We start from the raw sequence: 72089 nt of genomic DNA on the forward strand, positions 1-72089 counted from the left end.
TTGCACTAGAAGCTTATGTTTGGCTGATTATCCATCATGACCCCAAGTCTCTCAATCACTGCTTCCCAGGTTAGAGCAAGAATGTCCTGTCTTTTGTTCCTAGATGTATAATTTTACATTTGGCCCCATTAAAATGCATATTACTTGCTTGTGCCCATCTTACCAAGTAATTCAGGTCATTTTGCATCAGTGACATGTGCTCTTCAATATTTACCACTCCCCTAGTCTTTGTCAGCTGCAAACTCAGTGATATTATATTTTATTGTTCATTGATAAAAATGTTAATGAATATAAGGCTAAGAAATGGTGCTTATGGAACCCCTAGAAATATACAACTGGATGATGACTCTGTTTACACTTACATTTTGAGACCCATCAGGTAGCCAGCTTTTAAACCATTTTATGTGTGCCATATTAATTTATCATTCTAGTTTCTTAAATAATGTTATGTGGTATCCAGGTCAAATACCTTGCAAAAGTCTGTTGCTTCAACAAAATTATCTTTATGAACCAAATTTGTAATCTCAACAAAACATACCAAGTCAGTTTGACAAGTCCTATTTTCCAAACCCCACATTTATTGGCATTAATTATATTATCGTCCTTTAATTTGTTACTGTGTTCCACATGTGCCATTCTAATTTTTTTGTCGGGGATTGTTGGCAGACTGACAGGCCTATATTTACCCATGTTGTCCCATTTACCCTTGTAAAACAGTAATTCTACATTAGATTTCTTCAAGCTTTCTGGAACTTCCCGCGTATTCCAAGAGTGTAATGTTCCCCTAGTGCAATGTGGACTGGTGAATTGCTGTCTCACCCCAAATCCCCCACTCCTGGAACCTGTCTTACTCTGCTCTGCTGTGAGAGCACTCACTCCTTGCCAATTCATGCACAGCCTTCACCATGTAAGTGGGTCCTATCAAGTGAATGAGTGATTCTAGCTAGCCACTTTTTGGATTATATGACAATAACCCCAGCTAGTACCCCCAGTCCCAGATGCAACCCTAGAAACTTCTGTTTTATGATCAGTGATGCCCACTGAACAATGTAAGCTCATAAGTTTGTCAGTTTAACAAAGAAATTGAAATGCACTAGCCTTGTTATTCCCAGTGAAGTCTCCCACACACTTCAAACCAAATGCACTCTTTAGATAAAACAAACAAGCAAATTTTTTAACTACAGAAGGACTTCAAGGGATTATAAATCAAGGATAACAAGTCAGAGTTGGTCAAGAACAAACAAAAGCAAAATGTATTCTAAACTAAGCTTAACCCTTTCAGCAAGCTTACAAACTTGTGTTTCTCACACAGGCTGGCTGTTTTCCCTTTAGCCAGGCTCCCCACTTTGGTCAGCACTTCAGTTGCGTGGTGGTGTTTGTAGATGGAAGTGGAAAAGAGCATAGCAAATGTCTTCCCATTTTAAGATATTCCTTTTCCCCTTTGGGGCCTCACCCCACTCCTCCGTGTCGGGTGACAAACAATGTCCTTGTATGGTTTCATCCATTTCCTGAGTTAGTGAGCATTACCTCATCATGCTTTCAAGCTGGCCCAAGGAAGGGAGGTGGCTTACTCAAGAGTCCCACTGATTTGGTTGATGCCCAGGCCAGTCCTTTGTCCCTGAAAAGGTGAGCTGGGATTGTCCTATACATTCCTTGACTAGGTGTGAACTGCCCCTCTGCTCCTGGAGAGTTTTGCCTGGATATGTTTCAAGCTTACATAGTGAAGCCTCATAACCATACACATGAAATTGCAACAAACATATTACTATAATCATAATGTTGAGTACACCATGAGCATTCCAAAAGCATCAAAGACATACTTTTCCTTGAGCAATACACAATGGCAATTACATTAAGAGTGAATATGGGGTGCAGATAGTCAGTTATTGAAAATCAGCTTCAATAATTAAGGTTAATGTGAACAGTTAAAACTGTTGATGTTAATGTTAACTATTAATACAGCCTGAAGTTGTATAACCTCCTCTTTGTAATCTGTGGAAGGTTGATGAGGGGAGAATACTGCTGTCTCCAATCTTTCTTGTTCAGTCCCTGAATCCTCCTCCTGCACATGGGACCTAAAAGCACAAAACTCTCCATGGGGTTGCCAGTATATCAGCTGATCCTAGCGTAAGGTAGAGTAGATCAGTGAGTGCATGGATGGACCAATCTGACCCTTTTTAAAAATAGATCTAGAGCTAAGAAAAGAGTTTAATATTACAGACTATGAATTTGACTGTCTGGGATTGTGAAGTGTAGAGTGACTTAATATATTAGCAAACCTGAATTTTATAAAAACCTCAGTCTGAATTTTGTTTTATGTTCCTCTAAAAATGTAATGTTCATCTTATGTCATTTATCTCTGCTTCATTAAAGAGGGGGGCTCAGATTTTCTTTTTGTTGCATTTAAAAGGTTTTTTTAACATCAAACTTGTTTGTGATAGCCTTTAAAAAATTGAAAGTTAGATTTTTCCCATCTGGCTTTGTATTTTTACTTTTGGCAAATATTATCAAATTCAGTGCAAAACTTAAATGGAGAGTAACTGGCTCAGTGGTAGTACTGTTGAAAAGGATCTGGGGTTATAATGGATAATAAATTGAATGAGGCAACCATGTGGTGAAGTTGTGAAAGTCTAAAGCATTCTGGAGTGTATTAAAAGGAATGTCTTGTGTAAGACATGGGAAGTAATTGTCCTGCTCTACTTGGCACTGGCCTGGTGTGGACGTGCCCCTGGAACTGGGGAGCAGCGTCCGGGTTTTCCCCTCTCAGGGTCCCCCTCAGAGGGGGACCACCCCTCCTGGCTACCTCGCACCAGGATCGGTCTTGTGCCCTTCTCAGGGCAGGCAGTCTATGGCTGGGCCCTCAGGCAGGGCTGGCCAGGCAGGCAGGCCACTCTCTACAGCGTATGGCAGGCAAGGCTTCCTCAAGGTGGGTAGGAAAGGGGGGAGGGGGATGCAGGCCCACCCAACTCCACTGCATCCCAGTCCATGGTCCTGGCAGTGGCAACAGCTTTTGCCACGGGGTCGGCGGGGCTCTGGCGCAACACGCCACCCGTGTTGCCCCTGACTCAGCCACTAACTTGCAGCTATCCCTGAGCTCCTTCCTCCCCGAAACCCCCGTACCTGCCTCCTCTGGGTCGCTGGGGCATGGTAGGCCTGCTAGGCCCTCCTCATCCACGGGCGGCAGCTCAGACAACTCCATGGGCTCGTCCTCGGAGGGCAGCTCTTCCAGGTCCTGTAGCACCCAGGCCTCGGATAGTGCTGGTAAGTTCTCGGGGTCCCAGGCTCCGTACTGCTCCAGTGGGTCTGCTTCCAGCTCCCAGGCCCCAGGTGTCTCGGGGGGGGGGGTGGGTTCTCCTCAGGCTTGTAGTCAGCAGGGGGCCCTGATGGGCCTTCTTCCAGATCCCGGGCCTTGGGGTCCTCTGGTGGGCCCTCCTCCAATTTCCAGGCTGTGGGGTACTGGGGGAGGCCTCTGTGGATCCCCAGGCTGGGGCTAAGGCCTGCTGCTCCCTTTTGGCACGGCTCCCTGGCCCAGCCTTAGCTAGGAGCTCAGGAGGAGACATGTCCTTCCCCCTCAGCCATCCTTCTCTAACTGAGCTCACGGGCCTGGCTTTTAAAGGCCTAGCTCCCCCCCTCCCCCCCTGCTTCCTGTCAGGTGGGGATACTGGGGCCTTTAAAGGCCTGGACCCGCCCACCTGCTTCTGGTCAGGGCTTCCCCCCCAAGGGAGGACTCTATCAGCCAGGGTGGGTCTGGCTCCCTCTCTGGGTCCTCCTCAGAGGGAGACCACCCCTCCCGGCTACACCTGGCCTACTGAGTCCAGTCTGGGCACCACACTTTAGGAAAAATGTGGTCAAATTGGAGTCCAGAAGACAGCAACAAAAATTATAAAAGATTTAGGAAATCTGACCCATGAAGAAAGGTTAAAAAAAATTGGACATCTTTAGTTTTGACAAAAGAAGACCCAGTGGGGGATGTGATAATAATCTTCATGTATGCTACGGGCTGTCATAAAAAGGATGGTGATCAATTGTTCTCCATGACCACTGAAAGTAGGACAAGAAGTAATGGGTGTAATCTGTAGCAAGGTTAGATATTAGAAATTTTTCCCTAACAATAAGGATAGTTAAACTCTGGAATAGGCTTCCAAAGGAGGAGGTTGTGGAATCCCCAACACAGGAGGTTTTGAAGAAAAAGTTAGACAAACACCTGTCAGGAATAGTCTGTTTACTTTGTCTTGCAGGGCACTGGACTTGGGATTTGGGGATAGTATTACTTTTGCTCCTTTTGCTGTCTTGGTTTTCTCTCCATCAGAAGAGTCAGTTATTGCTCCCTAAGTGTTAACAGAGACTTTTTAAATGGAAAATTCAGAGAGTGAATTTAAAGATATATAATCATTTCGAGGCATGCCAAACTTCACATCCGCTTAATAGTTTCTCCTTTGAAGCCCAGATCAACTAATTGCCTCCAAATAGTTTTACTCCTAATAATTTAAAGATACATCAATTTAAACTGCATGTTCTCAGGCTACTAATCATTTCTAAATTCAAAGGGCTTTTATAAACATTTAAAGAGCCCTAATAATATAAAATTACTCTACATGTCTAAAACCAAATCTTCTCCAAGGGTCTAGTTTAGAAAAATGTATATTATTTCAGACATTACAAGTGTCTATTCAGAGTGTGGAATTACTAGAAAATTCTGTAATTTCTCTTTTGGATGGCCTGGGCACTGGATGGCTCAAGTAGTGTGATATGGAGCTTTTAGTCTGTAGCTTACTGAGGATTCAGTTTTGGTTCAGTCTGATAGCAATTGCAAGTTAAAGTATGTTTGTTTATAGCACTGGACATTTGTGATTTAACTCCCAAGGAGCAAATTCTGCTCCTTTCTTGGAAGCTAGGCAGTGTCCTTTTTGCAGGAGTACCTATACACTGACTTCCTTCACCTTATTGATGGCATTCTTTGCCACAACCCTGCTTATTTGCACCTTCAGTTTGCAAATTGTTCCATCTGATTTATATTGATTTAACAACCCCTATTTGCATTCTCTGAATTTGACCCATCAGACCATTGCAAATTAATGAGATTGAAAAATAACCTAAATTAAGATTTTCTGCCTTTGTGATGAAGGGACTTGGTGAATACACTTCAGCAATCAGAGGCGTTGTGCAACAACTTAGAAAACTTTCTAAGTCTTCCTAGTGCAGATACTTAGTAGCAACAGGACATTTTAGTCTCAGCCAAAGGGTCTGATTCTGCCACCCTTAAGGTATGTCTATACATACAGCATTGCAGCTGTGCCATTGCACCGTGTCTGGTGAAAGATATTCTATACTGCCAGGAGAGCTGGTTTTATTATGACAGCTGGAAAGCTTTCAACAAGCGGCTGAAGGTATATAAGTTAGAGAAGCTCTCCCATCGATATAGGCACTGTCCACACCGGCTCTTATGTCAGTGTAACTTACATCACTCGGGGGTGGTTTACTCACACCCCTGAGTGACACAAATTCTGAGGACATAAGCTGTACCATACACATGATCTTACTCTTGTTGGGTAGTTTGTTAATCCACTATAGCCCCACTGATTTCAACTAAACTACCTGTAGCGGAAGGTACTGTTCAACATGATTACAATTTGCAAAATCAAGACCATCAGCAGTCCTCTGCAAAATGGGCATTTGTTTCCAACACTGTGTCAAATTCCAGGCCCTTGCTACAGTACTAACAAAACAAAGTGAAAACTGAGTAGTGACCTCAGGATTTGGTCTACTATTCTTTTATATTGCCAGTAAATATACTCAACAATTTATTGCATGTGAAAATGTTACTGGGGCAATTCTCCACTGCTTTCAACTGTGTTGTCATTTACACCTGTACAAAAATGAATGCAAAGTGCATTTTATGATGCTACCCTTTGGAGAACAGCTAAAAATATAATATAGACTAAACACAAGAAGGTATGGAATGGTGAAGGAAGGTGTAAAAAGGCAATGTTGAGAAGACCAAGGACTCAGAAAACATTAGACTAAGGAGGAAGTTGAAGTAGAAGAGTTAGTGAATTTTAAAAGTTATGACAGGATGGAGGTAGGCATGGTATGATGGGACAGCCTAATTTGGCAATAACTGATCTTTGATTACTAATGATAAATATGCCCAATGGCCTGTAATGGGATATTAGATGGGGTGGGTTCTGAGTTACAACAGAGAATTCTTTCCCAGGTGTCCAGCTGGTGAGTCTTGCTCACATGCTCAGGGTTTAGGTGATCACCATATTTGGGGTCGGGAAGGAATTTTCCCATAGGGCAGATTGGCAGAGGCCCTGAGGGTTTTTCACCTTTCCCTGCAGCATGGAACACAGGTCACTTGCTGATGGATTCTCTGTACCTTGAAGTCTTTAAACCATGATTTGAGAACTTCAATAACTCAGTCATAGTTTAGGGGTCTATTACAGCAGTGAATGGGTGAGGTTCTGTGGCCTGTGTTGTGCAGGAGGTCAGATTAGATTATCATAATGGTCCCTTCTGATCTTAAAGTCTACGAACCTAAGGGTGGAAGAAAGAGAACAAAGGCCTTGATTTAGCATTGGTTTACCAAGATACTTACTTCTGTGTCTAACTTTAAGCCCATGAATAGTTCTATTGAGTTAATTTCCTGCTCCTGGAAACAGGAGTTTCAGAGGATTATGTGGCATAAGGAACAATATAGGCAGTCAGAAGAAAGAAAAGCCTATGGTATCTGTTTATTGACACCATGTAACTAATAAGATAGCGATCTTATTGTATTCTTTGGCATAGCTGGTGAATGAGTCTGACTGATATTTGTTCATTTTTTTTCTCACTGACTAAACTGTACCTACCACAAGCTTTGAATGGGTGCCACTGAAATTGAACCTGTAAATTTGTTAGAATGCCCTGGTTCTCATGGAATGCCCAGGCATATTTTGCTACATTATACTTGAAAGAGTAAATTCTTCTTTCTTCATGAAATGTATCAGTCATCCCTATTGCAACTTGTCTCAAAGAGTTTTAAATGATGCAAAGCCAAAATGGATTACTCTAATTTTACATTAAAATCCAAATATTTATTTCATGTCTCAGGTATCTACTTTACATGTTCATTTTCAAGTGTGAAGCAAAGTAAACATGGCATATGCTATGCAATGTTATTACAGGAGCAATGATTGTTTAAGAATTGAGGGAAACTTACTGTACCTTTTCATATGATAGTCATTACTGTCTTTCTTTCTGCACTACTACACTTTTTCCAGTTTTTTCAATCCCAAATTCAGTTCAGCTGAATTCCATTTGCTACCTGCCAAAATGTCTTGTGATGCTAATGTGTATTTTCAGCAAATAATTGGTTTCATAGTTTGAAAGACTTAAAACCCTTAGAAACTGATTATTATTCATCTTATTACAATACTTTACTGTATATATGTCTTCAACATCTACTGAGCATGAACTTTTTATCTGTTGCCATTTTAATTCAATACTTTACTTCCTTTATTTCTCTGAGGAATGGTTGTTCAGAAGCACTGTTTGATGTTATGTTCCATGCACCTGCCTATATTTATACTGACTACATTCTTTCAGTGAGAATGGAGGAGCAGAAGTTGCTTTATAGGGCATATCTGGATGATAATTACTGATACAGTCACAGTTCCTATTCTAGTTTGCTGAAGTAAGTCATTTGAAAATCATACCTCTGTTTTTTCTGTAGTGATAGCAAACATAGTACTCCTAGTCTCTCCCTCATTTGGGAGTTATCTTTTCAGAATAAGTGGTATCAAGGATTTAATTAACCATTTTCACCTGAAGAGATTGTAAGGGTATTTTTACTCTGCAGACTGAAGTCAATTTACTTTAAATCGACATTCACCTGCCAAATTTTAGAAGTCCCAGGGACATGGTCACACCACACTCCTTGTGGCAAGTAGGGACGCAAGAGCCTGGCACGCTTGGGTCGACATTCAAAGCAGTGCATCATAAGTAGCTATCCCACAGTGCAACTAGCCGCAGAGGCTTTTGGGAAGCTTATCCTCCTCCCATGGTACAATGTGCTCCCTCCCACTCCCTTCTTGTCCCAAACAAACTGCAAATGCTTTTTCATGCTGTTTTTCTATGCCGCACACACGCCATTGCCGGAGAGAAATAGTGCAGAGCTGAGCGGGTTCCATCATTGTGAGCATCAAAAATACCTCTCGTCTTATCCTGCAGTATTTTCAAAGGCGAGAGAGGAGCCGCAGCATGGAAAATAGTGATGTTACTGAGGCCGCCCTGCTACAAGCCGTAGAGCAGAACAATTCCCATTTGCTACAGCTGTCATGCATCATCTTCAGTTCATGGAGTGCCGGTTCTGGTCTCGGGAAACAAGCACAGATTGGTGGGATCACATCGTTATGAAGGTGTGGGATGGTGATCAGTGGCTGCAGAACTTTCATATGCAAAAGGCCACTTTCTTTGAACTTTGCGCAGAACTTTCCCCAGCCCTGAAACGCATGAATACTCGCTTGAGACCAGCTCTGACAGTGGAGAAGTGAGTGGCCATCGCTCTGTGGAAGCTGGCAATGCCAGACTGCTACTGGTCAGTTGGGAATCAATTCGGAGTTGGTAAATCCACCATTGGAGCTGCTGTGATGCAAGTGTGCAGGGCCATCAATAGGCGTCTGCTAAGAACGGTAGTGACTTTGGGAAATGCGCAAGATATAGTGGACGGGTTTGCCACAATGGGGTTCCCAAACTGGGAGGGGGGGCAATTTATGGCATGCATATCCCTATCTTAGCACCTGACCACCTTGCCACAGAGTACATAAATCAGAAGGGATACTTCTCAATGCTGTTGCAGGTCCTTGTTGATCACAAGGGGACATTTCATCGACATCAATGTGGGGTGGTCTAGAAAGGTGCATGATGCATCTTTAGAAACTTGGGACTATTTAATAAGACGCAGGCAGGCACTTTCTTCCCTGACCAAAAAATAAACATTGGGGATGTAGAAATGGCAATAGTGATCCTGGGGGATCCTGCCTGCCCCTTGCTCCCTTGACTAATGAAGCCCTACACCGGTCATGAGAAGGAGTGTTTCAATAACATGCTCAGCAGGATGGTGGTGGAATGTGTATTTGGCTGTTTAAAAGCCAGATAGGGATGTCTACTTACTAGGGTAGACATCAGTGAAAATAAAAGAACAATTATATCTGCGTGCTGTGTGCTCCATAATTTCTGTGAAACGAAGGGGGAAAATTTCTCCCAGAGTTGTGCTGTGGAGTCTGATAGACTGGCTGCAAATTTTGAGCAGCCAGATTACAATGCTACACTCAGAGCCAACCGCAGAGCACTTCCGCTACGGGAAGCATTGAAAAACCAGTTTTGCAATAAACTGCAGTAACGTATGTCTGTGCTGTGCCTTTCTTTCCTGTCCCCCACCCTTGCTCTAGTGGCCCCCTCCCCTTCTCTTCCTGCCTAACCTATGAATGAATAAAGACAGATGTTCTTTAATGCTACAAGGTTTTATTGTGACCCGTTTTAATGGGGGGATAGGAGGATAACTTAGCATTATAAAGTGTCACTGTGCAAGCAACTGTGATTGTGTGCAGTTCTTAAGTGGCCATCGCGTCCTTCAGCTTACCTCCACCAATGTGCAGTACAGCATATACTGCACCCTGATCAGTCTCCTCCTAGACTGCTTTGGGGTGGGGGATAATAATGGTAAGCGGCAGAGTGTTTTGGAGGGGCTGCAGAGTGAGTTGGTCCTGCCGCTGCTCTTCCTGGAGCTCTACCAGGCGCCTCAGCATGTTGGACTGATCCCTCATAATACGCAACATCTCCTGTTGCCTATCATGCTCCTGCTTCTGTGCAGATCTTGTGTGTTCCATGTCCATGTCTAGTTTTTCAGGCAAGGACAGCCTCCAGGCTCTGAGCTATGTGTCAGCAGCAGCAGACATGTTCATTAGTTCGCTGAACATATCATCCCATGTTTTTTTTTCCGATCCCTAATCTGGGAAAGTCTTTCAGCTAAAGTTCAGCAAGGGGGGCTGAAGGCCGAGGTGTCTACTGTAAGAAAAACAAAGCACAAAGTTGCGATTGTTAGCTGACCCAAAGTAGTAAAGGAAATGTTACAATGTAAAAAGAACTCCTCTTCATGTTCACAAGGCTAAGCCAGACTCGCATTCCATTCTGTACATCTCAGAAGGGTCGGACTGGTGTTACAGACATGGTAAGCAAGGGGCCCTTGCATCTGTTATAGAGAGGCTTCATTAGCACTAAAATCCACAATCCACACTTGAGCGAGGAGAGGGATCACCGGGCTCCCCTGTAATATGCCACGGACCAGGTTGGGAGGAGGTGGGCAGAACAGATTAGAGGACACTGCGGGTGAATTGTAGCCACAGAAAACATAGGGCAACCAGTGTCCCGAGCCATAATGTCCATTGCAACAATACTAGGAATAGTCTTGGGGAGGCACCCAGAGACCCCATCCACAGCAGAGGAATAAAGCACAGTGACTATTGGTCAGGTACTTTGCGCCATCTTCCCTAGGTGACCATGTGTGATATCAGTCTCCTGAGGGTAACGCAGGCAGAAAGAAGATTTGCTGCAAACATCGGGGTACAGGCCTGACCCTTATGCTGCTATGCTCTGTTCTGCGATGATGCTTGCTCATTTAATAGCAGAGTGGCAGGGAAAATTGTCCTACCACGGTGGAAGAAATAAGGCTGCCCTCCCCAGAAACCTTCTGCAAAGGTTAATAGATTACCTACATGAAAGTTTTGTGGAGATATCCACAGAAGATTCTCAGAGCATATCTCTGCACATAGGAACACACAGAGCATACCTCTGTCTGTTCTGGGAGTAACCCTCCACTGAATTTTTCCAACACCCAGGAAGCCCATCCCCTCAAAAACACAAACTCCTTTTAAGAAGCTGGACTGGGGACATAACTGTAAAAAAAAAAAAAAAAATTTGCCACACACACATCAGATGTGCCATCCCCAGCATCTCATTCAGTCCTCCTGTCCTGCATATGGCTGGTCTGCTCTGGGATAATGACCAAGTCTTGGCTCTCAGGGAGAATGGATACCCTGCTCTCTTGCACCATGCTGTCTTCCTCCTCCTTGTCCACATAGTCCTCTTCATTCGTCCTGACTGGGATTCTTCAGAGGTATGAACGCTGCGTGTTGGCACAGTGGTGGAGTCACCACCGAGAATTGCATGCAGCTCCTCGTAAAAACGGCATGTTTTGGGTGAGGAGTCAGAATGGCTGTTAGCTTCCCTAGTTTTCTGACAAGCCTGCCTCAGCTCTTTGATCTTAACACTGCACTGCTGCATGTTCCTGTTGTGCCCCTTCTCCAACATGCTGTGAGATATCGTCTCGTACATATCTAAATTTCTTTTGTTGGCTTGGAGCTGAGCCAGAACAGACTCTTCACCCCACAGACCGATGAGATAAAAGACCTCTGTTCGACTCCAAGCTGGAGCACGTTTGTGCCATGTAGTCGCCATGAGCAGTTCAGCTACAAATCTCTCTCCATGCTGTCTAAACTGGAAATGGGAATTCAAAATTTGCTGTGGCTTCAGGAGAGGAGGTATTTCCTGTTTACGTGGACATATCACAGAAGAGTGTGAATGTCCAGAGTGGTCACAACAGGGCATTATGGGATACCTCCGAGAGGCCAGTGGCGTTAATTTATGTTGCCGACACTGATGCTAATTCGACTCATGGAATTCGAATTCAGTGCCTCGCCATTTGTGAAAGTGGTTTTATTAGGTCGACTTTTACTGCGCTTTACATCGGTGGAACTTAAGTGCCAGTGGAGACGCATACTTTAGGGGGTTGACATAAGCGGCGTTTCGTCAACCTCCATTGTCCGTGTAGACCAGGCCTAAGTAATGTATTTGGTCTTTTCTGTATTAGCCATTGCATTGCGTGTATTTTTTTAGACTAAGATATCATTCAAATGTGGTATAGTAGTTGAGGTACTATGCAGCGGTTTAGGGGAGTTAGGTTCACTTCCCAGTTTTGCCTCAGACTTCCTGTATGATCTTGAGCAAGTCATTTAGTGCCTCAGTTCCCCATGTGTAAAATGAGAATGATGGTATCTTCCTATCCCACAGGGGTGTTATGAGGATAAATATATTAAAGATTGTGATGTGCTCAGATACTATGATAATAGGGGCATACAAGTACATAAGATAGAAAGGTAGAAACAAGCCTGCTATAGCAAACCTCATACAGTCTCCAAACGTGATGGTAGCTTTTATTCAGAGTAAAGGATTTCACCAGACTTCAGCTTCTTAAGGTTTATATCTGTCTATACCAGGTTGTCCCTGCAGACAGTTAATATGGCGAGAGTCTGACTGGGAGACTGTTAAAGACTGATGAGGTTTAATCATTCTGTGAGATGCAGATGCTGACATTTTTGAAGTAGCAAGCTACTAATATGGCCATTTTATGAAGAAATCATGTTACTAACCATGTGCACCATAAATTGTCCTGTGATTGCATGAGATAGGTAGTACATGCATCTCAGATCAGTGTTCTCGTTCATTAATCTTTTCTTTTATCTTTCAAATCAGACCTCCTGGGTAGATGGGTGATTGAGCAAAGGATGCTAAACGCAGACAGAATGATTAAGGTTGATCTAGTAGGTAACACCTGTTAAAAGATACTTTCAATATGTTCTGATTGGGGCTGTCCTGGCATTCGCCTGGTGTACTGCCCTGTTCTGCAGGGGGTATATAGTAATGGTATATTGGGTCCTAGGAAGAACTTGAAATGTGCCATATTACAGCAGTAATTCAAGTGCTTTTAAAATAGGGGTAGCACAGCCTTGTCACAAACTGAGATTTTTAATTTTTGTTTTGAAATAGAAATGTAAAATAAGAACTCTCTAATTTAATCTCATTCAGTCATTCAAAAATAAAAATATTACAAAAAATGTATCTAGAATCAATAATCTAGGCCAATTGCTAATAATAAATGGCTTATTTTTTATTCAGGGTTTCTTGTCAGTTACTCTCCCATTTTCATTATTTTTGGCCACTCAGGCTGGATTCTGGGCTAGATGGAATATGGTTCTAATCCAGAATAACCATCCGTATATGTCCTCTAATGTCCCATTCTCAGCTGCATGATTCTATCACAATATTTAGTACTTGTTCATGTTTTGCTAAGAGGCTTCCCTCTGTCACCTTTTCCCTACATCTGCCCTTTTTTGTTTTTTTTTTCTATTTTGCTTTTACTTGTCATTGTTAAATTTGACTTTACTTTTGATGGTAAAAACAATAATCAATGTTACATATTTAAATTTATATTTGTATTATCCAGGCACAACAAACAAACTTAGTTAATTTCTTTTCAATAGCATATTTAAAAATTGAGAAACCTGTTATGAAATTCAGCAAAGAAAAAACCACGATCCATATCCACTGTACTACAAATTTCATATACATATGAATTTGTATAGTGCCTTATATTGTGCTCCTGCTATCCGTTTGCTATATCCATCTATTGTCTATTGTTGTGTAGTTAGATTGTAAATTTGTTGGCAGGGATGATCTTTTTTTAATGTGTGTATTGAGTACCTAGCACAGGGTGGCTATGGTCTCTGAATGGAACCTCTTGGTACTGCTGCATTACAAAAAAATAATTGGTATCGAGGCCCAAGAGACAGTACAAAGTTTACATTCCATTTTTCTCTGCTCTGACCTCTCTCCGCCTTTCTCTCAGTCTTTTTCTTACACAGAATAGCAAACATTTTAAACATTGAATTCTTCTCCTGATAATTAACCACATTTTTAAATCACTGGCTACTCTGGTACTTTATTTATCAGTGTTTCCCTAGTTCCATACTGATAAAAATGTGCAAGTGTAATAGTGCAGAGCAGGGAGATGACATGCCTTGATTGCTGTCAGTACTGCAGAGAGCGCTCATTCCTGGAACTCTCAGTATGCATTAGGAAAGATGTGATGGTCCACAGTACTGGTGCAAGATACCCCTGCAAGGGTCCCCTAAAGCATCTCCTTGCCCCCCGGAGGAGGGGGGCGGTTGTCTCTGTCTGCCCTCTTAGCAGCTCTGATCTCAAAATTCTATTTAATATTTAACAATAAGCCTTCAGATATGAGCTAATCTGAGCAATCAGTTTATTCATCCTCTGTGCCAAGATGGAGAACTTTTGTCTTTTATGCCACTTGGAAATCAATTTAATCTCCCTAGATAAATGTGTGTGTATCTCTAACTTAGGTACTTAATTACTTCTAACCAAGAGGGGAATGCCTCCATTTCTGTGTTCTGTTTTCTATTTAGCAAAGAAACAGATCCAATTATGGCAGTCTATCCTGCAGTGAATTGGGAAATGTGGGGGGTTAGCTGGGGGTTATAAGACCTTTGTCCAAAAGTATAAAAGAAAAATGGGAACATGTTAGTCTTATTTAACCAGTTTAAATGGATTTTAAAAAGAGTTCTGTGTCTCCTTCAGCTATTTCCTAACCTTTCCACAAATTGTTAATGTTTATACATTCCATAGGACACTAATCTCAAAAGTGCTCATTAATGCTAATCTAAAATGTCTGCATGTTGTCTATCTGTAGTAATCTTAATATTTCCTTTATTCTAGGATTTATATTTACTATTCATTCACTTTCTTTTCATGATGTGGAACAGACACTAAGCTGGAGGGCTTAGAGTTGAGGTCATGCACAGTCATTCGTGCTGCCATGTGGTAGCACAGTAATGATCACAGGTTATTTATATTTCTGTAGTTACATCCAGTGCCTAATCTGTAATGAGAGAGGTGCTGGGGCTCAAGCGGTTTTTTTTTAGTTTCATAACTGATGCAGCAAGCCCAGCGGTGCTGAGGCAATGAACTGCCAAGCCTAGAGATGCCAAGGCTCAGCAAACCCTGGCACAAATTAAGCACTGGTTACTGCCACATAGCGGGTGGCATTTCGTGACTTTACCTCACACTGTGGCATTTATATGTGATGTTTAAATTGTGTCAGACTGGTGGTGACAGTATATAGAACATCCATATTCAGAATTCTATAGTCAGGTCAGTGGGCAAGAGGCCGTTCAAATTTTGTTATCGGCTCCCATCCTCTTAGGCTATGTCTTTATACCCCAAAAAAGTGGGGGGTGTTTATTTTTGGTTTTTGTTTTCCTTTACATTGAGGTAGCTATCTTGATGTAAAATCCTATTGATGAGAAGGCACTGTAGTTTTTATCTTGATGGAACTGGCTGATGTCAACCCTATAGCCCTTATGATCTCCACTGGCTAGATAGAGGTCAAAACTACAGTACCTTCTCTTCAATAGGGTGTTAAATTGGGGTATCTATTTGAAGTCACCAATCTCATTGTTACTTCCTTCATGTTAGTTTTCTCAATGTAAAGTACACTTTTTCCCCCTGTAAAGACATAGCCTCATTCACTTTCCAGTCCCCTCTCTTTCATCACCTTGGCTCCTTCTTTCCTTCTCCATGGTACCTTGGCTATCTACTATGATCGTACTGAGGTGTCCCAACATTTGATGATCATGGGAAGGGAGGTCTGGTCCCACGTTGGGCAGAGTTTATCGGGCAGTGTCAATCTGTTTTCTCCTTTTACCCTTTTTGTGCTGCTTAGCATAGCAGAGTCCAAAGAATGCACTAATTGTGAATTGTACTGCTGACACATGTTCAGAAATAACACCAACCAATTAATGGATTTAATGGTCAGCTGGAGGATAGGCGATCCAGAAAGCTTGAGTGGTGTAAAGAGGAGATCTAGAAGCCTTTGGAAACATTGTAGTTAGAGCAGACAACTGAAGGAGAGAAGATCTGGCTTCTCTTCCAAGCTCTACCACTGGTTTGCTGTGACCTAGATTCACACTTATTTTGCAAAGGAGGCTATGAAATGCTATTTCTGTGATTCTCTTGTATAGCACACATCTTCTGAGAACCTGAAAGCTCTTTACAAAGATGGCTAAGACACAAATCCCTTTTTATATTAAATATGACTATCAGTTGTAGTAATAGGGAGAATAATGGGGGAAAGGGCATTGGAAGTCTGAAAGGTGGTTTCAGAGTGGAAGGAGTTTGCTGGAAGTCTGGAGGAAGTAAGGTAGAAGCTTGAAGGACATGGAGCCTGGGAAGAGGCAGAGGATAGCTATGAAGCCTTTCAAATAGGACAGTAATGTTTCAGAACTATCTTGCTATTTTAAATTTGTATTCATCCCCATCCTTGGACACTAATGCTCTTTTACAAGGGGAGATACTGTTTCTGAATTTAAATTATGTTGCACCACATGTCATGGGTTTTGCAAAATAGATCCAAGAGGTGAGAATTCAGACACCTTTTTTTTCCTTTTTTCTTTTTTTAAGTATAAATTGCTCCTCTTTTATTTTCCTTTTCCTGTGCTAAATGGTAACACTGTCTGGCCTTCTCTGCATGTCACACTTAACCTGCTGAACATAAAACACAGGACGAAGAAAGCGTTATTTTAGTATTGGCACTGGAAGTGGAATGAGAGCTATTTACATTTCACTTGCTCATTCATCTCACCACTTAGAGTTGGAAATAGAATATTACTGTACCAACATTACAATAGTTACCTTGGCATTCTAAAGTCATATTTTCAAATAATAATGACTTTCACAAAAACCTACACTTTGGATGGATATTTCAGATCTTGTTTCAGCCTAGAAGTGAATTGTTTTGAAAAGTTTTCAGAGATCACATTGCAAGGGGAGAAGAAAATGTATTTTTCACATAATAAAATTTCCATGCACTTGTTGAATTCTGACTCTGTGTATGTATTAATGGCCATATTTTATTTCAGTTTCACCCGTGTAAATTCAGTGATCTGCATTGATACTCAGTTCCTTATGCTCTAGGGGATGATCCACCTCACCAACTATAGTGGTACATCCTAGTCCATGCTTTGCTGGATTGCCTGAAATCTGCCATTACAGGAAGGAAGATATTGATGGACCCAGTCTCTTGTTTCTTTGAATCCTCTGAGTTGGCTTCCTTTATATGTGTATGTTATGCTCAGAGTATCTGAATCCTTCCTGTACTATCTGACAGCACGCAAGGGCCTGGACAAGATTATCTGTCTATCATGCTATTGGAGGAATGGCAACCTTGCGTGTTTCTATAACTTTTCTTTTACAAGGATAGTTTGTTGGCCTTATCACGCAACCCCTAACCTAGAGGGCTAGTGATGTGCTTTTTGTCTGGTTCCTACCCTTTGACCTGTCTAATTTAAGTGGCCCTACTAGGAGTTAAAACTCCTGCTGATGTAACTCTCCAGGTCACTGGAATACACAAATATTTCACACCATGTCAAGGTGGAATTCAAAGGGAAAGCTCAGAATATTCAGAATATCCAGTTTCTCATAATTTTCTCATGATTCTCGCATCCTACTGATCAAATCTTAATAGTATGCTGTGAAGGAGTTCACTCACCACTAGAGCACCTCCTTGTGGCTGGGCACAGTGTAAAGGATTTTTCCCCATCTGGGATCCCCTGTCAATGGTTGTTCTGGCACTACAGTAGTCTTTCTTCCCATAACTTCCCTCCGGTTTGGTCATAATTTAGTTCACCCCTTCTGGAGTAATAGAATCAAACAAATTAACAATCTAAATGTTTTCACCGAAAGGTCTTCGGTCTCAGTCTTCAGTCCTAGCTGTAAGCCCTCTACTTATCAGACCCCTCTCTTATGGTTCTTTGTCAGTTCCTATCCCATTCTCAGTGGCTTCACACCATTTTCTCCAGTGGCTGGTAAGAGACTCTGAGTCTGACCTCTGCACTGGGTTGCAGTCCAGGGACACTATGTCCAGCAACCAAGATCTGCTCAGTCTTATTCCTGGCTGTTGTGTCCCCAAATGTCTTCTTACCCAGACTTTCTCAGACATTTTCCCCTTCAAACTCTCTAGATTCTTCCTTGTTTCAAGGATGGGACTCTCAAGGCCCTCCATGAGAACCCCCTAACAAAATCCCAGCAAAAAAGGTATAAATAAAACCTCCACTTCCCTCCTTGGACTTGACCTTGTCGCCTTCTCAGTTAAATGCCTCTCAGGGCTCCCTCCCTGCAAGTCCAATTCCTTTTGTCAGAGCTTCCCAGCAGAGCTTCCTCCAGTCCACCTATGGGTGTCCTATGTCACCCCTGGCTGTTTGCCAGTCTCCTCTGGCAGGTGTGGATCACAAGGCTTGGTCTCCACCTCTGTAATCCCAGACAATGACTGCAGACTCACTTCTTGCAGCCCCCCACTCTGTTCTAAACTTCATGCCTTTATAATCACCATACAGCCTATCCCCAACTGGGCTTCATCTCTAAATAAGGCTGGCCTCTCCCTTAGGTAGCACAATTTGCCTCCCAAGGCAGTATTAACTTGTTCAGAGCCTTCTTGGGCTATACATCCCATCAAACATTCATTGCAGTTACTCTCAGAAGAGACTTCTTCATGATTTGTTCTGTGTGGCTTGTAGTCTGGTTGCATTTTCATCCTGTTCTTAAAGGTTCGATTAACTGGTTAAATCATTTCACTCCAAACAGTCCTGACAGTGACTCTTCTCACTGGGCATTTTGTTTTCCAACCTCTGCCAGTGCCTTCTTAGTTATAAAAATAGTATATTTTGCCTTGCATTAGAGCTGTTCTACCACTCCCATTTCATAGTAGCTGGCTGTTCCCATAAATTGCTAGACTCTTTTCACATCTCTTGGTATGGGAATCCGTTTGTTTGAGTTTGTCCAGAGCCATTCGGATGTCAGCAAGTATCCTTAGTGACAAGTGATTTTTGGTGCCTTCAATTTGAGTTGTCCAGATTGAGACATCTTAATGAATCTTGATTTTTAGAAAGTAGGTGCTCAGCACTCTCTGAAAATCAAGTCCTTTTAGAGGTGTTTCCTGTTGGGCACCCAAAATCATAAGTCACTTTTGAGAATCTTGGTCATAGTTCTTGGCTGAATGTTCCAATCCTGGTATATGTCTCAAAGCTGTTGTAGCTTCATGTTCTTATTCTCCAACTTTCATCACAAGGAGGATGCCATCTGGTATGAGCTTGGTCCTTGGAAGTTTCTCTAGTGTGCTGCTCAACATTTTCTGGAACATCTCCAGATTCAGGCTGATTCACATAAACGTTCATAGTAGTCAGTAATATAAATGTATAAAATATCACACATTTCCTCCAGCTCCATGTGTCAGAATCCATTCTTAACAATAGACAATGAACATATTTTTTATTGAAGACCATCATATACTCTGCATAGTTATAGCATTAGTAGTGTTAATGGGTAGGGACTTCTTTTCAGTGCTTTAAGTATTTTGGGACAATACAAATTCTCTTCTGATAATTTCCACACCACCACTACCACCAGGCTGCTTGTGTTATTTTTTCTTTATTTCTTTGTTTTTGTTCTTCCAATTTGTAATCATTTTGTATATTTCAGAATTAATATTATTGCGTAGATTCACAAAAATACTTAGGTGCCTAAGTCTGGTTTTAGGCACCTAATTCCTTATTTCAGGGTCTACTGCAATTCACAAAACTCCCACTGAACCCTCTAGGCCAGCGGTTCTCAATCTTTTTTTCCCCGAGTACCACTCGGGTCAGGTACAGTCAGGTCAAGTAGCACTTGACTTGACTGTACCTAACCTGAGTACCACTCGGGGGAAAAAAAGGGGGGGGCTTGCGGTGGCAGCGGGGTTTCGCGGCGGTGGCGGACCGGGACTTTCGGCAGTGGTGGGGTTTCGTGGCGGGCTCCATGGCGGGAACGATGCCCTCTGCCGTTTCCCCTTTTCGGCAGCACAGTTTCGCAAGGGTGGGTGGGAGGGCCCTTCTGGCGGTGGTGAATTCGGCGGCACGCGTACCACCCAGTCTCCTTCCGCGTACCACCAGTTGAGAACCACTGCTCTAGGCACCTAAAGTTACACTACTATGTTTTTTTGCAGAAAAAGTTCCCTACGTGTCTTTGCTTCTGTCTCTGGGCATGTGCACTTCTGCCTCCCTCTAGGCACATGGATGCCTATCTCTGCCTAAGCCCCAGAGTGATTCACAAACCAGGGGAAGATAGGTGGTAAGCTTTCAAAGTCACATGCAGAGCCCAGTCTGATAGGTGCCTTTTGAGCATGTCTACTGGATTCAGGCAAATTCACACAAAACAGCTGGTGGCAGGGGAGAAGGAAGACCTCCCTCATCACTTTAATCCCAGTGGCTAGGGTACCTGGGATGTGGGAATCCCCCAGTTCAAGTCCTCCCTCTGGGTGAAGGAGAGAGAGGATTTGAACAGGGCTCTGCCACCTCTCAAGGGAGTACTTTAACCATTGGGTTATGGGATATTCTGATAGAGTTCCCTCAATCTCTAATGTTGAAGCTGTTCCACTGTGGATAAATGAGAATCATTGGAGCGGGGGGACTGGACCCTGGATCTCTCACACCTTAGGTGAATGACCACCAGAAGACAGTGTCATTCTGTTGCGTGTAGTCTCTTGCTCACTCATCTTTCTTTAGCCTAAATGGCTTTTTAATTATGATGCCTAATTCCTTATGTGCTTCCAGGCCTACATCCGCCTAGTTTAATAGCCTTTATTCCCCTCCACCATTCCTTTTAAAAACGGTACGTGGAGGAAAGATTTTCAAATTATATTGGCTTGTTTTGGACACTGTGTGTGTGTGATAGAGATCAAGAGAAAATGTTAGTGAATTGACTAATACAGCAAACTATTGTTCAAATATACATTTCTGCTAATGAATTCTAGTGCAGCACAAAATTCCTCCTTTAGTGAACTAAACTATTGTTATATGGAAGAATGCAGGCAATACAGGTTATTATAATGCCTATATTAGATTAAACTATGCCTTTCACCATTTGTTCCAACTCCTAATTATGAATGCCGAAGAACATATCTCCCTACTGCATCCGTAAAATGTTAGATATAAATTATTTAAATACAGCTGTATGTTCATGGTATAATGCCATATGCAACTGATACTCTTCTTTTATGTTGAATGTACAAATCAAGGGAAAGTTTGCTCATTCCTGATAAGGTATTTGATCTGAAACCCACTAAAGTTAATGGAAGGGCTCTCATTGACTTCAGTGGGCTTTGGATCTGACCTGAAATGAAATTCCCAATGTAGTAACTTTTTTAATGGCAACCAGAAGTCAAAAGTTTACTGTAAAAGTGTAAACTTTTGCCTATAATTAATATTATGAACTGTATAAATTTTCTTTAATTCTCAACTATATTAACCCTTCTGCATTTGACTGAGGGTGCCATCAAACAAGTCCATTTTATGTGCCAATGGATTTGGCAGCAGTAGATAATGTAATACTTGTTTTAGAGTCATACAAGTGCCATTTTGAAGGCAGTACAATCTTTATAATTTTAATATTACATTATATTAAGAACACTATCCCTGTGCAACATTCAGAACATGGAGATAATGCTCAGAAAATCCAATAGCATGATTCAGACCAATAAGATCATTTTGCTGGATGACAGTTTAAAACAAAATGCTAAGTTTTTAGATCAGTGCATTTAATTCAAAGCTATTGCTGGACCATTGCTTTAAAATTAACTGCTCTGCTCAAGAAGTGTAATCTAGACAAACAGGATGATGAATCAGTGTAATTCATGTTCCCAAGGGAGCTCCACTCAATTAAAACCAGAATATAATATTTTTTTTTAATCTTGACATTTTATGGCATATGCCTACCAGTGCTATTTACAGTTAATTAAATATGGGCTTGTTTCTTCACTGACTTATTTATTAGGAGATATAGTTGTATGTGGTCATAGAACTATGCTTTCCTGTTGTGTGATGCCAAAGAAAAAGATGAAGTACACAATTTTATAGCTAGCATAACTGAAGGCCATGACACCCTGTTTTTCTACTTTTTTTTTCTGAAATACCTACCCAGAGAAAGTGATTGGCAGCCTTACACTGCAACTTTCAACTTTTCAAAAACTTGATTTTCTTTTCTTTTAATGCTCAATTTATGCTTTCTTTAAATTATAGTTTTGGGGGCTTAATAAATATTCAGATAAATAATTGCATACTTAGTCACAAAGAATGACAGGTTGGGAAAGAAAAACCTGTGACTTCTTTGTTTTTTTAACAAGGTTTCTGCAGCAGCAATATGTTTTAATTTTACTAGAGACATCATCATTCCTTTAGGGGGTGGAGAAATTGTAGCAATTTCTGACAGATTCATCACCAGCCATAGCCTCTGGAGTCTGAAAACTCTGTCCAGAAGTCTCTGTTATAGAATAAATTAACATACTATTTTCTTTTCCTTTGAAGCCAAGGCAGCGGTTTAGCGAAAAATGATTGAAAACAACTTAAGTGTTACAAAATACGTAGACATCTATATTCTCCTGAGCATGACCCAAAAGTGTATGGACGGCAATTAGCTGAAATAATTTTATCCTCCTGTCAAAGGAATTTCAAAATTCAATTTAAATAAAGTAGTAGATAAATGAGACCAAACTTTTTCTTAAAGAATATGTAAGGAAAACTTTTTGGCAATATAATTTTAAACAAAAATATGTTTATTATATAATTCTTGTGTTTTATCCTCACTGTCATCAATATTTAGAAGGCCTCTTTGTCTAAGATCAGCTATATGATCAAATAATAACTGATCAAACACATTAACAACATGAATGTAATAGACTTCTTGCTAGCTTTCCCTGAAAGTTTTTTCCAGAGTTGTCTACTACCCTTAATCTTATTAACAAGTGGACTAACGGGTCTTAATGACCAGAAGGTTAGTTAGGCTGTGAAAGAAGGCTTTTCCCCAGAACTACCAACATGTCCACTAAGAGAGGCATAAAGCTCAAGAATCTATTCTACACCAAAGAAGAACCTCTTAGTATAACAAGAGAAGGCTATTTTGCAGAAGGTAAAGGAGTCTGCAGTTATTTTGCATTCTTCTTGTTCAGCTCATTTCCTTAGAGAGGAAAATGGTTTTTTTCGTAATACACATTCACATCATTGACTGACTTTAGGAGTACTTAATGTGCTTGCACAGCTCAGGGCACTTGTGTGCTCCTTATCAATGGTTGCAGAAAAGTTTTAACCTTTCAGTGGTTTCCAGGATACTAAATGGTTTTTCCAGATCCTAGAGAATTTGGCCACTTTGTGGCCTATGAGGATTTCCCTGTCAGACGGAGCTGGGGAGATTTTTATTGAGGACCATGGTCAGCTTGGATACATCAACCCTGATCTATGTTTTCTGTGTTTGAAATTCAGGTTTCCAGTTACTTCTTGGTAGTAGGAAGTCATGTCTCAATGTGAATTCTGTGTCAGGTCAAAGTAAAACTCATGATGGTCACCATAGAAGTCTTCTTGCCTGTTCTGATTACAACAGCCCCGGAAAAGCTCAGGAGTCTAGAAAAAAAAAGTCTAAACTAACAGTGACCTTGTCAAGTATGTTTCTCATTTCTGTTGCAAATGTCCGAGGACATGCTCTAGGCTTAGATTATCACTTGGCAACAGGTCAACTTGTGCATCTGAACCCGGGATCCCTCACCGCAAGAGCATGGCTTCTGATAGTGAAGAGCTCCACAGGCATGTTGTTTCTAAGAAGGTGGTCTGACCTGCCTGACTTCTTAAGGCTTTGATCTGGGGAGGCCTCAACAGCAAATGGAAAAGATTTGCAGCACTATGCCATTGGGTTCATGTGCACTCCTTTTATTTTCACCACACACAGACTGCTTTTCTCCTTCCATTACTGTCTTTGTCTGACTCTAAGCATAGCTCCTCCTAGGTCCATTTAGCAACAATTTTGGCATACAAAAGCCTCCTGAAAAGTAAGCCAGTATCTCCACATGGCCCTTTATTGTCAAGTTAAGATTATATGGATCTTTATATTTTTCAAGCTCTCATTAAGCCACCCATGTCATGGGATCTTCCTGGAGTCCTGAGAAAAGTCATGAAACCTTTCCATAGTATTGGTGAGCTCAAAGTTTTCTTTCATAGAGGGTCATCTCCCTTTGTAGGAGTGAGTGTGTCTCATTGAATGAGTGTGATTTAGGCTTTAGTACCTTTTCTGCCTTATGATAATTTTTTCTAGGATAAGAAGGAGCTAAGGAATCTTCCAAGGTCTCTTCACAGGATAGTGATTTGTTCCCACTTTAGTAGGAATATCATAATGGCAATTTCTTCTCATGTTCACCTACCATGAGATCTCTCTTCACACATTTAATGTAAAAAGTTCCTTGGGAATGTTACTTATGGCAGACTAATTCCAAATGCAAAGTATCCTATAGGATGTGTCAGAACTTCAGACTTTATGCTTAAACTTAGCTCTTTATAGCAAATATTTTTTTGGGTTTCACCTGTGGGTCATGTGAAAGAGCTGGTTAGTAAACCTGAATTAATGTAATATGTGGTAGGGGATCCTTCTGCAGTACTGTAATTGTTTAATATTCAAACATGGCTGATTTGTAGCCTTCCAAATCAGACTATTGGCAGTCTGATTTTAAAATGTTAAAGATAAGCATGGGTAAAGTTAAAAGAAATTTCAAAGAGTGACAGTACTAGAAGAATGACACTGATTTCCCACTGACCCTGCGTTGCCTTTCAGGAACAAGGGCAGATTCTTTCTTGTTAATCATAACCATCTGTCAGAGGGAAACTTGTATTTCAGTGGTATCTCTTCAAAGTCCCTTGCTAGCACCTTAAGTGTGCAAAATAACCATTTAATTAAGGTTTGATCAGCTAGTAATTGTATATTGAATTAGTGTCAGGAATATTTTTTAATAATTAATAAACAGATTGAATTAACCACTCTGACAGCAAATCAATTGGAAATGATTTATTCAAAGTATCATAAATGTCAATAAACATCATTTTAAATTGAACTCTTTGAATGAGGAAACTGGTTCTCCTGTGTTGAATAGTAAATATACTTGTAATTATTATGTATTGATGAAAACTGATAGAGACTGATACTCAATGTTGTCCATAACTAAACTACAGTAAATTCTTTCAGTATATTTAATAAGGGATGGTTATTTTAAAGAAATCTGTATTATGTGTATATATTACTTGATTAGTATCAAACATCCCTTAAATGCAAACACATATGCACATTGTTACATGTTGTATTATGCTTTTCATTTACCTTATGACTGTGATTGATTAGAATGTAAATTGTTAACATATTAAAAGTAGAGCTGAATGAAATATTCACTTTTCTGAACCTCCCCAAAGACTTGAGGGGAGAGAAACCTGTGACAGAAAGGATGAGCATGAAAAGACATCTCTGATAAATTGGCAGTCCCAAGGATCTAAGAGGATATGTTGACAAAGTGAATACAGGGGGGAGGTCCTGAGGAAGTGAAATTTTCCCCTGGAGAGTGCAGTTCCTTTCTGACCTTACGCCTACAAACAAACCAATGGGGATTGATTTCTTCCAACACTTGCAAAATAAACTACAATAATGGTTCAGTTCACAAAACCCACTAAGAATCAAACCCTTCAGGATTCACACAGATCTGGTCTAAAATACATTTTAGATTCATTTATTTTGGGGTAGATAGTCAGAAGCAGATGAACTAATAAGGAAGCAGCTTACTTGGAAACACACACCAAAATTAGTGATTTTTTTTTTAAAGGGAGGATATATATTTTGAAGATCTTTTTTTATGTGAATGGAGTTTGAAGTAAATTTTTATCAGAGCAAGGATACAGAGCTAGATGAATTGCTGTTGTTTATTTGTGCTCTGTAGTGCCTGGTTACCTCAGCCAACATGTACAGCATTTAGCATAATGGTGATCCATAGGTATACTATAAGAGAGAGTCCCTGCCCTGAAGATCATACAGTCTAAATAGACAAGATGCACAAAGCTTTTTTGCAAATGGGGAACTGAGACACAAAGTCAAGTGACCTTTCCAAGATCATAGAGGAAGTCTCTGGCTAAGTCAGGATTTGAATTCAGATCTCTTGAGTTCCAGTGCCATCCTTAACTATAAAACCATCCTCTTCTCTAGAAAGGAGTAGAACATGACAATTGCTTAAGATCGACAGACATATTAGAGGTAGATTCAGTTAACAGCTTATGCAGAAATGAAGCCCAATTCCCAAATCTACTGGTTACTGATGGCACATAAAGCAGAGAAAAACATAGACCTAATATGGCCACTGTTTGTACATGAGGCCACATACCATGATTTCAAAGAGTGGGGCTTTGCTGAGTCACCATTCTCTTAAGAATGCTGCTCTCTTGCCAATGCATTATGTTCCCTGATTCTTTGCTTCCTTTTGCAATGTACTGTAGTTTTAATCTTGGCACAGAATATTTTATTATTTCTGTTCTGGTCAGGGTCAATCTGTCTTACCTCATTGTTATCTCTTGGCAACAATAAAAATAAACGGAAGCAGGTAATTGCAGAGTTGGATTCTATTCTGTGGTATAGCTGCAGTGCAATGGGCTGCAGAAGTTACAAAAAAAATTATTTGCAAAGCTGTTCTATTGTAAATGTGGTGACAGGTCCTATTATGTAACATTTTTTCAAGTTGTAACCATTCAGACTAAAGTCTTAGAAATTGGTGGATCATAGTGGTATGAAGGTACAGCTACAATAGGTATTTTGTTTATGAACTATTGAGTTTGTGTGCATACAAAACATACCCCCTGTTCTGCCTCTGTGCACTACAAAGCTTACCTAGATGAAGATCTCTACATACATGAGGGCACAGTGGGGATTTGGGGGATGGCCAAACTAAAGAGGGGTGGTGCTGAAGGATCCATGACTAAGCAGGACTGCCAGACCTTCCCAAGTCAACTACAACCTATAGCCACATCCACTCTGCTCTTGCATTCCATGTTGGAAGCCAGCTGAGGGTATGTCTTCACTACAGAGTGAAGTCAACTTACTTAAGTCGACTTTCACCCACCGATTTTTAGAAATCACTGGAGCGTGTACACACCACGCTGTTTGCGCCAGTCTTGTGTGTCCACACTCACCACACTTGTGTCAACATTCAAAGCAGTGCACTGTGGGTTGCTATCCCACAGCACAACTAGCTGCGGTGGCTGTTGGGATGAGTTTCATCGTCCCATGATGCAACGCTCCTTCCCCCAAACAAACAGGAAACTGATTTTCATGCCATTTGTTTATGCCGCGCCATTGCTGCGGAGACATGGAGCTAGCTCAACTCTGCACTATTACTGTGAGCGTCACAAATACATCGCAGCTTATCATCGAGTATTTTCGAAGTAGAGCAAGAAGCTGAAGCACAGGCTGCACTACTACAAGCCATCGAGCAGAACAATTCCTGATTGCTGCAGGCTGTGGAGTGCCAGTTCTGGTCCCGGGAAACAAACATAGAGTGGTGGGACTGCATCATTATGCAGCTGTGGGATGATGACCAGTGGCTGCTAAACTTTCGTATGCAAAAGGCAATTCTCCTTGAACTTTGCTCAGAGTTGGCTCTGTCCCTGAAGCACGTGAATATTTGTTTGAGACAAGCTCTGACAGAAGAGAATTGCCATCACTCTGTGGAAGCTGGCAACCCCCGCCTGTTACTGCTTGGTTGGGAATCAATTCGCAGTTGGTAAATCTACAGTGGGTGCTGCCATGATTCAAGTGTGCAGGGCCATCAATAGACTTCTGCTATGAAGGATAGTGACTTTGGGAAATGTGCAGGACATAGTGGGTGGGTTTGCCATGATCGGGTTCCCAAACTGCGGGGGGGCCATTGATGGGACACACATCCCTATCTTAGCATCTGCCCACCTAGCAACCGAGTACAAGGGGTACTTTTCCTTGATTCTTGTGGATCACAGGGGTAATTTCATAGACATCTAAGTGGGGTGGTCTGGGAAGGCGCATGATGTGCGTGTATTTCGGAATTCAGGGCTGTTCTCTAAAATGCAGGTGGGCACTTCCTTCCCTGACCAAAAAATTCACATCGGGGGTGTGGAAATGCCAATAGTGATCCTGGGGGATCTTGCTTACCCCTTGCTCCCTTGGCTAATGAAGCCGTACACCGGGCATCTTGACAGCGACAAGTAGTGTTTTAATAACAGGTTAATCACTTGCAGAATGGTGGTTGAATGTGCATTTGGGTGTTTAAAGGCCAGATGGAGGAGTCAACTCACTAGGCTGGACATAAGTGAAAAAAAGCTCCCATCAGTGATATCTGCATGCTGTGTTCTTCATAATGTGTGTGAAGCGAAGGGGGAGAGGTTCCCCCAGGGTTGGGCTGTGGAGGCAGAAAGAATGGCCGCCATTTATGAGCAGCCAGATGCCAGCAATAAGCTGAGAGCTAACTGCGGAGAGCTTTGCATTAGGGAAGCTTTGAAAACCAGGTTCTGCAATGAAATGCAGGACTGATTTCTGTTCCTGTATGTTATTTGCCTTTGCTCAACATCTCCCGACCATCGATATCAGTACCCTCCAAATCCCTCCCAAATAAGATATGATTTAATAAAGAAAAGTGTTGAAATGATGCAAACTTTTATTTATGAACATTCAAGTCATAGGGTGGGGGAAGTGTTCATTCACAGTCTCAAGGGGTAGCGTGGTTGCTTGCAGGCCAGCTGTCAGCGGGGCCCCAGATCCTTTCTGTCCATTTCTACCGGGGTGGAGTGCATCACATACTGCAGCCTGGCCATTCTCCTAAAACCTCTTGGGCGAAGGAGGGGCAGGGCAGCAAAGCCATAGGCAGAGGAGCGTTATACAGGCGCTGCATCAGGATTCTGTCCGACCTCTACTCCTCCTGAAGCTCCACAAGCTACCGGAGCATGTCTGCCTGGTCATGCATGATTCGCAGCATTTCCTGCGTGGTACTGCGACCATGCTCCTGCATTTCTCTGCGACTTTCCCTGTCCATGTCCATTTTCTGGGACAAGGTCAGCCACCACACTCTGAGGTCTGTCTCTGTGGCCACAGAGGCGTTCATGAGCTCTCCAAACATGTCATCTCTTGATTTTTTTTCCTCTTCCTAATCTGCGATAGTCTTTCTGCAGCATTTCTAGAGGGTTGGACCAAGGCTGAGGTGTCTACAGAATGAAAAGAAATGCACAAGGTTGCCATTGTTAGAGGACCTAAGAAAATGAAACAGCTGCAACAATGTATAAAATACTCATCTTGCAGTGCACAAGGCAAACCCAGACCCTCATTCCATACCTAACCTCCCAGAAGGGTCTGCTCGCTGTGCCATTACAGAGATGGTAAGCCAGGGGCACTGTACTGTGCTATATAGAGGATTAATGATCTTTAAAAAGCTAATTTCAAATGCCCTGTATTAGAGGGGTGCCTGGTAACATGATTTAATTTGGATGACCGTCTTGTCACGAGGCGGCCACAGGGGATCTGTGGACAGTGCTGGGGGGTTAATAGTTTCTTCTGAAACCACATTACCACAGTGACTTGGTAGGACACCACAATGGGGAATACAGAGGTACAGGGTATCTGCTGTACAGCTCCAGTATTTTAAACATGCACCGTCTTCCCTAGGTGACCATTAGCGATATCAGTCTCCTGAGAGTAACGCACGAGGAAAGGGAAGATTTGCTGCACACAGCGGGGTACCAGCTGTGTTCCGCCATGAGGCCGGCTCCCTTGATTGCATTGTGGGATGGTAAAGTATCCTACCGGAGAAGAAGGAACCAGGCTGCCCTCCCCCAAAACCTTGTGCAAAGAATAACATATTACCTACATGAAAGTTTCCTTGAGATATCAACTGATGATTCTCAGAGCATATCTCAGCACATAAATAATCCATTCTGGGTGTAACCCCCCAGTAAAGTCCGCTAAACGCCTGAAATCCCCTTCCTGTCCCCTCCCCCCCATTTAAAAGGACAGAACTGCTAAGAAGAAAAATAAATCACCAGATATGCCTTCCCCGGGATCATTATTGTTGTCCTATGTGCTGCTGGACTGCTTGGGGTCAGGAATAGGTCCTGACTGTCTGGGAGAACAGACACCACGCTCTCCTGCACCCTGCTGTCCTCAGTCTCCTCCTCCTCCTCCTCATCCACGGAGTTCTCATCATTGTCCATGGACTGTGATCTAGCAGAGGTATCTATGCTGCGAGGTGCCACCGTGGTGGGGTCGCCACCGAGAATTGCATGCAGCTCCTTGTAGACGCGGCATGTTTTTGGCAAGGAGCCAGAACGGCTGTTAGCTTCCCTGGCTTTCTGATATGACTGCCGCAGCTCCTTGATCTTCATGCGGCACTGCTGCACGTCCCTGTTGTGCTCCTTCTCCAGCATGCCCTGGGATATCTTCCCGTAAATATCCAAATTCCTTTTGCTGGCTTTGAGCTGAGCCATAACGGACTCCTCGCCCCACAGACCAATGAGGTCTAAGACCTCTGGTTGACTCCATGCTGGAGTGGGTTTGGGCCTTGCAGTAGCCATGAAGAGTCCAGTGACTAAGTTCTCTCCATGCTGGCTGCATAGGAAATGAAAATTCCAATTTTCCTAGGGCATGAGGGGAATGGCCATTTCCGAGTAGTGTGACAACGTAACAGCAGAGCGCGAATGTCCACACCGGTCACAATGGTGCATTGTGGGATACCTCCTGGAGGTCATTAACGTCGAATTATGTTACGCTCTGTCTACACTGTTGCAAAATTGACCCAATAAAATCCAGTTAGGTGCTACACCACTTGCGGAGGTGGTTTTATTACGTCGACTTTTGCCGTGGTTTAAGTTAACAGAACTGCCGTGCCAGTGTAGATGCAGGCTTTTGGAGATTGATGTAAGTGACGTTAAGTCCACCTCCGTCGCCAGTGTAGACTAGGCATAAATGACTTGTGCTGGTCATTGTGCCCAGAATTTTGGCAATACTGTTGGTCTTGATATGAGCTAGAATATCTTCACAGAAATTATAGATGTGGTAGAATCCCCTAACAGCTAAAAAAGGAAAATTTGGACGAAAATACAGAAATGTTCAGTGAACGTTTTCATTCTAAAAATGTCATTTTTCATCAAAAATAGTTTTGAATAAAATCTGTGACCAGCTACAGTAAAATTGTATGTAGCCAGTCAACTGCCTAGTGGATATATAGCAGCAGATGCTAAGAGAATGCAAGTTATTCAAGCAAAGTTCTCTTTAACTTAAGACGCAAATGTTTTCCCCCAATTCTTCCTTTTTCCGATGCCACAGTATGGTACAGTCGTATTTTTATGCCAGTTTCACTTTTGGTTCTTTGCTCTTTCTAGGGATCCATGCTTACAAAATGATTGTCGAGCTGCTCTTTTTATGGAAGCATGCTAGATGATCGTCAGTCAGGTGCAGCAGTTGAGGTCAGCCTTATTTTAAATTTTTATTGATTGACAGATTCATTCTGTTGTAGCAGAAATATTATATAAAACTTGTTTTGCAACTTAAATAGAGATATAGTACATACACAAAAACACAATTACAAATTGGCCCTTGGAAGTCCCTAAATCTGTATGGATGTGACCAGCTACCAGTCCCTTTCTTCAACTTCGTGGTATTCATTGGATATTGTAGTTGATGGTTTTCTATTCTTCATCATCTTTTTTGTTCAGGTGGTTGGTAGTGTTGGTTGAAGTCTCTCACTCTCTCATGTTTAGGTCTAAATTTTCATGTTCCTTACATTTAGTTGCATAACCTGTTTGTTAGTTGTGTTATCAAACCTCTACCTGATATTAATCTTTTTCTCCTTTTCCTTGTATTTATTTTTCTTATTTTAGTATCTTAATTTTGAGGTCAGTTTATTTGACACAAATAAAGTCAAATTCTGTTTGGGTGTTTGGGGGCGAGGAGGTTGTTTGTTTTTTGTTTGCTTGTTTTTCAGTGCAGCACAGTAATTGGAGGCTGAAAGAAGGAGAGGGACAACATGGGATAGGTCATTTTTATTTCTAAACTGTGACACTCCATAATGTATGTTTGCCAGACAGGCCTGTCATTTTCAGTTAGGGTTCTGGGATGTTGTGTACCTTCAGTATCCACTTTTGGATTCACATGGCATAGGATGGGTAACTTCACATTTTATTTAATTTTATCTAAATAGTGTTTTACTGTAGATGAAACTTGACTCTGGTTCACCAATTTGCTGCAGCAAAAAAATATGGAGGTTAAAACTGTGATTATTTACTTACATGATTATTCCACTGAAGTCAGTGTGAGTAAGATAATCAGGGCTTGGCTCAGAGAAGCTAATGTCTTCAGCATTATTTGCTATTTCTTTGCTGGAGCTGGCTAGTCTCAGAGGTTTATTAGGAATATATATTAAAAGTACTGCATCCAAATGTGGTAGCTTTTTTAAAATCTTTTTTTATATATTTTGATACACTTTTAATCTGGGAAGGTGAATCTTTGTAGTAAAAGGAGCACTGAATTTTTTACCCCCTACTAACCAAATAGGATTGAGAAACACCTCCACTTAAATTAAAAATGTTTTAAGGCAAAGTGATTTTGTTTTGTTTTTTTAAACAAAAAAGGTAACTCTTCATCTATTTAAGGGCCCTATTCTCAAAGCAATTACAGGTGAAACACGTTTGAGTTTTTCAGGTAGCAGAAAATCACACAATTGAATGAGTCCTCTGGGAATGTGTTTAATGATTTGAGTGCTAGTGTTATTTATATAAAGACCTTTTGTAAATTGAATGTCAAAGATTTAATTTAGAAAATCTATTATTACTATAATTATTATATTTTAATTTTTCATTCTTTTGTAAACACGTTGGAGAAAGCATTTAAAAAATGATTCCTGGAAGCCACCTGGAACTAGCAGTAAACACATGCTGTTGAATTCTCTAATGCATTAGACAGTGTTAGAATTGCAATAGTTGTAAACCATGAAAGATTTGATTGGGTAGAACCCTTATTCATGTTGGTGAGCAGTTACTAACAGGAGCAGACACACTGAAAAGAGCCTTAGTAACAATTGTACATTGGACCTGAAGTAACCACAACATTTTGCAGAGTTACATCAACACTCCTGGGTGGCCTGCAATCATCCGAGGCATGTCCGGATTTATCTGCATGAGATGAATTTTTTAATTTTGTGCCATCTTTGGTTATGGAGGTTAGGCTCGGAGAACTAACACAGAAGAATTAAACAAATTTATTTAGAGATTTTTGTTTTTAATTAGTTTTACACAAAGGTACGGTAATATATCCTTCTTCCTCCACTCCCTCAATACATCCTTTGAACTTTTTCACTATTTACTGTTGCAATTTTTGATTGCAGTACAAGAGAAACACAAAGCTATACAGCAAATGCTGGTGAGTTGAAGATCAGAGTAAAGTCTACCTATGGTAACATAGTGTTGCAATCTGAACTAAAGATTGGTGAACTGATTTGGATAAAACAAGAATTAACATAAAGTCAAATGCATTTGAGATTCAAAAAAGTTGGTTAATGTTTTCCTCCATTATTTTCCTCCTTTTTTGTTTTGTTCCATCTGTTACTATACTTAAAAAGAACTGCATGGTTCCTGACTATGGCTAGACCCAGAAGCAGAAGTCCTAAATAATACTGCAGAAAGACAGAATAAGAATATTTCTAGCCTGACTGGAAGTAGGAAGTATCTTGAATTGCTTCTTGTAGCCATCACTTGACTGCAACAAATGTTTTGGAGTTATCTCTAGCGCATATTGTACATATATTTACATTTTCACTTGAGAATAGGAACTGATAACAGGACTATAGTTGGAACAAGAAATCTGGTTGCCAGATGTGTAGTGGCAGGTTGGCTGAGCACAATGCTTGGTGGGGGAATATGTCAGCAGCTATCATCCTTTTGGCTGTCTGTTTTTATACTTCACTCATTCTTACAGAATAAAAGAGACTGTCTCACACTTTAATAAAGAGGATCACTTTTTTTCCTCCTCTCTCTAGGCAGAGGGATTTTGTTTGTTTGTTTGAATGTATATTTAATGCTGTAAAGCTAGATCATGTAAGTGTGTTTTACATTTTATCCTGAAGGTAGAGGTTAATTGCTATTTTGATCTGTTTGATCTGTGAGTTCCATCAACCTGCACCAGCTACTGAGAAAGTTTTGTCTCTAGCACTCCTTATACCATTCTTGTGATTAACAGTCCTATATATCTTGGGAGAGAGGGTGGGGTTAGGGTTGTAGAAAGTGAATCAGTCTCTAAGGCACTGTGGCTCATTGTCCTGTTCAATGCCTATAATGACTACTGATAGAGAAATTAGCATTTCTTCATGGTATATTTGTAAACAAACAGAGGTAATATAGTGTTCTGATAGTGAACAAATACATTGAAAAATATTCTTTAATTTACAAATGCTTTGATTAGCTTCAGTTTTGATGGGGAAATTTGCAATACCTCCCTACTAATTGGTTTTCATGTTAAAGTTGGCCTCCACAATAGAAAAGGGGCAAGAGGCTTATATCCGAATCTTAGGTCTCCTCATTTAGACATTCTGACACTATTATTTAAAATCTTGAACATTTAAAACTAGGTTTAATCAATGACTCTTTAGTCTTGTACACTAAAGCTCAATTTGATGAATCCAGTAAATTGTTTTCTCCCATGATATTTCTGGTTTATGGCTACAGAAAGGTATGTGGGGAGAAGAAAATTGAAGACTTTTTGGACACAGAGATATGTATATTTCTGGATATATTCATTCAAGAACCAATTCACTTAAAATTTGGTGGAAAAATTCTACCTCATCCCAAGACAAAATAGCTTAGTGTTGCTAACTGATTACCTTTTGTAGATTTTAGATTTGGACTGGGTCAAATCCAGACTCATAATGAAAAATTCAAAATAATTCTGGAAAACTAAGATTTTTCTCATGGAAAATTTCAATTTTGCAAAAACTGCATTTTCTATTAAAAAAAATCATCCTGACATGGGGTTGCCAACCAGCTGTATCATAATAAAAATGATGATATTTAGTAATATATGTAACTTACCTAGACATCCTGCATAAAGGTCATTTTACAAGTGTACACAAATGAAACGTATAAATTGTGATTATTAATCAGCTAGAAGAGTCACTGTTGGCATAGTACATTCATGCAGAGGCTAACACACTGTGTATGCCATGCCTCTCTGATCAATGGGTCAAACAAAGCCTTTAATTATATTTCAGACTTTGACACTTAATTTTAAATATCCTTTGCAATCTGCCTTTTTCTATACAGAAATTTTCAACATTTAAAAAAAAGAAAACACAGCAGAAAAGCAGAGTTACCGATTAAAATTAATGGAAGGAATAAACATGTATTAGAATACAAGCTGGAGAAGCAGTGAAATCCCATTACTCACTTCAACATTATTGATATCTATTTTTTAATCTGTTATACTCAAGTGGACCAAAAGAGAAATATGCTAATTAGATCACTTCCCACTTCAGTGTATTGGTAATTCTTAATAATGTTTTGGTTTCCCTGGGAGTTGTCGCTCAGTGGTATCAAAAAATGTTACCAAATTATGTTGTGAAATGTTTTGGTACAACATTTGGGATATCTTACAGTAAATTTAAACTATTGAGCAGGGTTCTGTTCAATTAAGTTACTCCAGTTTTACTCCATTGTGACTGAGCTTGGTCTACTGTATCACCCCACATTACATTAAGGCATAAACTCCTACTGTAAAATAGTAAATTGGCTTAGAAATTCTCAAATACTATTGCTCAGACAGAGGACTCTTTGGGATGACATTATTGCCCTTGTAAAAAGTATAGTGCTAATTTACTTTTTAGAAAAGGAGAGCAGAAGCTAATAGGAAAAAAGGAACAGAAATCACACTCAGAGCAATATATACAACTATATATCATCAGCCTAAATACAGGAAAGAACATTTTTTGAATGCATTCAACACATTATAATTTTCTTTCATAGTTTGGCTATGGTTTTATAATATAGCCAGAATTGTAATTAGAAAGCCAGAAACTTCTTGACATTGAAGGTGTGCAGAGAAATAGGAGTTCATTGTTTCTTTGAAGATATTAATCTAGGCAGCTGATTATTGAGAACCAACCAACTGGACGGTACAAGAGGGACAAAAAGGGTTATTGATAAATCTGAAAAGACTCAACAGGGATAGTGTCATGTAGCTTCAACATGCAAGTGACATTATTATGAATGTGTACCACATTTTTTGAGAGCCAATTATACTGCTGTTGTGTGGGGCCTGGAGATCAGCCAGATCAGTAGCATGCACAAAGCATCCTTGGATCTATCTCATTTAAACAAGAACTGAAGAAAATGTAAGGGCACTGCTGAAGCCTTTTATTCCACTCTGCTAACAGAAGCTTATTTTTCTATATCACTATCAGAGTTGTATTTAAAAAAGGAAACTATAAAGTAATAAGGTGGTGCGGAAAAGTGGAGGGAAAGCTATTATATAATTATTTTAAGTGTTTTGGGGCTTTTTCCCCTCCTGTAACACCAATACCTATTTTATACACTGAGTTTGGACTACTGGAAATAACTCCTACTCTATCAGTTAGATTTGGTTTGCAGAGTAATTAACTTGACTCATCTTCTGTTGGATATGGATTGTTGCACTACTGAAAAGTAGTGCAACTTCATATCCTATATTTCATATCCTCTGCTTCAAATTCCCCACCCCCCGCCCCCCCCAAAAAAAATCCCAAACCCTCTTTCTAGTGAATGAGTGTCTGTATACTCTGACCAGTTATGATATTTGTTTGGTGGCTTATCACCACAAACTTCAAGAAAAAAACCCAACAAGTTAGCTCCCTTGGGTTTGCTTGTGCATATGTCATACTTGAACCCACTCTCTGGTACTGTATTAAAGTCACTTTGATGCGAGTTGCTGAAATACAGCAATGTGCTTTTTTTTTTTCCTGAATTCTCATACCTTGGTAGTAAAATAGGGCTAAGAAAGAAATAATTTGTTTACTGCATGGTTCTACAAGTCTCTTCTTTAATGGATAAGACAAAGTCCTGAGGAAACCTAATACTGGAAGAGGTGATGGTGGTGATGCAGCATTCTTCCCTTTGTATCAGTATTCAGCCAGCATTACTGAATGGTGATGCTGAAGGGGCTATTTTTTTGAATTCCAGAAAAGACTTAAATAATAAAGTCCCAATTCAGGAAGGCATTTGACTTCAACAGCATGTGCTTTAAGTTGAGACAAACTGAAGTCATTTCTTGAATAGTGATGCTTTCCTGATAATATTCTGCAGAGTTGGCATATCTGCTCCAGCATCCTTAACATATTTAAATACCGGTAATTACATTCACCCTTTCTCAGGTTTTCCTTTTGCTTTACTTAGATAAGGAAACCCCTTCTTGTGCCTATATGTTTTTTCCTCTTGGTGTGGCTCTTATTTTTGCCACTAGAAGATGGCTATGTTATAGTGGAAAGTGATATGTACAATGAATTTCTGTACAATGCTTAAATGTTTAAGGCATTGCACACCATAAACTAGTACAGTAACCAAATGTATAATAATTTATGTATTGATTTCATATCGTCTATTGCAATTGTACAGACAATGCACCTGTCCATTATTCTAAAAGTTGCCCCCCCTTGCCCAAATAAAGCACCTTTTTCTTCTCTCATTGAGAAGTTGTAGACAGTTTTTGTTCTCTTAGTCAAGCTCTGACAGAGCAGTGCAATTGATGAATCTGTAGACACTAATAGGACAGGGTATAATCTGTAGATTTGGTTGGATACTAAAAAAGAGTCATTGAATAATATATATTCTAAGTAACAGCAAACCTTGCTGAATAGTTTATTTGATTAATTATTTTCAATCAGATGTCATCAGTAACATAACAACAATGCAATACAAAACATTTAATACTCTCGCCTAGTGGCTTTATGTAAACATTGAACAGGACAGGTGGTAAGAACAATTACTCAGCATTGCCTTCTGGGGCTTCCCAGAAGAAAAAATCTAACCTGCTGGATGACCACCCTAGTCATACCTGTAAAATCTCTAGTTGAATGGCACACTGTACTTGCATAAAGCTACTCACTTGCATATTGCTTCTTATTTTAACATATATTTATCTAATTGACTATATATACAAAAATGATATATAATCACTGTGTTATATAATGAGAACTTTTGTATAGCTCTACTTGTGACCTAAGCCAGGGTTGGATCACCGAGGTTCCTACAGGTGACCATCAAGTACATTAAACTGTACACTTCATACTAATTTTTTTATGTCTAGTCTAGCTAGTAAGGTCATGTTATAATGGAGAGATAAAGTCTAGTATCAGTGAATGCATTCATGTGAAAAAAAAATAGACAAAAAAGGGGAAAAGAAAAGATGAGAAGAAATCAACTTGTACAATTAGTTAGAATGTTTTATGTGGTTAAACGAGCAAGAATAAGACAAAATAGTAAAGTTAAGATTAGAGACGCAAACAAAAATTTACAACTCCTTTTAAATTGTCATTATTGTAGCAATACATGTAAGAAATTCATTTATGGGAAGTATTTGAGAAACTAGTTCAACTGATGAACTATGCCAACACTATATTTCCTACTTCCAGATAAACTCTACATGTCTTGCAAAAACATCTGTATTAGGAAATAAATTTTGAGTTACACTGGCTAACAATACAATAGTTTCTGAATTGTTAATGACCGAATAGATGTCAGTGTGATGGATAGACTTTGAAAGATGTGACAATGTCATCTTAAGCAGACACAAGATTGTAATGTATATAGCACAATAATATTTGCTTAATATGCAGCCATCAAACAGTACTTTAAATTCCAGCATAAAAAGGATACCAAGAATATTATGTTTTAAGGCTCAATAAGTTTGATATACATTCAATATCAGTATCTGAAATATTAGAATTACTGTTTAAAAATTGAAAATGTATAATTGGTTTTTAGTCCTCAGTTTGCAACAATGCTTCTGAGTGACAAGATTCATTATTAATTTCCAGACAGTCTCTCGCTGGGGTGTGTAAGGATTTTAATGATGGGAAAACTTCATCATTACCGTAATTCCACTGAAGTGCAATAGATGAAGCAGCAGAGAAAGAGTATGGGATCCTTACTGCTAACAGCCTGCCACCCTCCCTTTCCATCATAACTACTTGGAAGATTTTGGAGATATTTTGGGTTTGAAAACTAATATTTGTAAACAGAAAAGTGTATGTTGTGGAGTGGGAGGCTGGAGAGAGAAATATGTGGTAAATTTCTGCTATTAATAAGTAAAACTGTAGAGAGGAGAAAAGTTCTTTAAAAACACACAATTAATATAGCAATTACAAAAATCCCAGTAGTAACAAATACGTTGTAAGAACTTGCAGCTGTTCCACAGAATACCAAAACATACAAAATGTAACATGAAATGCATTAAAGATATATTTGAGTCTGAATCTCTTTTCTTTGCAAGTAAGAAACTACAACACTTGCCTAACCATCTGTGACAAAGAGCTGATATTTGTAAATCCACCCGTTCAGCTATCGGTCCTCCAATTTCTAAATGGAATGAAAAATCTGTGCATACTATCTCCTTTTTACATTACTTCTGGTTCACAGGAATTGGCATAATGGAGATAGTCATCAAATGCAGGAGGATGGACTAGAAAACATTTGGAATTTTAGGTGAATAAATGACTAAGTTCTCATTCAATGTAATCTATAGAGCCTTAGTATTTTTCCCAAAACTGTAAACAGTGCTTTGGCTAAAGATGATGCAACAGACTGTTTTACAGTGAATCCCTGGTGCAAAGGCTTAATATATCTGATTTGTCAAAATCAACACCACACCTAATTTTTACAGACAGTGTCAAACTCTTAAAACTGTCTTCTATTTAGTCTGCAGTGCAGTGTAGGTAAGAAGATGTACAGTGATAAAAGTAATTACAAAACATCATATTATTATTGTTTTTGTGGGCATGTCTACAGGAAGAGGAACAGGTGAGAAAAATAATCCAAAATGTTCCAAGGTTTTTGGGAGGCATACCCATCAACTACCTGCCCCCCTCCCCCCCCCCACTCCCCACACACACATACACACACATTTAGATTAATCTATATCTATAGTTTTGCAATATCTTTGCATACAGCTTCAGGTCAATGGAAATTACATAACAGTCTCAATATAAATATTTATATGGACTTACTTTGTAAGTATTTACATGTAACAAACCTAACTCTTTTTTAGATATAGTAATTAAATGCTATGTCTTGCTTTGTTAGGATGATCTTGCTAAATCATTCTTATTTAATCTTTCCTTAATAGGGCTAAATTTGGAAAGCTAAAGGTCCCAACTTCAAAATGAAACCTCAGATAACATCAAAGGGTAGAGAGTTTGAATATAACTTATATAAATTAAATTATGGGAGAAATGTCCATTAACAATTACAGGTGTTACACATTTGAATTCAGACATTTCTTGACAATATGGGGATAGTAGATGGGTGGGTGGGCTGGTTTTGGTTTCTTGGGTTTTTTTAATGAATAAGTCATTCACCAAAAAATACGATTTTGATCCATCTGAAACTATTTGCAAATTTGCCAAATAGTTTCATCCAAGAAATTATTTTTTGCATATTTGGGCACCATTCACAAAATGGCTGATGGAGAAGGCAGTACCATCTCCTTTTTAACACTTAGCACAGTGCTTAGGATAGTCACCTACTATATAGGACAGCTGGGTTCAATTCCTTGTTCTGCCTTATGTGAATTTGAACTTGGGTCTTCCACACTGCAGGAAAGTACCACCAATACGGTAACATGAAGTGGGTCTTTCTCAATCTTCTGTGCTGAACCTGTTCCACTGTGTGTAAAATACTTGAATAGTCATTGAGCAAGAGGGAGAATAACTTTATAGGCTGATGGTTATGGGACTTAGCTAGGAGATGGGAGACCCATCTTTATGTCTCTGCTCCAATGATTAATATTTTAGACAGAGAAGAACAGTTTCAACAGAAGAGACTGAGAGTCCTATCCCAACATAGTAAAGTATCCCATAACCTAGTGCACTCTCCTGCAATCTGGGAGATCCAAGTTCTAGTCTCTTTTTCTCATCAGGCAGAGAAGGAATTGAACTTGGGTCTCCCACATGGTAGGTGAGTTCCTTATCCATTGAGCGAATGGTTATAAAGAAGGTAGCACCAGCACTGAGCATTTTGTGTATCTAGCATTGCCTTTCCCTTACTTTTATTTTTAAAAATGACAAGAAATGAAACCAAACATTTAGTTTCACCCAACATTCATTTTTGTTGACTTTCTCAATGTGATGAAATTTTTTCTGACATTTCAGTTTTGTCTCAGGTCAAACTGATTTATTATTAGAATTATTATTTATTATATTGGAATTGACAACAAAGCAAAAAAATAATTATTTGACAGTTTCTACAGTGGAATCATGGTTTGACTCTTAATGTGCAAGGAGGCTGTAAAATGAAATTAGTCATGAGACTGACATACATTGTTCTTCTAATGAAAGTGAAGTGCAACTGTATTAATACAATGGCAAAAGACTATGTTAATGCAGAATTAAGGTGGATTGATGGTATGTCATCCCCTGGCAGAATGCTTCTTTTGGACATTCTATCCCTAGGCAGTTGTACATATCATGTCCTACAATTTGCATACCAAGTCAGGCAGTCTCCACCCCCAATCAGCTGGACCCCATCAAACCTGCTTCAGCACACCTCCCTAGCCATGCCCCTTGAACCATTCATTGCATTCCTCCCTCCAATATGGTCCCTGCCCCACTACTGCCCATCCCCCAAGCAGGAAATACATCTCCCTAAAGTCCTGACTCCCTGGTATACAAACATTTCTACTACTGTTACTCCTCTCCCCCCCACTCCTATAACCCAACTTATATGCAGTGCCAGGAGAAAAGGACAAAGTCATGTTTCAGAATGGTTGGAGGGTCGAGTTTGTGGCAGGGTTGGCAGGAGAAATTGCAGACAGGACTTCTGTTCCAAAATACTGACAGTTACATGTTTGAGAGAAGGATCTTCTGGCCCCTGGCCAATAGATGTACTCCATCTCCTAGAAACAGTGAGGTATCAGAGCTTGTAGTATTTTGCTGACCAGAAAATCTGTACTATGTGGCATAAATGAACCCTCCAATTTCCCAATTCAGATTCTTCCAACACTTATTAATAGCTTTCATCTCAGTGTAGTAATTATGCAGATGCTCAGTCAAATCAGACAAAATTGTCACAGTTCCTGGACATATCTCTGAAGCAGTCCAGATTTGCTCTCATACATTGTATGAGGTGCACACCAGGAGGCATACCAAATTTCAAAGCAATTCAGTTAACCGTTTGGATTTTAGAGCACTTATAGTGCCAACCTTCAAAGCAAATACAATGGAGGGAACAAAAACCCTCTAGCCATTTTTCTGCATTGGTGCATGAACACTGGAAAATGTACATTTTCTTAAATATTGTTCTTAATTTGAATCTCCCAAAGATTTGCTGGTTTCCATGCACTACTTTGGGTAAAACTTGACAGATTGAGCCATTTTGACCTGCAATACATCAATAGCTTGAGCTCTAGCTCTGCACAAAAAACACTCACCTAGAAATTTTTTGGAATATGGCTATTTTTTTCAGGCCATATGACTCTGCTATTGCTAGCTCAAATGACCCCAAATTCGGCTCAGAAACCCTAGCCTGCACCCTCCTGATACCATATTTGAAATACCATATTTCAAAGGAGTCTGACTAAGCATGCAGATTTTAGCTGACATAGGAAGGTCAACTTTTAAACAGAAATCATGATGCAATCTTAACATAGTACCACTGTAATTAGGGAAAGATTTTAGGTTTCACAGTGCTGCTCAATGGCATGGGGTGAGTGATTCCAAAAGGCCAAGAGATTACCAGTGAACCTCTACCAGTGTAGAAAAGCCCCTTCTAAGTCTACACTACATTGGTTGCAAGGAAAGAGGTGGTGGGAGAATCACTACACTACATCCTAGTCTGATTTAAACCCACAATAGCAAGATGCTTATTGTTTAAGCCTTAACTCTACTTTTCTGGCTCTTACTTATTTACTTCTGGACACATTAAAAATGCATTCTTTAAAATAAATGTGAATACAAAAAAAGAAATCTAAAATGAAGCATCCAACTGAAATTCTCAGCTATTCATGGGATGTGTGAGACATGTTCCATTGGGATGGCAGTACCCTCTTTTAAAAAGGCCTCAGTGAAGGCACATAAGCACTTTCTAGGCCACTTAATGCTCCTATGTGTAGGTGCAAGGCATGATTAAAAATGATCTCCAGGTAGATAAATATTTAACATGACAAATTGAGATGACTGTGAAGGAATGTATACAGTCTCATCTTTCTTGGAGGACTGGGTACGTAATTAAGGTACTCAGGTCCTTAGTCATGCCATCTAGTAGTATAACTTGATATTAGGAAGGGTCAATTTGCCTTTATCAATGGTTATTGTCAGCATTTTGCTCGCACTGTCCTCCCCCCTCGGGAAATGAATAAAGTGCACATCAAACTTAGTTTCTTAAAGTACGGAATTAACATAGCACAGAATATTGATTGGAAGACTAACATGTTGTCTAGGAAATATATTCATTTTAATTATATTTCCCCTTTCTAGCAGTGAAATGGGGGACATTTTACTAGATTGTCAAATTCTCTTTTTATTTGACATAATATATATTTTTAGTTAAGATTGTACAACTGGGAAATTTCCTTGGATATTTTCACCCTAAATAATATATATTTTTGTTGGCTTCCTTTCAGTGGAGGATTGGATAGGGATTTGTTTTCTCCTGATTTAAGCACACCTTTTCACTTTTATCCAGAAAGACTCTGCAACCTCAAATTTTGACAAATTAATCATTTCTAAAAATGTTTGTGGTGTGGTATGTATTTATTTAATTCATATAGAACAATATATTTGGGGTATAATACAATGTCCTTTTTGTTAATTTTATATGACCTATTGTTGGTGGGTTTTGTGTCTATAGCACATGAACAATAAACATTAGAAAATGAAAATCATTATAGCTGTTAGACACACAGTAGCCATTCTTTAATCTTCAGTGGGAGTGGCGTAATATGTTTTTAATACCTAAAGTGTTCCATTTTATAGACTAAGAAAATAATTTGAATACATATGCAGCTATCATTAACTTCAGTGGGAGTCACACATGTATCAGAAGGAAAATAGCCCCAAATACAGCACGTGTTACAAATTCAGTTTAAGATCTAAGTATGAAAACTTTAATCTGAAAGGCAAAAATTCTAGTGGCTTCTGGATTTTTAACACATGGCAAACCTTGAAGAGGAAGAAAATATAGAGATGAGCCTAAGTTAGTATAAATTGATGTGAATTATGTTTTCTTCCAGCCCCCATAATGTATGTTACCCAGCTTCATCTCCAATAGCTGTACATCTACTTACCAATGTGTAATTTACACCATCCACCTTCACATTGTCTAAACTAGTGTAACTTGTATGGTTTGGGAATAGAAGTAAGGCGTATAGCAAGAATAGAAAATAAAAGGATGGGATAAAAACATATAAACTAAAATAGACAACACTATTTATAGGCTAAAGTGAATTAGGACACCTTTTATTTTACATTTTTCCTATCTCTTTGGTATGTAAATTACACCAGTTTGGATTCTCTTAGACAACAGTAAAGGGGTTCAAGAAAGTTTAAGTCTAACTGAAAGTAAAACAGGCTAAATTGCACAACCTTAAACATCACCTCTGAATTTGGTCCACTGATTTTATCTTCTAGGTTTCAGGCTATAATATTTGTTTAACATGTCCAGACTAACCCCTCCAACTTCCCTGCCTTCTCCACTCAAAAAAATGGTTTGTGTTATACTGAAAATATGAATAGTCTCTTACACTAATAATAGTGCTAGTGAGAGATACCAAATAAATTGATTAACAAAATATGTTTTTCAACAGGCCTGGATCAACCAATGTTCACTCAGTGCACTTTTACAGGGCCCCCATCTCAGGCGGGTCCCCAATCACAAGAAAAAACAATGATAAACTCTCATGTGGTGCTGTGACCCCATGCCAAAGTGTAGTGCCACTCAATCAAATTTGGCCCATCTATCCCTCTGACGTGATGGAGAGGTGTCCAAGATTAAACCTGTGTGGTGCAGAGCCGTGTGAGTGCAAGGCAGGTGCTGGGAGTAAGTGGATCTGAATGGCTGGGAGACGGAGTGAAATGGGAGTAGAGCACTGAATCGGGGAGCATGCAGTGGCCAGGAAGTTGGTAAGGGGCTGGGGGTAAGTGTTTAGGCTATGGGAAATATAGGTGGGATGAGGGATGTTGAAGAGCTGTGGGAGGAATCAGGAATGTTGAGGTTGGGGGATGGGATGTTGGGGTGAATGGGGGATGTTTGGGGCTGTGGCTGGTGGAGCTGCCTCAAGTAGGATGTATGTCAGGGCTGCCAGGATGTCTGTAGGGGCTGTCAGGATAAGTTGCTGGTGGTGGAGGGTTGTTGGGGTATATGTGGGGTGATGGGAGCATTTGAGAGGGTGTGTGTGCATGGTAGGGTATGTATTGGATGGGGACACTTTGCTGAGCAGCTTCTGTCTCAAGCTCAGCATACTGTTCATGCCATACAGGACTGGCAACAGCTGGAGCAGAGCGCTCCTGATCTGGATCTGCTTTTGAGCTGTTCCTATTGCATGGAGTTCCACAATCTCGCAGTGGTAATTCAATGGTCTGGCAAAGGGGGTTGCGAGGCAGCATCCTCAGAGCTGCAGTAAAAGTTATTCTCCCCTCTGGTTCTCTCTGGCCTATTCCTTCTGAAGAAAAAATTCTCTTACTTCTCAGAAGATTCAAAGGGAGCAGGAGACAAAAAACAAGTAGATATAAAAAAAGGTGACTGTAACAGAGAACTAAATGTTGAGGTGATGGGGAATAGCAAATTACAATAGGGTCATAGGAGCAACATGAGGAATAACAGTGGAGGAATCTGTTAAATATTTTAGATGTCTATATTCAAATTCAAGGAGTATGGGGAATAAAGAGGAAGAACTGGAAATGTGGTACCTAAGTTAAATTATGATTTAATTGGCATCACAGAGACTTGCTGAGATAAATCTCATGACTGGAATATTGGTATATGTGGGTATAGCTTGTTCAGGAAGGACAGGCTGGGAGAAATGGAGGAAGTGTTGCATTATACATCAAGAATACGTACATTTGTTCTGAGGTCCCGAAGGAGGTAAGAAGCAAAACATTTGAAAGTCTCTGAGTGAAGATAAAAGGAAAAAAGAAAAACAAACCCAACAGCATGTTAGGTATCTATTATAGAACACCAAATCAGGAGAAAGTGGAGAACAAACAACAGAAATATCCAAAACACAAGACAAGGTAATAATGGGGACTTTAACTACCTAGTCATCGGCTGAATAAAGATTGTGGCAAAACTCCAATACGTTTTTGGAATGTATTGGGGAAAACCTCTTGTTTCAGAAAGTGAAAGAAGTAACTGGGAGTAGGGGAGGGAAACCATTTTAGAACTGATTCTGACAAACAAAGAATGAATTGGTTGCAAATCTGAAGACTGAAGGCAGTTTGGGTGAAAGTGATCATGAAAGGATAGATTTCATGATTCTATGGAAAGGAAGGAATGAGAGCAGCAGAATAAGTAAAATGGACTTCAAAAATAGGAAACTTCAACAAACTCAGAGAACTGCTAAATTTTTTTCCCATTGGACTTTACTTAAGGCGGAAAAAAAGTAGTTCCGGAGAGTAGGTAGTTTCTCAAATGTTAAAGGCACAACAGCAAACTATTGCAATGCAAAGGAAAGAGAGGAAGAATACTAAAAGGCCAATATGGCTCCATCAGGAGTTCTCTAATTATCTGAAAATCAAAAGAGTACCCTACAAAAAGTAGAAATATGGACAAATAGTTAAGAATGAGAACAAAAGAAAAGAACAAGAATGTAGAGACCAAATCAGAAAGGAAAAGGCACAGAATGAGTTACAGCTACCAATGGACATAAAAGGTAATAAGTAGGGGTTCTTTAAATACATTAGCAGCAAGAAAATGATAAAGGAAAGTATAGGTCCACTACATAGCACGGAAGGAGAGCTAATAATGGATGGCATCAAGAAGGTTGTGGTGTTTAAAGCCTCTTTTGCTTGTCTTCACTAAAAAGTTTAATGGTGACCAAATACTTAACACAATTAATATTAACAACAAGGGGGAAGGAACACAAGCCTAAATAGGGAAGGAACAGGTTAAAGAATATTTTGATACTTTAGATGTATTCAAGACAGTAAAGTCCGATGAATTCACCCTAGGATCCTTAAGAAACTAGTTGAAGCAATCTCAGAACCATCAGTGATTATTTTTAAGAATTCTTGGAGGACAGGTGAGGTCCCAGAGAAGGGCAGACATGGTACCTATCTTTTGAAAAGGGGAACAGAGAGGACTTGGGGTATTATAGACCAGTCAGTCTAACTTTGTTTCGGTATCTTTCCAGGTATTAAATATTAAACAATCAGTTTGTAAGCACCTAGAGGATAACAGGATTATAAGTAATCCCCAACATGGATTTGTCAAGAACAAATCATGCCAAACCAACCTAATTTCATTCTTTGACCTGGTTACTGGCCTAGTGGATGCAGGGGAGAGGGGGGGGGGAAGCAGTGGACATGATATATCTTGATTTTAGTAAAGCTTCTAACACAGTCCCACATGATATTCCCATAAGAAAACTAGGTATATGTTGTCTAGATGAAATGACTAAAAGGTGGGTGTAAAACTGGTTCAAAGACCATATTCAAAGTGTAGTTATCATTGGTTTACTATCAAATTGGGGGGATGTATCTAGTGGAAACCCCCAGGGGTCTGCTTGGGTCTAGTAATAGTCAACATTTTCATTAATGACTTGTATAAAGGAGTGGAGAGTATATTTATAAAATTTACAAATTACACCAAACTGGGAGGGGTTGCAAGCACTTTGGTGGATAGGATTAAAATGCAAAATGACCTTGACAAATTGGAGAATTGTTCTTAAATCAACAAGGTGAAATTCAATAAAGAGAAGTGCAAAGTACTACACTTGGGAAGGAAAAGAAACCAAATGCACAACTACAAAATGTGGAATATCTGGCTAGGTGGTAGTACTACTGAAAAAGATCTGGGGTTTATAGTGGAACAAAAATTGAATGAGTCAACAACCTGATGCAGTTGTGAAAAAGTCTAATAACATTCTGGGTTGTATTAACAGAAGTGTCAAATGTAAAATATGGGTGGTAATTGTCCTGTTCTATTTGGCACTGGTGAAGCCTCAGCTGGAGTACTTTGTCCAGTTCTCAGCACCACACTTTAGGAAAGATGTGGACAAATCGGGTAGTGTCTAAAGGAAAGTAGGACAAATGATAATGGGTTTAGAAAGCCTAACATATGAGGAAAGGTTAAAAAATTGGGGATGTTTAGTCTTGAAAAACAAAGATTGAGGGGGACTTGATAAATATTTTAAGGGCTTTTATAAAGAGGATGGTGATGAGTTTTTCTTCACATCCACTGAAGTAGGACAAGAAGTAGTCAGCTTAATCTGCAGCAAGTGAGATTTAGGTTAGATACTGGAAAAAATGTTAACTATAAGGATAGTTCAGCATGGAATAGGCTTCCAAGGAAAGTGTGGAATCCCCATCATTGGAGGTTTTTAAGAATAGAGTAGACAAAGCTGTCAGGGATGGTCTAGGTTTATCTGGTCCTACCTCGGTCAGGGGTATGGACTCTCAAGGTCCATTCTAGCTGTACAGTTTTTATGATTCCATGATTTACATAGGCAACAGCCCCAGACTTGCCCCTGGCAGCTCTTCTTTGAGTTCTTCTTTTATCCCTTTGGGTTAAGAAACACTTTGGACTAACCCCCTCTGTGTGATCTGGGCCAGCAAGTTCTCTCCTTCCCCCAAACTCTGAGTTCCCGCTTCAGCTGCTTCCATTCTAGCTCGGACAGGGTCTAGGCTGTGTGGCAGCTGTTCTGGCTTATGGATCTCAGGCTGGTTTGGCAAAGGGTATATGTTGGGGGAGGCGGGGGAGAACATGTCCTTTTCCTCTCTGCCTGTAATGTGTTATGTTATGTAATCAGTAAGTTCATTGCTGCTAGTTTGTGGTGTTATATTTTTTTAAACAGAACTGCAGTGGTTAAGAAGTGGGTTGTTTTCAGAGCCCTATGATTCAGGAATGGCTCTCTGGGGGCTTGCTTTGAGAGCCAGCAGAATTTGTCATTGTTCCACACCTGATAGCCATTGTATTCCCTCAAATTTGGCTTGGCCTTCCATCTGTCATGATGAAGGGCTTCTGGACCAAACCTGCACTAAAGTGGTGCTGTGAGCCGATACTTGTCCCCCCTTTCTACCATAACCACTGAACATCAGAAGTCTTGCAGCACCACTTCACCACCGGAAAGTCTGCTGAGCCCCCGGGGTGAGAACCTCTGTTCTAGTGAGTAGGCGGGAGGCAATACACTGAAGTTTTGCCTAAGGTGGTGGTTATCTTGTATATCACATGGTCTGTCTAAGTTCAGGAAGGTGCCCCCCCCTCAATTTCCATAATGCACAGGGCCCCAAAATTCTTCAGTCTGGCCTCTGTCCTATTTCTTTTATATTGTATTCAACACAGAGTGTAGTTGATAAATAACTGGGAAACATATTTTCCATTTTTAGGGTCTTAAGCAAAATCATTAAAAACAAATAAATTGACACTGCATGTAGGGATGCTGATGTTGTATTTTGTGTTGTGGAATACACTTTAGATGCTTCAGTGACAGGCTCTTGATAAATCATAACTAAATAGAACACAGAAAAATCTATAGAAAGTGCTAAATAAGCACATTCAAATTTAAATTCCACCAATTCTGATTCATAATATTAGAGATATATGAAAAAGCTGTAAAGTTTACACATTGCTCCAATATCTATGCAATAAAGTTAACCCAGTTATTCAGAGGTTGTTTTACATACAAAAATCTAATAGTTGAAGTTGATTTCCTGTCAAGTCGTTTCCTGATATGAAGTTAGATTTTTCATATCTATTTGTGGCCATCGGAGATTACAAAAAGTAAGGATAAATAATAAACACATTATAGGTCCAAGAGCAAAAAGTGTGTATGTTTACCTATGCTTGTCTTGAATTTTTATAGTGTTTATTGGCATTTGGAGTAAGCCAATATGAAAATTCTATAAATAATGCAATATTTGTAAAAGGCAAATTGGCATATTATATTTATCTAGTTCCTGTGCAATTTTACATTTTTTAATCTTTTGTTGTTCTTTAAGCAAATGACTTTCTAGTCTCTATAGCTATGAAAAAAGATTTCCAAATGTAAATTATGTCTCATGTTGTCTCAGCTTGCAATGGTTTTTAGTTTATTTATTTTGGGGGGTGGATTTTTGTTCGTTTGCCATTCACATCAATAGGATCAGGATTGGAGTTGAGAGGTGTAAATTGTCCCCATTATCCCCATTCACCATAATGAGTTGTTGACTCTTTACCTTAATGATGACAGTTTAAAGGCCAGATTGTCAAATAATTTAGATGTAAATTTGTCCTTTTAAATGTGCTGGGCATTTTTTCTTTTTTCTTCATTGTGTTGAAGTAGGTCAGTTTCCTGCTGGCTTAACTTTGGGCAAAAGGGCCCTGACTCCGAACTTGACTGTGAACAAGTTGGGCTCAGTGCAGGTCAGGAGGTAGCAGGTAGCTCAACCTTCAGAGTAAGGTAGAAGAGCCTTAAAGGCTTGCTGCTACTTATGCTGTGCTATAAAGGCCTTCAATGGCCTGTTTCTACAACTAAGAACAACTGAAGTGAAGCAGTGCTTTGACTGACCCCCGGCCCCTGGCCATGCTATCAGCACACCCCTATGCCAGGGGCTATGGCAGAGGTGGCACACAGCTATTATCGCTCTATGCCGTCTCAAGAATCCCTTTACATCAGGGGCATACCCAAGCGTCCATTTCAGTCACGTTTATGGCCTCTTTTGGTGGCAGAGCCAGCATAAAGGGATCACATGTAATTCAAAATCAAGGCCAGAGACTCTATGTTCTTGGAATTGCTTCAGTGCTGACTGAGCTGTTGAATTTACCATAGCTCCACGTTATATTAGTGTAATGCCTCTACATGCCCCTGCAATGGGTGGCTTAAAAGAAAAAGAAAAAGTACATTACATGTTTTATGAATCTAGTAATATATCTTGATATTAAATTTTAAAAAGCCTTGTTATTCCAAAGTGGGTAATTCTAAACAAGTGTTCACAAACAACAACAGCAACAAAAACCCCAACCTTAACCCAGTACTTTAAGCTCGCAAAACAACTAACGATTCCCCAAAGCTTTATTTCCATGTCTAAGTGGCAGTGGAGAAACTCATAAAAGGCCCACTACGATGCACATGAAAGTTATAAACACTTAAAAGTTCCTCACTAAAAAGTGTATGTTTAGTCACATCTTTCAGCACAGCATTCATACTCAAATATTTAAACAGGCATAAAACTGTCTTTAAGGCCTTGTCTACACTAGAAAGTTTTGTAGACTAGTTTTTTCAGTGATAAAAAAGCACTATAATTAGAGTGCTCGCGCCCGTCCACACAGCACTCGTTTTGTCACAAAAACACATCCACGCTTGGTGCTGAAGTATCGACAGCGAGAGCAGTGCATCATGAGCAGCTATCCTGCTGTGGAACTCAGCAGCTTCTGCCACTAGGAAATCTGGAATGGGGTAGAGGAGCATAGAGCAGCCTGGGGGTGCTGGCTCAGTGTCCCATGGTGCATTGCATTTCTGTGCCGTCATTCATTGTGTTGCTGGCCGTGACTCATGCCATCTTTTCAATGGCTCCCAGCCATTTACTGCATGCTCACCATCTCTATCTGAAAAGATGGATCCTGCACTATTCTCCACAGTTGCTTTCAGCATTCTGAACACATCAAGGCTGGTCGCGCAGTACATCATGAGCTCCAAATCAAAACAGGAATCCGAGGAGCCTGACCTGCTGAGTGACATGCAGACAAACAGCATCGCATTACTGTTGTTATTCATGGAGCATCTGCACATGGTGAACCACCGCTTTTGGGCTCATGAGACAAACACTGAGTGGTGGGATCACATCATTCTGCAGGTCTGGGATGACGAGCAGTGGCTACAGAACTTTTGAATGTGCAGAGCCACCTTCATGGAACTCTGTGTGGAGCTGGCCCCTGCCCTGCAGCGCAAGGACAGCAGAATGAGAGCTGCCTTCTCAGTGGAGAAATGAGTGGCAATTGCTGTGTGGAAGCTGGCAACTATTGGTCAGTCGCTATCAGTTTGGGGTCAGCAAGTCCACCATTGGAGCTGTGTTATCTCAAGTGTGCAGAGCCATTAATCACATTCTGCTGTGAAGGACTGACTCTGGACAATGTGTGTGAAATAGTGGATGGATTTGAAGCAATGGGATTCCCTAACTGTAGTGGGGCAATAGATGGCACACATATCCCAATTTTGGCACCGGACCATCTTGTGACAGAGTTCATCAATAGAAAGGGGTACTTCTCTGTGGTACTGCAGGCACTTGTGGATCACCATGGACATTTCACTGATATCAGCGTGGGTTGGTCAGGAAAGGTGCATGATCCTTGTATCTTCAGGAACACTGGCCTGTACCAGAAGCTACAAGCAGGGACTTTTTTTCCAGATGAAAAGATTACAACAGGGGATGTTGCGATGACCATAGTGATCCTGGGAGACCCAATCTACCCATTAATGCCATGGTTTATGAAGCCTTACACAAGCAACCTGGACAGCAGCAAGGAGTGCTTCAATAATAGGCTGAGCAGGTGCCGAATGACTGTTGAATACGTGTTTGGCAGGTTAAAGATGCACTGGAGATGTCTTTAGGGCAGGCTGGACTTAAATTAGGACAATATTCCTGTGGTTATAGCCACCTGCTATGTGCTCCATAATTTATGTGACGCTAAGGACAAGAAGTTTGCCCCTGGGTGGACCACAGAGGTGGATCACCTGCACATGAATATGAGCAGTCAGATGCCAGGGGTATTAGAGGGGCATACACATTAGGGAGGCATTGAGGGCCCATTTTGACAATGAGAACCCATCAGCTATTTTTTTAAACTGTGCTGTGACATTCTATGACAGCTATATAGCTGAACATGTGTGTTGGTGGTAGGTGCACATATCATGTTCAACACATAAATAGGGTGCTTTTTGTTTTGAGAGCTTACTTTTATTGTTAAACACTAAACATCACACAACACAAACAAATCCTAGAGTTGAGAAAGTAGTGGGTGGCAGTGCCAGTTATGACAACAGCTTGTTGTTGTTCTTATATCTGTCTGAAGGGGTGGAATGAAGGGGGCTGCGAGATGGACTGTGAATTTGGTAGAAATTTGTAGGGGGAGTTGGTGGAGTGCAGGGAAAGAAGTTATGTTGCAGCTGAAGTGGGGACTGAGCTTGCATGAACTGTGTCTGCAATGACACTATTGTCTTTAGAAACTCTGTCTGATCCTCCATGGCCAGCTGAAATTCTTTCCTAGTTTTCTTCTGTTCCTGTCTGTCCATCTTCTGAGATTCTGACATCAATTGTCAGAATGCCATTTTCTGTCTTTTAGATGCCTCAGAGGACAGGAGGAGTTCCTGGAACATCTCCTCCTTGCTTCTCTGGGGTTGTTTTCTTATCAGTTGTAGGTGGGCCACTGGCATAGGGGCCTTGGCTGTGAAGGTCACATCTGTGTAAGAACAAGAAACAATGAACAAAACCATTATTATATGTGCCCTAACATTACACATGAATCATTGTGGAGCACACCTCATTCTCATTGTCCCCCTGTTCACAGTACAGCTCTTTGATCAGTTTGAGAATGGTGAGTTGGGGTGAGGCAGACCATCCAAGTAGGTCTAGGTTCTGGGTTTTGGGTGGGTGCTCACTTGGGGCATAAATGCAGGTACATAGGGAAAACAAATTTCAAATTATGCCACCATTCTCCACAGGCAGGGGCCATAGGAGCAGATATCTCGCTCCTTAGAGTCAGCAAGGATGCTAGGATGCATCTCCTCCATGCAAGAAGCTTCAAACCAGGTCCCTATGCTGCACAACTGCGCTGCTTTGGTCCACGCTCAAGTGATTGCCAATTGGTGTGGGAAAGTGACCTACAACAGGGGCAGAAACACAACTGCTCAGCCCAGGAACCTGAGGCAGAGAATCGAGGAGTACCTCCAAGAAAGTTTCCTAGAGGTCACACCGGAAGATACCGGTGAAATCTCAGAGTACATCAACCTGTTTCTCAGCTGTGCTGCCTAGATGTGCAAGGGAACGGGAAAGCACATACAAATACAGTGCATTTCTATCCCTTCAACTACCTGTATGTTTGTTTTAGCCAAGCTAATGACCCCCATGCCTCCAGTACACAAGCAGCATCAACTTTCAAACTTACCAGAGCTCCCCTTTCCTGCATCCTGAGTGCCTGAGCTGAAGGGTTGGGGATAGCTGTAGCCTTCTGGGGTCAAGCTCCTGACTCCCAACCTCAGAAAACAAACTGTTCCCCAGCCCCAGGTCATCCTCCAGCTCCACTTCCTCACTGATGACCTCTTTGTCGGGATTTAGTCCAGTATCTGGTGGCCTCAGCATCTTGGGGGTGGATGTAAAGTCACCACTACCGATGGATTCCAGATCTTTGTAGAAGTGGCAGCTCATTGGGTCCACACCAGAGCAATGGTTTGCCTCCCTGACCTTGTGGTAGCTCTGCCACAGCTCCTTGATTTTAGCTTGACACTGCAGTGTTTCCCACTCATAGCCCTTCGCCACCATGGCATGAGAAATCTGGCCGTACATATCAAAGTTCCTTCCACTAGAGCAGAGCTGGGACTGCATGGCAGACTTGCCCCAAATGCTGATCAGGTCCAGCAGCTCCGGTGTGCTCCAAGCAGGAGAGTGTTTGCTGCATAGAGGTGCCATGGTCAGCTGGGAAGATGAGATGCAAGCTCTCCACGCTGACCAAGCAGGAAGTGGAATAACAATTTCAAAACTTCCTGAGACTTTCCAGAGGGCAAAGTAGTGGAGTGCAAACGGATGTCCAAAGTGTTCAGGATTGGCATTGTGGGACATTTCTGGAGGCTGTTAACCTTGACAAAAACATACAGCAGTGTCTACATTGCTGCTTTGTCACTAAAACAGTGTCGCAAAAACTCTACGCCTCTCGTCAAGGTGGTTTTATTGTCGACAAAACAGGGCAATTTTGTTGCTAAAAGGGTCATTGCAGTCTGTACACTAGGATTGTTTTGTCGACCAAAGTCACCTTCTGTTGACAAAACTATCTAGTGTAGACCAGGCCTTAGTGAATCTCTGACCAATTCACTGTTGAAATAGCTCTTTCTAATGTATATATTTGGTCAGTTAATTAACTGACAAAAGAAAGCAGGCTGAAAACGAAAGCAATGACTTTAAATTAAAAACTTTGACTTAAAGAGAAATGAGTCCCTCTCAGTTGAAATTGTATTGAAAGTCACAATAATGATATTTTTTATTCAATCCATTCAATTCTCGTAATGCCTGCCGTGGAATAGCTCAGCCACCATACTCCAGGATTGCTGGGTACTCTTTCCCCCAAGTATCCTGTGAAGGATGGATGAGCCTACGGAAGTTTGTGGTGAGTGGAGGAATGGCTCCAACTGTCCTAGCTCCACTACATCCTATGAACTCTCCCTTTCACTCTCCAGTTCCATCAAAAACAGCCCCACACTCCACTCAAGGTCTCCCCCTGCCCTTCCCATAATACTATGGCAACCCCCATTCAAACCCACCACAGACTCTGGATACTTCTTGAGGAGATGGGGATTACACCATTGAACAAAAATAAATGATTATGTCCTGACTAGCCTAAATAGGTCTTATGGATGGGCTGACAGGTAGGCCCCCTCAGTAAGCACTAAGATATTAAGTAACGTGCAATAGCACAAAACCCTAAAATACCTTCTGTGCATCTCCCACAATGTATAAATTCCCCATTCCCAGATGTCTGGACAGTTACAGATACACAGAAAGAAATTTTGAGGAAAATATAAAATACATGGGGATAGAAACAGAGAGGCTTGCACTTCTTTTAAGCTGCCATCTTGTACTCCAGAATCTCAGCTTTCATTAAATATGAAACAAAGTCTCTAGTCTTGCTTGTGAAGAAACACTTCAGAACTTGAACAGAGTGTAACCAGTGCAGAGAGGTCTGGCTGAGTCTGCTGAGAACCTGAAATAACTGTGGTAATGATGGCAAGGTGAACAGCCTCTTCATCTCAGTGGGTGTCATCATAGGTGCTGAGTATGATGGTGTAAATGTCAACATTGTTAAGGATCAGTGCTGATACAAATAGTTATAGTAAGCAGGGGGGATAATTACGATATGAAGATCTGCAAAATCTGCTGCATGTGTCATTTGACACTTGGGAGATTACCAGCACTTTTCCCCTCTGATTTCTCCTATATAGACAAAAGGCTACTTCAGGGGAGCCCGGTGGAGCATCCAACCTGTTCCCTCCCTTTTAGAGCAGCGGGGGCATGGTCTGTTTGGCTGGTGGTTGTGGAGCCAGGTAGTTTCCTTTCTTGCTCTAGATGCTACTGAGCTTTCCTATGGAGGTTGCCTTCAGCATAAAATAGACATTCTTAATCCATTACTCAAGTACCTTTGTCAAAATTTCATCACAGCCATGAGGGCTAGTAACCTTTTTTGTGGAAAGTTTTTAGACTGTGATGTCATCACATGACTCTAGGAACCAGGGCTCTTGGCATGTACGAGAGGGATTATGCCTTAGAAAAGCTGTGCTCATCGATACATCTGAAACCCACTGAAGAAGAATACAGCAGAGCTCAGGAGGTTATCCTAGGAGCTGAGAGACCTAGGTTCAATTCCTTCCTCCATCATAGACTTCCTGTGTGAAGTAAGGGTGGAGACCTGTGTTGCTCTCCCTTGACACCAAAGGCTTAGTAGGCTTGCAATTCCTCTGCACATGACAGTGATTTCCTGGGAGTTCAGATTGGGATTCAGCACATGTGGTTAATGCTTTCTCCAGGAGCCACAGCAATGTATAATAATTACCAGCCAGCCTTCACAAAGCAAAATACACTTATTCTTAGGGTAAAAGCATTACCGAGAAAACAAATAAAAAACAATAAAAGTTCCTATGCACACGCCAAAAGCTTATCAGCGGTTACCCCTCGGTCTTATGGGACCTTAGTAGGCCGAAGTCTTTCCAGCCCTTCAACATGGATTTGGGATTCCTGGGACTCAAGGATCCTGTCCATTTGTTGGATCAGAAAAAAAGGTTCAGTCAGTTTAAATGCAACCTTTTTATCTTAACAGTCTTTTCTCTGTTTGTCTCTGGAAAACCCAGTCTGAACTAGTATATGAAAACTCCCAGGGGGTTTTACAGTCTAAGTGATTCACCTTAATCATCAAAACAAATCATCAAAACTGATTGTTTTTGGTTCCTGGAGGAGCTATGGTATCCCTCCCTTCTGGAGTTCCATACAATTCCTGGCCCACAATGATACATAAACTTAATACAGTACAGTCTCTGAAGATTGGAACTGCAATATCTGTCACAAGTGGCATCTCATCTTAATGTCCAAAGTGGGTGGCACTTAAGAGTTCTTTCTTCCTTTCCCCTCCCCCCAGATTTGTATCCTATTTTAAGAGCATACTTTCCCTAGGAAGTAGATATTTGTAAAACTTTTTTCTGATTAATCAGAAAGAATAATATATGTATGTATGTTTGGAATAAATATTTTTCAGGAAGCAAGCACTTAAATATAAGCCCATTTTGATTTTTTAAAGCATTTTCATGAGTTTTGAATACCTCTGACTTTAAAATAGATCCACTATAAATGCCAAAATTCAGATACAGGTAGATCTTGGCATACATCATGCACATACTATGTTATAAGAATTTTAGTTTGGAAGTAGAAGTTACCAACATTCTTTGCTAGAATAGTTTGGAGCTCCACCAACAGCTTAGTGTCTAAAGTTTTAATCAGCTAGTGATTGAATTTTTCATTACTAAGAAATTGGCATTTCAAGTGCTAAATGCTTAGCTGTGTTTTAGAACAAGAGGGCAGAGAGAGTAGGGGTTTTGCGCTCTTGTTCCCCAAGAACACAGAGCTGACAGGTAACACGCTCCCCCATATGGGCTCCTTCTGCTCCAGGGCTGGGACAAGAGCTGCAGCCTGATGTGGTGTCCGTTGCCTGCCTGCTCATGAGATGCAGGTAGGAGGCAGCCCTGGCTGAGGTGCAAGTTGATGACTCAGTGCCTCGCCCGCACTCATTGTCACTGGACTTTTGGTGTCCAGTCAGTACAGTTGATTGGACACTGCCAGGTCCCATTTAACATCAGACAGCTGGAAACCCTCACTGCACCCCATGTCAAAATGTCCACGCTGCTATTTTTAGAGTGAGGGTCTTTCTATCCTTGCTGAAAATCACACCTCCCAGCTACAGTGTAGACATACCCAAAGGGAGTCCTAGGAGACAGGCTAGCTGAGGGTTTGGGTGGGGGAGCAGGGCTGAAGCTGAGGAACCAGCTTAATTTAGTCTGGAGCCAGTGAGTCAGTCTGTATGGGAAGCCAAAACTGGAGTTTTGCCACGGAGTGCATCTGGAAAGAGAAAGCAAGGCTGCAGTCAAAGAACAAAGACTGAATTGGCAGAAGGCTGGAGCCGGGCAGTTTGTTGAAGTAGAGTGTTGGTTGAATAACCCAGGCTTGAAGACTATCTGAGGGGACAGGGAGTGGATGTGCTGATTAACCAATACTCGTCTTGTTAGCCCAGGTGGAGCTAATAGTAGAGACGCTCTCTGGAGTAGTGAGGATGTGTGGGGAGTAACAATAACTGGGAGTAGTTGAAACAGCATCCCATATGCCCCTCTCCTTTGCTTCCTTTCCTCTATTACCTTCATCACGTGAGGGCTGCTTTTACTCTCTTCCTCCTTTTCCCCGACCCCTCCAATTGCTGCATGGTGGGGGAAGGGCTAGGTAGAGGAGATCACATGATGAACCTGGGCCTGAGGTCTGTCCTGCCTACCACTTCTACCTCTAGGCACTGCGGTTGATAATGAGCGGGGCTTTGGGCTCCCATTTAGAGGGGGGGAGCAGGAGAGGGGTGTGCTACCACTTGCTGCCTGGGCAGAATAGTCATTGTGCCCTCCCAGTTTCAGCTCTACCCTTCCTATCCTTCATCTAGTTGCTGGATCTCAGGTGATCCAGGAGACAGAAATGATTGCTAGTTTTGGGATCTGAAAGGGATTTTTACCACACAGCAAAATATGCACTCATGTTGAATGGTGTCAGGGCATGTCTCTATGTCCCACACAGCTTGTGATTCCTCTCATCTCCTCTTTCCTCCCTCAGGTATTGAGGAGGGAAGCCAGTCAGGACTCCGGCTTCCAGTCAGGGATCTTTCTCAGGCCTGAGGATGAACAGGGGACATGCCCTTCACACTCACTCTCAGGTTTATAGCACAGTAGGTCATTGGTGCCAATTGAGGTCCACACTAGAACCATGGTGCTGGCTAGTTTAGAGTGATTACAGTTGTTAAATAAAGTTGTGGCCTCTTCATTTACCATATTTTAGTGTCTCAGAACCCTTCGATGCCAACTGGCAAAGGGTTCACAGCAACTCCTGGGAAGCCTGACAAACTCACTATACCTAATACATTGCTGACATGGTATTTATCTATAAAGAATGTTGTGTGAGATCTTATATGAAAGCCAGGATCATGTTGGTCTTTATTAGCATTGTGAAATGTATGTGCTGATTATATTTAAAAGGTTACATCTATATACTGAAAATATATCCTTATAGTTTGTATCAAGGTATTACTCCCTAGTAGCAATGAAAACCTGATTTTGCCAAGCAAAGGGGGATATATATTGCCTAGGTTCGTATGTAGATTAAGCATTGTAAGCCAAACACAATGGGGGCTATATTTGCATTTCAAGTCAACATGAAGATGGAAAGGCAAATTGGAGCCAGCACACCAGAAAGGGAATAGAGGCAGGGAGTGCTGTCATCCTGACTCTGGGCTCAAAACAATGAGTTTTGGGAAATATAAGGAGAAGCAAAAATCCATTTTGGTATCCATTTACTGAGGAAACCCCTTGAAGGGCGTGCGGTATATTCATGAAAATTTGGATCCTGGTTTTAACTGAAAACCAGCAGCTCTGTCAAAGACTGAATCCTAGGGAGAAAATCTACTTTAGTAAATAGGAAAGATAACCATTAATAAGTGTAGATCTAGGATTTTGTTTTATGTTTTGTTTAATGTGCAACCATTCTGTTTGCAGTATTCTTACTCATTACTCATTGGAATCTTTGAATCTCTATTCTTTGTTAATAGACTTAATCTCATTTTTATTATAAATACATTTCAGTGCTGTGGTATTGAGTAAAGTGTGAATTCTCAGTTGAATCAAACAAGCTGAAGTATATACTGTTCTCTCTCGGGATAGCCTGAGTGTGTCAAGACACATGGGCTGAATGCAGCAAGAGATGCTTTGGAGGAGCTCAGGGGCTGGGGTGCACCTTTTGTTACCTGCAAGGCAAAGTAAGGGCTGGCGGAGCACTGAGGGAGATTGTTTGAGTGGCTAGCAGATGTTGCCAGGGAGCTGAGAACTAGTCAGAAGCAGGAGGCTAACAAGGTGACTCAGTCTTGGGCACCCAAGGAAGTGTCACATTATGTCCCATTATTTCAGTGTCTACATCAATCATAGCTCCTGAGAAAAGCTCTGCATCCTTAGCAGATAAAGCTTTAACCAGCATTTAAGCTTTCATCAGACATCACATACATAGGTTTTCACATGAAGCAGCAGGAACTTGGCATCACATTGAAGCAACGATTTACATGTAACAAAGAAAATTCCAAACTAAAAATGGTTCTTACAGCAAATGTTACTAAGTGCAATTCCAGATAAGATGTACCAAAGAAAAATATTTATAAAGCACTGCCCCCACGCGCTCCAGAAACAGCAGAGTGGAATAGAAAAGTGCAATAGATTGAATTAAGGCAAACCCTGAAACTGAACATGAACCTAAAAAGTTTTTCTTTGGATATTTGATCTCAGTTTTGGATTGAAACGTCTCTGGAAATATATCTGCTAAGTGATAGAATTGCATGGCCAGTAGACTGTTAAATTGTGTGTGTGTGTGTGTGTGTGTGTTTGGGTTCGGTGGGATTGTGAAAATGGGTCCTTCGCATCTTAGATACGATGAATATTTATTAGTGTGGATTCCTTCTAGGAAGAAGAAAACACATAAAGATAGAATTGCAATGAGCTTGCTTTATTGAATAGCACATACTGCCAAATTAATTTTGTAGAAGCTGTATTTACTACAGTATAGTAGATGCGTTAATGCCTTTCTATGATTTTACTGTTACCACTAAATGCCTATACTAGAATACAGAAACAAAGTACAGTGGAGTGATTTAGAAAATAAAGAAACAAACTGTGTAATGAAAATGATTTTTGCTTCTATGGTATGTGTTCTTTTCATATTTCTGGAAGTGTGGTATTAATCATGGATGTTGCAACATAACCAAGAAAACCCAGGTTTTTAGAGAAGTAAGTGTTACAAGTTTGGGTATTTGAACTTTGCTTGAATTTTATTAAGCTTTGTACACTTCTATTAATAGTAATTCAATTTTGCTTTGTTATAAACATATCTTAACTATTTGTCTTGTTCAGTGCATGGGAAAAAGCTTATATATAAAAGGACCAAATGAGATCTACTGTACTATAAGGGAGAGTAAAAATGAGAAACAAAATCTGCCATGAATTGACTTTATACTGAGTAAATGGAGACAACATTGCATCCTTTATACCTACTATTTGAGTTGGAGGAGATACTGCTATTTCATCTAGTGACGGATAATGATTGGCAGGGCATCAAGGAAATTGCCCCCATTAGTAGTATAAATCTTCAAAGAAAGAATGATTCCTCTACAAAAATGAACAGTTTCACTTTTTAAAATGTACAGTGATTGAAAAACGATGATCTCTGATCCTATTTTGTATTTAAGGCCCCTACTATGAGAACAAAAATTATGTATATATTACCTTGGTGAATACATGAATGGGTTTTCACCCATGTTAACACAAAATAACTTGGAGTTGGGGGGACTGGGGATTCCAGGCCCCTTTTCTGATTATTATGACAAAGTGCTGGGAACCAACAGCTGAGCCAGCACTCTGGTCATCTAAACACAAATTAATTGCACCCAGGGTGGATATAGTGGGATCTGATTAGTGAATCAGGATGGGCTGGGGGAGGAATGACTCACAAATTGGCCCATTAACACAGGAGGTATCAGAAGGCACAGGAAGGCAGTGCAGAGGGGCAAGAGGCAGGCTAGCAGTGCCAGAGCCAGGAAGGATCTCTGGGTAGAGTGATCTCTTCTGTCTCCTCAGCAGAGAACTGAGAAGAAACTGAAACTGTAAATGATTATAGTGTATGGGTCAGTAAGGTGGTAGGAAAAGCAAATGAAATAAACTGCATGGGGGTGTTTAACAACTGAAGGTTTTTGAATCTGTGTAGACTGAGAGCAGAAGACAGGAGCAGGACATTGCCCTGTCACAAGTATTGATACAATCAAATCACAGAAGTGTGTTTATATGCCAAGTGGTGCTGCCTGGCAATATCAGTGTCAATTTTTCTTCAGGATACGATACCTGTCAATGTCTAGAATGCTATTTATCTTCAACATAACTACATGATGTATGTTCTCAGCTCTCTTGTGACCATTGGATAATTGCTCACCATACATTAACGTTTGACTAGACAGCACTTCAAAAAAAGTACAGCTATAACGTCTACGCTATGCTAAGTTCAGAATTTATGGCATCATTAACATTGGAGTGCCCCTTGCCATCTTCCTCTTTTATACATTTAATAAGAAGACCAGAAGATGAAGGCCAAAACTTATTCACCAAACAACATTTAAGTGAACAATCTCAAGATGTTAATGAAAAATCATCAATTGGACTGCCAAACTGATGCAGCACAAATCACTGGAAGTTGGACTGTTTAGCCCAGGAGTACCATCCCACTCTTAAAAAAAAATCATCCAAAATGAAGTCCCAGTCCGAAAGATGTGTCCCAAATGCGGAAAGCCTCATACTCATTCTGCAATGAGCACTATCTTCTTCAAATAAAAAGTGTTACGGAATGATCACCAGATTTAGTTCTGGTCTACACTACAAACTTAGGTTGACGAAAGCCAACTTATGTTGATCTAATAATGTATGCTTCTACACTACCAGGTCACTTCTGCTGACATAACTTGCCTTTTACATAAGCTTAATTACTCTCCCTCCATGAGAGGCGTAGTGCTTAATTCAATGTTGATGGGTTGACAGAGGCAGTGTAGATGCAGCATTGTTTAAGTCAACTGAATTGGCCTCCAGGAGGTGTCCCACAATGCTCTGCTCTGAATGCTCTGGTGATCATTTTCAACTCTACTGCACAACAGCCAGGTACACAGAAAATAGCCCCTCCCCTGTTAAAGCCCCAAGAACTTTTGAATTCCCATTTTCTGTTTGATCAGCTTGGAGAGTTTGACATCCCAGCTGTTCATGGGAACTCAGTGCCCCAAATGCAACTCCAACCAGGAGTACACAGGAAGTGGTGGATCTTATTCATCTGTCGGGAGAAAAGTCTATGCAGGCACAGCTCTGAACCAGCCAGAGAAATATTGACATATATGAGAAGATCACATGGGGTCTGGGGGACAAGGGCTACACCCAGAACACACAGCAGTGCCATGTGAAAATCAAAGAACTTTGGCAGGCGTACCAGAAGGCAAGGGTCGTGAAGAGTCATTCTGGTTCTGCACTGCAGACATCCCACTTTTACAAAGAGCTACATGCCGTTCTCAGTGTGACCTCACCATTACCCCCAAAAGCAGCATGGATACTTCACAGGATACTCCTGCAGCAATGAGGAAGAGATTTTGGAAAAGAAAAAGGAGAAGGAGGAGAATGGGAGACAGGCAAGTGGAGGATCTATTCTCCCTGAGAGCCAGGAGCTATTTTAAACTCCAGAGCAGTCTAGCCAGTCTCAAGACAGCATCATGGCTGAGCGTAATGCTGGAGAAGGCACCTCTGGTAAATCTGCAATTCCAATAAAACTGTACGGGTTACATGCTCTTATATTTTGTGTTTAATATGAAGAAAAAGTGAGGTGTAGTGGGTATCTGATTCCTAGTGGCCACTCCAGTTACACAGAGAGACTGCCCCCCAGAAAAGACTGTTTATGTGCACAGAGATGGCCCAGGAATCCTCCATGGAGAGCTCCAGGAAAATTTCATGAAGGTACTCTGCAATCCATTGCAGAAGGTGTCTGGGGAGGGCTGCCTTATTTCTTTCACCATGGTAGGACACTTTCCCATGCCACTCCAGTATTAATGCTGCTGGCATCATTACAGTACACAACATAGCAGCATAAGGACCAGGTCTGTACCCAGATCTGCTCCTTTGCCTTCTCTATTATGCTCAGGAGACTATCATCACATAGGGTCACCTAGGGGAGGTGGTGATAGTTTTCATTACAAGGGCTCATACCACAAACAATAGAGTGGGTGATTTCCAGGTCCCTCAACCATGGTTTTCGTAACATGCTGGTGGTTTGGGTGGCAGGGATTGGTGTTGATCTAAGAATCTGCAAGCCCAGTGCAACTGTTACCAGTAGCATTAAGGAAAAGGGAAGGGATTCCTTTGTTCTCCTGCAGCTGCAACCCCTCCACCCTTGGAGCTGCCTTGGACAAAGACCACACTTTGAAAGGCTCAGTGCTGGTCTCTGTGCATGATCCATGTTACTAAGAGGAGCGGGCATTGTTCACCTGCCTACCTGTTCTCCTGCCACAGGTTGCCCACAAGTTGAAGCACAAGGCCCATTGATCATGCCCCTGGGCCATGCTCACCAGGGATGGAACTGCAAACCAGTTAATTGAATAGCTAGGGATACAGATTATGTTCTGGCTTGCGCTTCAGTGGAATGAGGGGAGTGATTTTTAAACAGCAACTGTGTACTGGGCCCAGGGTATGCACTCACTATAGTTGGCTTGTGCTTTGCATGCTTGACAGTGGAAGGCTTGGCTTTCAGCTCAGAGAGGCTGTCGCAGATTAGAAGATGGAAAAAAAGAGAATGTGTGATGACATGTTCAATGAGATAATGAGCACTTGTGAAATAGCAGACATGAAGCAAAGGACTGGGAGGATTTCATTCTCTGAAAGACTGGACATGGGCATGGAGAGCAGGAGAGTATCCCAGGAGCATGAGCATGCCACGCACGATGAAATGCTGTGGGTTATGAAGGAGCAATAAGACATGTTGAGGCATCTGATTGAGCTTCAGAAGAAACAGCTTGAGGCTTGAAGCCTGCAAACATCACCATATTCCCCCTCTCTTTTCCCCATACCTTCCAGGAAGCGGGGAAATGCAGTATCCCTTCCACTCAACACCAGGAGAGGGTACTAAGAACAAAAGGCAGCCATTCAATGATCTTTGATAGGCAAGACTACTGTGCTTCTAGAGACAAGCTGACTTGGTTACTCCCCTCCCAATTTTACCACAGTTTGTCCAAAGTTACATTATTTTCCTGGTCTTTCAGTTTCTTTTAATTTGTGCAATAAAAGTCAGTGTTTTGAGAATGAAATACTTGTTATTTATTTCAACTGTGAGGGTGGGGAGAGCAAAGGAAGGTACATGGAAACTGATGCAACAGAGGGGATGGTATGGGAAGTCTCAAGGCAGATAAGCAGCACACATTACTACTGTAGGTCATCACTGAAGTGGATTTTGAAAGCCTCCCAGAGACACAATGCTCCTCTCTGGGCTCTTCTCATTGCCCGGGTATCTGGCTGCTCAAAATTAGCAGACAGCCTATCTGCTTCCACACCCAACCCTTGCAGAAACTTCTCTCCCTTTGCTTCACAGATATTACGGAGCACACAGCAGGCAGTGATAACAATGGGGATATTGCTTTCACTGAAGTCTAACCTAGTAAGCAAACTGCACCAGCGATCTTTGAAACATCCAAAGGCACATTCCATCACCAGTCTGCACCTGCTCAGCCTATTGAACTACTCCTTACTGCTGTCCAGGTGTCCAGTGATCAGCTTCATGAGCCATGGGAGCAAGGGGTTGGTTGGGTCTCCCAGGATCACTATTAATATTTCAACAACATCAATGATTATTTTGTGATCTGGAAAGATAGTCCCTGATTGCAGCTTTCTGAACAGACCTGTGTTCTTAAAGATGTGCATGTCATGCACCTTTCTCACCCTGTGATCCACTAACACTTGCAACACCATTGAAAAGTATCCCTTTCTGTTTATGTACTCTTTGACAAGGTGGTCTGGTGCCAAGATAGGGATATGCGTGCCATCCGTATATCCACACCGCAATTAGGGAACTCATCGTGGCAAAACCATCCACTATGTCCTGCACATTGCCCAGGGTCACTATCCTTCTTAGCAGAAGTCAATTATTGACCCTGCACACTTGGATCACAACATGTGCCGCAGTGGATTTACCAACTCCAAATTGATTCCCCACTGGCACTGGAGAATCAATCAGTCTGGCATTGCAAGCTTGCACACAGCGATCGCACTTGCTTCTCCCCTGTCAGAGCAGGTCTCATTTCAGTGTTGCTGTACTTCAGGGCTAGTGAAATCTCTGCACACAATTCCTGAAAAGTGACTTTCTGCATTCAAAAGTTCTGCAGTCACTGCTCATCATCCCATAGCTGCATAACAAAAAAATCCCACCAGTCAGTGCTTGTTTCCCAGGACCAGAAACAGCACTTCATCATGTTCAGCTACTGCATAACTGCCAGCAGCAACTGGGAATTGTTTCGTTCTATGGCTTGGAGCAGGGCTACTTGAAGGACATTGCAATGTTTCATTTGGAGGTTCCTGTCTTGGCACTGGAAATAATGCAGGATAAGACACAACAAAAGTGCACAGCTGAGTGGGGTTCATGCTTCTCAGGCTATGGCATATGCACGGCTAAGACAGGCTTTTGAAAGAAGGCGTGAAAAAGTATGGGTTGTTTGCCATTGAAATGAGGGTAGGAAAGGAGGGAGGGAGGAAACTGCATCATGGGAGATCAAAGCCATGTTCCCATTCCCCCCGTGACAATGTTTTGATCCTATGAGGCATTGCAAGCCCTTTCCCAAACCCCCTGTGGCTGGTTGCACTGTGGGGGTAGCTACATTGCTCTCTGCATTGATGCAAGCGCTGTTAGTGAGGACACAGTCCACTGATACAGTGAGTGTGATGTGGACATGCCCAACTGATTTAATTACTCTGGTGGCTAAATGTCAACTTAAGTTAACTCGACTTAACTTTGTAGAGTAGAAATGCTCTTTCTGAAATGCCCAAAACCACTACATAAGAATCTCCAAATGCCATTGGTTTGAAAAGGCACTGTTGGTTTTTGGTCATGTTTCTTTGTCAACCACTTAATTAGCTCTAAATAGTTAACACTATCTGATAATCTACTGCGATGATGGACAAATAATGGATAAATAACCAACCTGTGTATTTAGGTGGTGATGCTTCCGATTGCAACTATTGGATGAATACAAGGTGCACTTAGAGCAATTTTATGAGAGTCACATTGGCCTTGTATCACATAAGCTACTTAAGTTTTGTTGAATAAAGTGTTGACAAAAGACAAATTTTGCATAATAGGAATAATAAAATTTATCAACAAACTAACTTTGGATTTTTTCCAAATAAAACTATTTGAACTTGGTAATTTCTTTTTAACATGGTAACTTTTTAGCCATGGAAATATTTTACCTGGATACTCTGGAGCTGGTTCTGTTACTTGAATTTTATGAATCTGTTTGGAATATGACAAATATTACAGTATTCCTAAAATGTTTTCAGCTCAGTGCTTTGAAGTAAACAGTAAGGACATTTAACTGAAATTGATTTGTTGCCTGTGTTTTCAGTTAGGCTGTACATGTTTCCTTGGCTGAACTTTTCTGAACTTTGTTTTTAAAATAACTATCTATTTGGAGATGCAATTCTGGCATCTTAGTGAATAAATGGATGGATATTTGCAGAAGCTTGCTGACTAAGAGTGCATGGGAGCTACCACAAGAGCATTAACTGAAACAATGTGATGAATGCTTCGATCCTGACTCTTCTTCTTGCGGAATAACTTCAATAGAAATGTAAAGGCTCCTGAGGAAGAGTTTTGATAATTTCTAAAGTAATTTCAGTCTATATATATATATATATCTATATATATATCTTTTGCTCACCTCTTTTACATGACTCTTTTCTGTTTGGCTTTCTCACTAAGGGCCTGTTTCAGATATAAAAGATAATGAGCATAAATATCTTTTAAAAACACGAGGGAGAACATCAGTATGTAAATCAGATGGAGAAATGTCATTTTGGAATCATGTATGTAAATGTATGCCTCCATCATCACATCTTATGAAGCTACATGAAAATATTTAAAGCAAAACATAGAAAGTGTAGTCGAATGGCTAGAGCATAGACTGGGGTGTTCGGACTATCTGCCTCATGGCTAAAGTTAGCAGTTGGGATGCAACTGCAGGGTAAAGAGTGAGTTCTCTTTCCTGCCCTGTGAGTGAGTATCAGGCTACTTTCTGGCCTTTTTTTTTTTTTTGAGTCTGGGGATGTGGAAAGGGCAGTGTGTGAGATGTGGTCAGGAAGAATGAGGAAGTGCCACTTGGTACCTCAATACCCTTAAAGAGACAGGTACAGCAGAAGGCAGAAAGAATACACGGGCTTGCCTCTACCAGTGATGGCAATATGATCTTGTAGCTTGCTACAGGAGGGAGAGAAGGAAGCTGGATGGGGGAAAATGTTTAACTGTGGTGTTTTGATTCAATCTCGTAATGCAGGCCCCTGGAAAGGCTGTAAAGGAGGAAGTGGTATCAGCAAAAAGCAACCATGACCCCCGCATCTACTGAGAAGCTAGCACAGCTCCCAAAATAGTGTGTGGGAAAGGTGTTAGAGTTTAAAGCTCACCCTGGCTTCATGGAAACTTCTGATTGTTAAAACTAGGCTCAGTTTGAATAGAGAGAGGTTCAATATGAATCATTCATGAAGCTCTCTAGGTAAAATATACTTGTTCCAGTATGTTTTCATGCATGCTTCACTGCCCTTGTGGCCAGCAGTGTCCACAGTCACAGAAGAGTTGGGACAAAGATGGTACTTGGGCAGATTTGGCATCTGAAATACTGTTCTATTTAAAATCTATATATATCAGAATGGAAAAAGTAATTTTCTTCCTTAGAGTGTGAATGAGTGTGTGTGTTTTCTGTGATGCTGCTGTGAGTTTTTGTAACATGACAGAAATTGTGAGGTGGGGTTGTTACTATATTTTTAGATCTTGTCTGTCAGGAAAGAAGGGGTTCCTACTTTGACTTGTTGTAATGGTCACAACATGGAATGAACGAGGTGTAAAGCAGGGGAAGGATGGAAAAAGTGTATATCTTTTATTGGCAGCAACAACCTTCCAGTTGCTCAAACCCCACAAAATCCCTTGGAATTAAGAGGCAGAATTAAATGCAGCAGCACATGCTGCAGTAGAAGCAACAAATGAGATGTCATTAAATCCAAGCAATTTTGTTAACAATAACTATAGCTGATTGTGCATTTTATCTCTCCTCCCATTAAACAAAGTCCATCAGCAGTAGTTTATTATCAAGTTTCTAATTCTCATCCATCACTAGTGTCTGCTGTTGCCCTACAAGTTAGTAGCAGCACTGCAAAGAGAACCAATATAGAGATCTTTGTAAGCAGTAGCTATTGCTTATTTAGGGGCTGAAGTTTCAGTTTACTTCTGTTACTATGAGTTGGTCCCTCATCTTAAAGTACTGTTTACAAGCTAATGTGAAAATCACAGGATATTAAAGTCCTGAACAATGGCGAAAGGGTGCTGTACAGCTTTAGTCAAGTGCAGTGCCCCATACATTTCAATAGGATGTATTCCCTTGTTAAAGATACACAGGCACACAGTGTATTAACATTTTAATAGAAATAAACACATTAACATTTTAATAGAAATAAACAACTGTTACAGATCTTTAATCCCCCAACATCATAAATGTGTTTCATATGGGCTGCACAGCTAGTACCTGAGCCAGCGTGAGCTGCCAGTGTGGGGTCCAACTCTTTTTTCTGTTCCTTTTTTTTTTAAAAAAAAACTGTTGCTGTTAGAGTACTGTCTGGATTTTCCTGACTCATTTCTCCTGAGGCAAGGCCGTGTTGTTTTCAATTTGGTCATATGTCAGTGTTCATCTGTTTACTCTACGCATTGTAGACCAATATTTTGTAATCCTGCTGATTGCAGGTGGATGGGCATGTGTTTTACCTCCCTCTGCTTTGTGGTTCATTCTCCTAAAAGACATGTTGTTTTCATTTAGGGTGAAGTTTATCCAATTATTGATGGCTTTTAAGTCCTGTTATGGGGCTGCACCTGGAATGAGTGCCTGCAGACCAGCTGTACCACAGAAAGACTCTGCTCCTCTGTGTGACATGAGAGGCAGAGATTTCAAAGTTTAACTATATAGAACAGAGCACAGCAATGTGGCTGGGATTACAAGAAGGGCATGGGATCTAGTGACCTTAACACCCAATATAAGAGACTTTGCAGATGATATTTCAGCCTGTATGCTGACATTATGATGTGTGGGAAATGAGGGCTATCCTGCACATTGGGATAGATTTTTACTTCCTCAATCCGTACATGCACTTCTCCCTCAGAAAGCCCATTATTTGAGCTTTCTGTGGCTGAAGCAAATCTTACCTTTAGATGGCAAGCAACATTGTCTTCCCTTCTTTTAAGATGTACTTTTGAGAACCCACAAGTAAAACATTCAAAGCCAGTCACAATAAACCTGCAGCATTCTTGGGACAATTTAAGCTTCTTCCACTTTTTGGATGTATTTAGCAGTAACAAAATTAAAACCCAACATTGTGACAGGTAAACATTTGGGGAAAAGAATAGCATTAGCAATTGATCTGTAAACACTGGCAAATGAGGACAGACACAGGGATGGATTTTAAGTAGCATGCCTCAACTTTATTAAATGTTATGCAGAAGAGGGGCTCTACCTACCTATAATCCATACTCTCACATACCAGGCATTTTAAGGGGTTCCAGTGTCATGGTTACATGAATCCTACCTTTAACCCATAACTTGGGGTAGACTTCTTTGGCCTACCCCAGTACTCAGTGCACTCTTCTGAATTTCACTCCTCCTTCCCCCTCTGTGAGGGGGACAGAGATATTAAAAGGGGGGACCTTAGCCCATGAACACAAGGTCTGCCCTCTATCCTGTAGGCACCAGGCCCATCAGCAAAATCCCATATCTTTTATTTCTGGGAACTGGTCCATTTAGTCTCTTAATCACATTGGCAACCAACCACAAGTTGCAATGAACTAATATTCCTACAAAGTACCATCCCTAATTACGAAGTCCTATTCTTATTTAACCTAGCAGTACCTTCAGGATGCTGCAAGGTAGGTGAAAAAAAGCCAAAAGCCACCAGGTCTCTGTCAGTTTGGTCCTGCTGGCAAGAAAACAATCCTTCTTGATCACCAAAACAATCAATTGGTGAGACCCACAGCCTCTGCAAAACACAGCTCAAATACTTCAGTTAGAAGGGGAAGGAATGGGGTTGCTGAAACAGAGAAAGAATAGTTAGCTGTCCTCCTCCTCCTGCTGGCCAATGGATGGATGGAGCCTCCTGAGGAGGCGGGGCCACCTCTGCATTCCCCCCATTGCTCTCCCCCAACTCTTTCTATTGGGACTATCCCTATCACTGCTGGTCCAATCAAGATTCCCACTCATTGAGATGGGTGAGTGGCATTTTCTGAGCAAAGGTCTAACTTTCAAAGAAGCAAATTCCAGATCTATGTGCAGCTATGCTTCTGTCACTGTTTTACCTGATGCAGGGATATGTACTGTATACCTGTGCCTTAGTGTAGCCATGTCTATGCCAATGTGAAACTTTCTGTTTAATTTCTAATATTGTCCTGCATCTTTTTCTGTCTTATGAGTTTTCCTTGTGTTATGCATGCTTTTCTTTTATAACATACCAAATATATAAAGCAAAATGCAATGACATTTTATGCTTTTAATAAAATGGGCAGGCGCACCTACATAACTGGTAGCATAATA

Source organism: Emydura macquarii, unplaced genomic scaffold (genome assembly GCF_026122565.2).
Source record: "Emydura macquarii macquarii isolate MOO-44397 ecotype Brisbane River unplaced genomic scaffold, CSIRO-AGI_Emac_v2 contig_2205, whole genome shotgun sequence".
Taxonomy (NCBI): domain Eukaryota; kingdom Metazoa; phylum Chordata; order Testudines; family Chelidae; genus Emydura; species Emydura macquarii.